The sequence below is a fragment of the Rhincodon typus genome, chromosome 4 (genome assembly GCF_021869965.1).
Source record: "Rhincodon typus isolate 14 chromosome 4, sRhiTyp1.1, whole genome shotgun sequence".
In the NCBI taxonomy this organism is placed as follows: Eukaryota; Metazoa; Chordata; class Chondrichthyes; order Orectolobiformes; family Rhincodontidae; genus Rhincodon; species Rhincodon typus.
The window spans coordinates 52,080,133-52,150,756 of record NC_063335.1 but is presented as its reverse complement, the minus strand read 5'-3'; the positions used below and the strand labels follow the sequence as shown (position 1 = coordinate 52,150,756).

The following is a 70,624-nucleotide window of genomic DNA, read 5'->3' as shown; positions in this document are numbered from 1 at the left end:
CTGAGGAAGGGTCACCGGACCCGAAACATTAACTCTGTTTTTTCCTTCACAGATGCTGCCAGACATGCTGAGCTTTTCCAGCGACTTTGTTTTTGCACACGTTGTCTGGTCATTGTCATATTGCTGTTAGTGTGGGGCTTGTTGTGAGCAACTTGCTTGCTGCCTTTCCTACATCAAGAAAGTATTTCATCAGCTGTAAAGTCCTTTCAATGGCCTGTGGTCATGAAAGGCACTATGTAAAGCAAGGTTTGTTACTTTTATTTAACTAGATTGTCTAAGTAATAGTCCAGACATGTGATTAAAAGTTAATTCATCTTAGGTTGAACACAACAGCAAAATTATCTGGTTTATCCTAAGATATCCTAAAAGCTTTAGAAAGGTGCTGCCAGTGTCCTCGAATTTAGAAATTAATGCTTAATTTTAAATGCCATCGCGAAGTGCTGCAAATGAATAGTGGATGTTCGAACTGATTAATTTGATCTGGGCCATAGCCTGTTTGTGGGAGGTGACAGGTTCTTGTGCTTTACTTTAAGTGAATAAAATTGATGGTAGATATCTGATTGATGCTGGATAAAACTTGTGCTTGAAATTCCACAGTCATTTGCATTGCCTTAGCTGACTTGGAACATATTAAGCTGAGAAAGAAAATGGCACAAACAGGCTCGAAATCACCTTTCTCTGGCTCCTGCCACCCATTTTGACATTAGTGGCACAATTATAAAGTGTTCCCAGCCAAATGAAATAGTTTGAGTTGGTTAATTCAAATGTCTTTAAAATGGAATGGGGTGTGCCTCCCATATGTATATGTCTCCCATTCTCCACTGCTCCTTTGTACCAAACACCAGCTAAACAACAAATGCCATTCACAAGATACAGAAGTAAATAGGAAGCTTAAGGCTTTCTTATTGCATTCTTGATGCTCATTCATGTTGTACACATTTCCAAACAATTCACCAAAAGAATAAATCCAGCAGGCGCAGGAAAATTAGGTAACCACAGTGATGTATGATGGTCATAGAGGTGGAAGGCTGCTGGATGGTCTGTTTTCTCCACTGGCAAATGGGTTCCTTTAGTGTGCAATTGGCGATCACATAAGAGCCTCGATCAGCCACTGCTAGTATGAACCCATTGGGCAGGCAGGGGATTTATCATGCCAGGAGGAAGACAAGCAAACCAAAGCAGCAGTGCCTGTGGTATTCCAGAGTTACGTGAATGATAGGCCTACGTAACAACCATTCGTGATTAGGGTAGAATGCTGCCACCAATCATCCTTCCTATGCTAGTCAATGGGCTTCCTGGTAGTCCGTGGTGAAGCATGAGCCATGAATACGTCTCAGCAGGACTTACACTTATCTTAAGTTTCAGGATGCAATTAGTAATGTAGTAGTAGTTATAAACAGGTTACATTAACTCTTAGGCATTGTAGTGATTGGAACGTCATTGACTCCGAGGTCATTGATTGGGGTTGTTAACCTGGGCCAATGAGGAAAACTCTGGCTGACTGATATAACCAGGAGATGAGAATCTCCTCAATCTATGACTCAATCTATTACATTTGAGGTGACTGACTCAGAGCTAGCTGGCCACGGCCAGTGTTCTGTGCACAGTTAAATAAAGGGTGACTTGGTGGTGGGATACCAGCCTCTGTGCAGTTATTTCAGTGGCAATGAGAGAAAAAAGGATGTGCCTGAAGAACATTCACTTGCTACAGTCATCTTGGAGTTGGGGTAAGCATTTCTAGCATTATGCCTTTATTTGGGAAGCCTGACACATTTGATCCTGCTGTAGAAGACTGGACCCAGTATGTGGAAAGAATGCAATTTTTTTTTCTGGGCAAATGACATTGGGGCAGATGAAAAGCAACCAGTAATCCTTCTGACTGCTTGCAGACCCGCAACATTCTTGGTTATAAGGGGCTTAACCTTCCTAGAGGCACCGGACACTAAAACCTTCCAAGAGTTGACGGAGCTAGTTAAAGAATATTACGATGCCAAACCTCCTCTAACTCTGTGATGCTGTCAGTTTTATTTAGCTGTTAGAGAAGCAGGGGAATGCGTATTGGGATTTTTGACAAGGTTGAGATGACTGGCAGAAGCATGTGATTTTGGGTTAACACTGTGTGAGATGCTAAGAGACCATTTGGTATGTGCGATTAATGATGTAACCATTCAGAAGCACCTACTAGTTGAAGCCCAACAGGCGCTACAATTGGCATTGTCATTAGAGAACGCAGCAAGTGGAGCATGGGAACTACAGGACATCCCCATAGAAGTGAACACTCTCATGCCACCGTGTAGGCAAGTGTAGGCAATCACCGAGCCTCACGCAGGGCATGCCCTGAGCAGAGGGATCCTAGGCCAGAACACAGCAGAATGCCACAACAAAGCCAAGCCTTAGCCAAGTGTCTAATAAGTTCTTCAGGATCTGGGCTGGCAAGCCATTATAGTTGCTGTCGGTATGTGGTTTCAAAGCAGCAAAGGAGTCCTACAAGGCCTAACTTGATTCAGAATACTTGTAGGGGGGTACCCAGGAGGGTGCACACCCTGAAAAGCCCCCCAACATGTGGGTTGAAACAATTAAATTGCTTTGTGATATCCAAATCAGAACAGATTAAATGTTTGGTTAAATGGTCACCTAGCTTCTATGGAGGTGGACACTGGCGCAGCTATATCTGCAGGTGCAGAATCGATCTCTAACAAGATTCGCTCGGGACTCCAACCCTTAAGTTTGCACAAGACCTCAGCCAGACTGAGAACATGAACTGGGGAACCATTGCAGATTAAGGGTATGACTTCATTTCCGGTCTCCTATGAGATGCAGTTGGTGCAGTTACCACTAATGGTAGTAAAAGGCTTGGACACAAGCCTATTGGAGCGGAATTGGTTGAGAAAGACTCACCTGCATTGGCTCAACATTTTGCGATTAGAAAACGGCTGCCTCAGTGAGGTCATAGTGAAATACTCGGGAATATTTCAGAAAGGGCTTGGCACTATCAAAGGGGCCAAAGCCACTTTACATGTTGACCAGGAAGCAGTTCTAAGATTTTGCAAGCCTGCCCAGTGCCATTTGCCTTTTGGGCAAAAGTAGAGTGGAAATCAGGAGGTGGAGAGTGAAGGAATCATCAAAGCAGTGCAGTTTGCAGAATGGGCAGCAGTTTTACTGATTGTAAAGCCTGACAGCTCAGTTCGCCTTTGTGGAGATTTTAAACAAACGGTAAACCACTTCTCACAGCTGGATAAATACTGGATCCCAAAGTTGTAAGAAGTTGGACATGAGCTATGCCTACCTGCAACTGCAACTGGATGAGAAGTCCCAGAAGCATGCTACAATTAATACCCATAAGAGTTTATATCAATGTACAAGACTGCCATTTAGGTATTAGCAGCCTGCGCTTTTTCCCAGCAGACAATGGAGAACATCTTACAAGGGCTACCCCCGATTGTCATTTAGCTGGAAGACGTCCTAATAACAGGGAAGACCAATAAAGAGCATTTGGAGAACTCGGACGTAGTGCTTAAATGTTTCTCCCTGGCGGGCATATGCTTTAGAAGGGAAATATGTGTGTTCCAGGCACCTCAAGTGACCTACTTCAGTTACAGAGTCGACCAAACTGGGTTACACATGTTGGAAGATAAGGCAAGGGTGATCAAAGAAGCCCTGGCTCCCACATCTGTGCTGGAACTTAGGTCTTTCCTTGCATTGGTGAATTATTACAGAAAACTTATACGCGTCCATCTTGGCTCCCTTGCACCTGCTATTCAAAAAGGGTCAGCCTTGGAAGTGGTCATGTAGCCAAGAAGTAGCTATCATCATTTAAGGTGTTGGCCCTCTACGATCCAAAGCAAGAGGTAGTGCTAATATGCAGTGCCTTCCCATACGGTATTCAGATTGTGATGGCTCTCCAGCGGCCCAACGGAGAGGAATGGCCGATAGCGCATGCTTCCCAGACTTTGGCTGATGCCGATCCTAAATATGCTCCGATGCAGAAGGAAGGTTAGGCGGTCATCTTTGGTGTGAGGAAGTTCCACCAGTACCTTTACAGAAGGGAATTTGTCATAGTAACAGATCACAAACCTCTGCTAGGGCCTCTAAAGGAAGACAAGGTGGTGCTGCCCATAGCTTCCAGTAGAATTCAACATTGGGCCCTTATTCTCAGTGTGTACAAGTACAAGCTATAACACTGTCCAGGAAGCCAAGTGGCTAATGCAGACGCCCTGAGCTGCCTCCCACTGGCAGATACTCCACTGATGGTGCCTCACCTGAAAAAGTCCGTTTTGGTTTTGAATTTCCTGAACATCCTTCCAGTCACCGCTGACAACATCCAACTGTGGACACAAAGATCCAGTCCTAGTGAAACTATAAACAACTGGTAGTAATGGGGGTAAACAAAAAGGTCATTGGGACCTATACTGAAACTTTTCTGGACTTGGCAATACCAGATCACCGTAGAGGATGGGATATTAAATTGGGGAGCAAGGGTGATTGTCCCAAGTAAAGGTTGCAGCCAAATTCTGGCTGATCTGCACCAGGGTCATCCAAGGGTTTCCAAGATGAAGATGTTAGCAAGAAGGTATGACTTGTGGCTAGGGTTGGATGCTGACATAGCTGCATTGGTGGGGCAGTGCCCAGAGTGCCGACAAGGACAAAAATGGCCACCAGCTGCGCCCCAACATGCCTGGGAATGGCCAGGAAAACCCCGGACTCAGTTGCATGTCGACTATGCCAGTCCTTTCATGGGCTGAACATTCCTGGTCATTGTGGATGCCCATTCAAAGTGGTTGGATGTTATAAAGTTAATTCAGCAAACTCAAGGATAACGATTGAGAAGTTGCGAGCATCATTCGTGATCCAAGAAATCCCAGAAGTCTTGGTCATGGGCAATGGTATGTCATTTACCAGCAGGGAATTTGAATACTTTATAAAGTAAAATGGCATTCAGCACATAAAGACAGCTCCAAACCATCCATCGTCCAATGGTTTAGCAGAAAGAGCGGACCAAATGTTGAAGGCAGTCTTAAAGAAGCAGCTTACTGTTCTGAGAAAGGGTCACCGGACCCAAAACGTTAACTCTGTTTTCTCCTTCACAGGTGCTGCCAGACCTCCTGAGCTTTTCCAGCAACTTTGTTTTTGTGTCAATTGATACTAAACTGTCCTGCTTCCTGTTTGATTATAAGACCACCCCATATGCAACGACAGCACAGTTGCTGATGGGGAGAAGGCTCCGCACTGGGTTCAACCCGATATTCCCAGGCCTGGGAGAGGGGAAGGTGAAATGGCAGCAGGAATGCCAATGTCGGCCTCATGCCTCCTCTAAGCGAGAGAAACAATTCAATTCAGGGGACAAAGTTTGGTCCTGGAACTATGGAAATGGCCCTGTATGGGTATGAGACGAGGTTGATGAGAGGTCAGGTCCTGTCACTTACAAAGCTCAGGTAGGTGATACAATCCTGAACAAACACGTGGATCACCTGAAAGCTATTACCTTGCAAACGGGGCAGGAGCAAAACATACCTGGCTCCTCAGAACAGCCAGAAGGCCTGTCAGAAACTGTAGGTTCTCCCCCTTTGTCTAGTGTCAAGCAAACCTCAGAGTCCGAGATGGATGCAGCCTCGATACTGTTACCACTGGAAGAAGAGGAGGAAACTCTCCCAAGATGCTCCAGACTCAAAAGGCAGGCTGCGGTCCAGTACACACTGCTCGTGTCACAGTCCGAATCAGAGGAACCAGACTTGGGGCGAAAACATCACAGGAAAAGCTACAAGCCAAAGATCAGGCTACATCCCTGGACTTAGCAGGCAAGGGATGTAGTGATTGGAACCAGATTGACTGCTGACTAAGAGGTCATTGATTGGCACAGGTTAACAACCCCAATCAGGAAAGCCCTGGCTGACTAACATAACCAGGAGATTTAGAATCCCCTCAGTTCAGGCGACTGACTCCAAGCTGGCTGGCCACGGCCAGTGCGCTGTGCACAAATAAACAAAGAGTGACTTGGTGATGGGATACCAGCCTCTGTGCAGTTATTTCAGGCATATTAACTATGATTAACAAGAAATAGAGAAGACAAGTGAGTCTCCATAAACAGATTGAGCCAAACATCAACAAACTCAATGTACACATACTGCTGTCTGCCCACTCTGCCTGATGCTCCACCCCATGGTTGTCATGTATCAGAATAAGCAGGGCTTCACCTTAGTTAAGATGAACCCTTTCATTTCCATTAGCTTAGACGACACTTTGTGCAGAGTCCCTTTTGCAGATGCACTCATTGCCTGATCAAGAGACCTGGCAATAGAGAGCAGGAGTGCCCTCTGAGGGCCAAGACCTGGCCTTGGTGATAAATCCGTCTGTAGTGCTCTGCTAAACAAAGAATGTGATAAATTTATATATAAAAATGGAAACACAGAAGTTTTCTGGATAGCTATAGTCAGTATAAACTGCTTTATTCTACTTTTTTTAAAGCCCCTTTAGAAAGTTCAGGAAGTAAATAAAGACTGACAATTACCAAAAACATTAAAGTCAACATTAACTTCAAAAGCAAAAAACAGAAATTCCTGGAGGAACTCAGCAGGTCTGACAGCATATGTGGGAAGAAAGCAGGATCAATGTTTCAAGTCTGGTTACTTCGCTAGAACTGATTCAATTCTGGTGAAGAGTCGCCGGACTTGAAACTTTAACTGTTTTGTTCCTCCAGATGCTGCCAGAACTGCTCAGTACCTCCAGCAATGTCTGTTTTTGTTTCAGACCTCTAACATCTGCAGTACTTTGTTTTATTAACTTCAATAATTTGCTCTGGTTGCTATGGAACCTGTGTCTAGTGGGCACGGAAAATACCTGGACAAGGAAGTTTGAATGTTGGGGCATATAGGAGGGAAGGTACTCAAAAGAGATGCAGAAATCTGGCTTACAAGTAGATGTAAGATCTGGGGTGCTGCTTAAACTATCCACAGCAGTGGAGCACAGTGTAAAAAAGTGTAGTTTGTTAAGCTCACCACAGCAGACTAGGAAAGCCATCTAGTCCCATAGGTTGTGTTCTGTCTCACAGCAGATATGCAATATATCTTTAAAGATTATTCTCATGACATTATCGCTGTATCACAGTATGTGACCTAATGGTACAAAGCTCCGAGTCTCCATTTCTGTCCTCTTGCAGCATAACATACTAAGGGAAGTATGCTAAACTACATCCAATTTGCTTATCTTGAGCCCAGGCATGCAAATGCCTGTGATTATAAAGTACATATGTAGATGTCAGGAGCTGTAATAAAAATAATAGAATTCTTCAGTACTACATGATTTATCTTTTGTATTTGTTATGGGAGCTAACAAATACTATGGCACAACAGTTGCAGATTATCTGAATATCTCACATCACCTTTAACCCATTAATTCAGCCCTTTAAAGCCCTTTTATTATCTCCATTACCAGAGGAGTAAATGGTACAATTGGAGTCTAACAGCAGGCAGAGGTTAGGCCTAAGGTTAGGCCTAGTTCTAAAGCCTGCTACTTGTTATGATCTTAACTTAGCTATGATTGGACAAGTCAAATCTCAGCCTGAAATATGACCTCATAGATCATATATTGTTTTTCTTGTTTTATTTAAATTGGTGGTCTTTTACTGAAACATAAGCTTGCAATGCTGCAGATTTAGGTTTAGCAATAAAACTGAAGTTTACTACAAAAAATAAATTAAGATAAAATGTAGAGAAAAAAGCTATTTATCTATAAACACAATTTGAAAGATTTCAAGGTACACAACAAATTTAAATCCAGTCTATTCCCAAAACCATAATTTTACAGTGCTCAAATCTCAGACAGAGAAATTGCTTTTCTATCATATCTATAGGTTTGATTAAACTGTTTCTTTCAATTCCTAGTCTTGACAGTTTGATGACCTTTCCCTTAATTGTTCATTCAACTGAGCTCAACATTTTTTAGGCTCAAATAACACCTTTGGGTTTCTAACCAAACATTTCCGATCTGGAGTATTCAATCTAAAATATTTACGTTGAGGTCTGAACTGTCCTGTGCAGTAGAGGGCTATGTTCTATGTTTTAAGTTCTGTCCTAATTCCTTTCTCTGGGAGAAACTGTTATTACATCTGATTGTAACCAAGTCTTCTTAGAACTGCTTCCAATGGCTTTCCATTGGATGGTGCTTTTCCGCTAAGCAAAAGAAAAAAGTCTGATTTCTTCTAAATCAAAAGCAAACTTATGCCTTTCAATGTTTTCCCTCCCTGATCATAACTCTCACAGTACAAACAAACTCAAATTATCACTGCAGGAGTGCTTGCAGTCATTGTCATAGAATCACAGAGGTTTACAGTACAGAAAAAAGGTCATTTGGCACATCGAGTTTGTGCTAATCAAAAACAAGCACCTAATTATTCTAATCCCATTTACCAACACTTGGCCCATAGCCTTGTATGTCTTGGCAACACAAGTGCACATTTAAATACTTCCTAAATATTATACTGTTTCTTCCTCTCCCACCCTTGCAGGCAGTGAGTTCTGGATTACCCCCACCTTCGGGATGGAAAAGGTTTTTTTCACATTCCTTCAAAACCTCTTGCCCCTTACTTTAAATCTATGCCTCTGGTCATTAAACCCTCTATCAAGTGAAAAAGTTCTTTCCCATCTACTCTATGTATGATCCTCTTAATTTTATACATCTTAATCATGTCCCCCTTAGCCTCCTCTGCTCCAAGGATAACAAACCCAATCTATCCAATCACCTTTCATAAATAAATCTCTCCAATCCAGGATGGCACAATGGCTCAGTGGTTAGCACTTCTGCCTCACAGTGCTAGGGACCTGGGTTTGATTCCAGCCTTGGGGACTGTCTGTGTGGAGTTTGCACATTCTCCCTGTATCTGCGTGGGTTTCCTCCCACAGTCCAAAAATGTACAGGTTAGGTGAATTGACCATGGTAAATTGCCTGTAGGGATGTGTAGATTAGGGGGATGAGTCTGGGTGGGATGCTCTGAGGTTCAGTGTGGACTTGTTGGGCTGAAGGACCTGTTTTCACACTGTAGGGATTCTATGAAATAATAAGTAGTCAACTGTTCTGTGACATGTACTAGTTTTAAGTCATGGCTCCAGAAAGACCAAGAACTTAATTATTGTCCCTTATACACATCAAACAAACCCCATATACCACTTGTACAGATTCCAAATTCTACACTATATATTACTAATTTATATATAAATCATGCATCTTACATTGCATATTTCAAATCAATGGGTTTTACCCTAAGAAAAATATACAGAAACAGTGTTATTAGGAAGGGAATTCCAGAATGTTGACCCAGCAATAGTAATGTAGTTCAAGTCAGGATTCATAGATTTATTGATTCATATAGTGCAGAAAAGGCCCTTCAGCCCATCGAATCTACACTGATAATGGTCAATCACTCTAATGGGAACTTGCAGGAGATGGTGTTCCTGTGTTTCTATTACCCTTTCTTTCTGAGTGGTACAGTTTGCATATTTGGAAGGTGCTGCTGATGAAGCCATGGTGACTTACTTCAGTGCACCTTGAAAATGTTACATACTGCTGTCACCGTGCATTGGTGACAGAGGGAGTGTTTGTTGAAGGTGGCAAATGAAGTGCTAAGCAGTTTGACTTATTTGTACTGGACAGTATTCAGCTTCTTCAGTGTTGTTTGGAATTTCAGAGTTCCATCTCTCATGGTCTGCAGGATCTGATTGACAATTTCAGATATAGTTTACTATCAATCAATGGTCATTGGGATCTGGAACAATAGCAAAGTGGCATGGTTACCATCCCCTTCATGATCTTGCCCTTCTTCCTAATGAGAACCTAGTGACCCCTCCTTATGTGCGTGCATAGGTAGAAGACCGGGTACAGAACCAAGTGGCCCACACAACTACAGTGGTGACACAGGCTGATAAAAAGTTTTCCTGGGTCTCAGAAGCATTGAACTACAGGTCACCTCATTTCATGATATCACAGTGCAGCCAAGAAGCTGCTTAACCTACAGGATTATCAAGTCACACTTTATTCTATCATAAATAGTAGAATTTCAGAGAAATTATCCTGTCATTTTTATACATAAACTGCATTGGGGGTGGTAACCATTTTGTTAGCAATGAACACTATCTGAATTTCTGGCTTAAGTCCTGAATTCTGATCCCCTATACCAGAATAATAGTGCTTTTACACCAAAGGTATTAGAATTGTGGACCTGTGATGCCTCTCGATCACTTAAACATTTTCTACTGTCAAAGGGCATTGCACACTGTCTTCATGCAACGTTCACTTTTCTCTTTGAATTTAAAAGAGAAGTTGACCCCGCACCAGAAGTTGCTGTCAAAATAACAAGATTCGCTATGATTTATTTATAAATCGTATAGCAATTTCAAGTCAGGAGCTGATCGCACAGTTAAATATAAATATTTGAATGGTATTGTCTGTATTGCTTTGCCAATAGCTTTCTGAATATTTGCACATTACTGTCTGCTTCACTATTGAATGGCCTGTAATTGCTTTATTTGCACGATAGATGTGATGTAAACCTGTGGCTGATAATTAAGCCTGGTAAAACAGCTTTATAGTGTGACCATTGTTAATTTCTGCCAATTAACCCTCTGGCACCTAAAATTAACCATTACAAGTGTGGATTCTAATTCCTTCAGGTCTGGAATTTGGAGAAAGATTTTAAAAAGTCACTTTTTTTGTATGATTTATCTCCGGTATCCCTTACTACTTCTCTCACCAAATTGACTATTTTTCTCCCCCCTCTCTTTATTTGTCTTCCTACACCAAATACCACTCCCTCTAATTCATGCTACTTCTCAACCAATTTGTGTTTATTTCCTAATCCTTAATCTGTTTAGTAATGCTGCTCATAGGTGCCCTGATTTCCTCATTGTTAGGTCAAATTTTTAGCATCTTCATACTTTAACATACTTTTCAGCTGAAGATTGCAAGTTCAACACTAACAACAGATGGCATTACATGAACTGCTGCAGCAGTATCTGGCCCAGGGAGTTTGGACTTATCTCCTCATCCGTTGCTTTTAGGTGAATTTTGTGGATGTTTGGTTTTATTCTCAGGTAAGCGAGGAAGTGCACACCATTTCCACTTTTTCATTTTACTGTGTTTTCAATTGAGATTAAAGTCCTGTTAAACAAGTGAAATCTTATTAATAATATTTCAAATTACATTGGTTTCACTTCATTTATTTGTTGAGACTAGCTTAGTCAGAATTAGATTCACTGGCATGCCTCATGGTTGGTACACATTGACTGCTGATTTCATCTGGAAGTTAGTTCATAATCATAAATGTTTCCATATAATGAATATTTATGGCATGTAATTGTAGTACAAATTGGAACTGCCATGTGACAGAGTGAGGATCGACGTTGAACCAAATTTCAAACTGAAATTACAACCCTTATCTGTCACCCTGCCTGCTAACTTTCCCACTTTTAAGTGTCTCAAAATTTTCAACCAACAGATCCTTAGTCCTAGTGTAGAAAGGAAGCATTAGGATTCTTGCAGCACAGTGGTACTGTCTCTACCTCTAGATCAGAAAGCCTGGGTTCAAGTCCCACCTGCTCCAGAGGTGTTTCCTATAGCATATCTGTAACAGCTTGATTAAAAAGGAAGGAATTGCCCTATTAGTAGTATTTAGAGTAGGCAGGAGGATTAGTGGTAGCACTGCATCCCAACCATTAGCTCGATGTGGCTGGTTCCACAGTACGTACAACAACAAGCCCTGGTCAGCATTCAAAACAGAACGAGGTTTCCATGAGGTGGAAGGTATCCTGCCTGGAAACGCTGTTGTTTATAACTTTTTTCACAATCTTAAAGAAGTGAATAGTTTTACTCAAAAGGAGCTATTACTGCACCATGAAACTTTCTCTCTCAGTTTGATTGATGCTAAAATGTTTTATCCAGGCTGATACATGAGTGATGGGGTAATGTTATCAGCCAGTAAAGCGATTATGAAGATGGATTTGCCCGTCAGTGACTAGACTAATAACTCTTTTAGAACTTTTCTGAGTTTCCTTGTTGAGCAATTGCCAACCATGAGACATGATAAATACCTTTTAGAGGCAATGGTTACTGAATAACTGGTGACTGACAAAATGAGTTATAGTCATCTCATGGAAAGAGAGATATTTATCCACTGCCATCACTGGAGAATCTTGGGGAGAAATTCTTCAAATAATTATGGGTATTTTGGTATTTCACATTCTGGGTAATCTATTACCTGCACTGATGAGCAATCCTTTGGGATGTTAGCCCCAGTGCAAGGATCCTGTTCAGTTGGCCTTAATCACATAATAACAAGAAGAAAAAAAACAGTAAGGGCATTAACCCTTCACTTTCATGAATACTGTGAACTTACCTCAGAGGCAGTGATTTAAAAACCAGTTTCTTGAAAGCAGATGTGTGAGAAGGTAAGAAAACTTATAAAGTCCTGATCTGTAAAACTTGTTAACACAATCATTCTGAACTAAGTAGCAATAATGTCCATTGCTCACAACAATCCTTGTAGAGGATAAGCATTCACTTTGCTTTTAAAAAGTAGGTTCTACAATAGTTAGAGATTATGTTGTGTTACAAATACACTGCTACATTCTAACATGGTGCAACATAGCTCTTCAAAACCATTGAAATCCTGATAAAGGTTAGCTGATAAATTTACCATCAGAGTGGGCACAAATTACAATTTTTGTAAAATGTATAAACTAACTTTGTCACATTTGAAAGGGGAGTTCAACATTGTATTGTATTTCAAAAAGTAAATTCTGCAACTCACCCAATAGAGAAGCATTAAGCTAACAGAACCAAACTGATAGTGCTACGCAAAAGCTGCAATTTGCAATCACTGGGAACCATGAGGAAAATCTCCCTGATGCTGATATTTCAAGGTTCCAGGACCAAATATTTTGTCCAAAATCAACTTACTGAAGTAATAGACCATTGCAATCACTAACATCAACTTAAACAGATCTTACTTAAAAACAGTTAAGAATTCATCTGCAGCAAGTTAGATTGTTAAAACTCATGACATGCAACTTTATGAATATTGGAGAAGTAGAAAGTGCAGCTCACGGAAAATAGGGTCTAGGATTATTACATGAGGAAAACAACTTTTGCGGAAAGAAGGACACATCAGATAAGCTTTGGGACACAACAAGGCTGTAACCTATTGCACAACATGAAAGGTATTAAAACAAATAGGGATAAAGGAACTAGGACAATGCTAGTAGAGGGTTGCAAGAAGCAATTAGAGGGAGAGGAACTGGAACATAAATACCAGCATAGACCTTTTGTGCTGAGTGGCCTGCTGAGTGATTTAGGTTATATATTAACTTCTCCTAATTGAAAGGATAAGGGCCCTCTTGTGACATACTGGTAATATCCCCACCTCTGGATGAGGAGGCCCAGGTTCAAGTCACACCTGCTCCAGATGTGTGTAATAAACCTCTGAACAGGTTGAGTAGGAAAAAAAATTAGTTGAAAGAATGATGGCCTTCTTGTCATGCAGTGGTAGTGTCTCTACCACTGGACTGAGAGGCCTGGGATCATGTCCCACCTGCTCCAGAAGTGTATAATTACATTCTCTGAGCAAGGTTGCTAAGAAAAATAGGTTCAATTGAGCAAAAATTATTAGGTGAAAGAACAGATGCCCCCTTGTGGTATAGTTTTAACCTCCCTACCACTGGACCAGGAGACTTGGGTTCAGGTCCCACCTACTCTAGAGGTACATAATAACCTCTCTGAACAGGTTGGTTAGAAAAATAGGTTAAATTTAAAAAATATTAGTTGAAAGAGATAATCATATGGATTACCTTGAGGTGTTAGCTCAACAAACTTGTTTCCACCCCAACTGGTTTCAATTGCCTGCCAAAGGAGGTACTTTGCTCACAATTCAGAAAAGTGGTCAATGAGATGAATGGAATTCTGAACTAAATACCCAAAAACAGTAAAATTCAAGTCAGAGGAAGTCAAGCTCAAGTTGCACAGAAATCAATTTAACCAGAATTTCTTGAGTTAATAAAGTCAATTTATTAATTATGACACACAATAAGACATACAATTGTGACACATATACCATCGCTGGTGCTCACTAGTAGTGCTGGAAATTAGGCTCCACTATTCCTGGAGTTATCGTAGGTGTGAGGGAAAAAGTCACATCTTCCAGCACGATGGCGGTAAGGCAAGTCACTCCATTCGGAGCTCCACTCTGCTCGCCAGTTCTCGCTCTCCCTCTGTAGTAATTCTATCCCCCCCACTTCTTTTAACTACCTACATGAGGAGCCGGGTCGTGACCGGGAACCACATGGCGGGAGCTGAACGCATGGGTTGTGTCTTGCAGTGGCGACAGATCGTGCCAGTGAGGCAGCCAGAGTGGAACGCCGGCAGCGCTACGGCATTGGCTGGAAAGCCCAAAGCAGGACTCTGGAGGGCATGGCGAGGACAGGAAGACCCTGAGTGGGACTGCAGCAGTGGAAAGGAAAGTTTGGACTCCCCTAAGTTATTTTTTTCTTGCTTTTAAGGTAATGTGAATGGCCGTGTATTGACGACGAAGGTACACACTTTTCGCTGTCTTTTTACAATGAATGCGCGTGGCAGTAAATGATTCAATTCAACTCAAAGTTCCCAAATTTACTGAATGAACTTTGGTTAAAAGAAAACACCAGGTTTCTGTACTCAACAAGAAAGTAACTGTTTACCACTTACAAATTATCTGTAATCGATGCAATTGAGAAATATGAAAACTGGAACAATTGAGTTTTATTGAGGGTAGAAAAGGGATAAAATGGGGAAAGTCAGTTTGATAGCATCAGTCTAGACCACAAGATGCAATTAGGTTTTTTGTTTTCCTTTCTTACAATTTTTTTTTTCTGTTACTTCTTTGCTATTGACACAATGCATTTTGAACACCGGTGCATTCCTTCATTTGTTGGTTGAGAATTCATCCTTTCATATCTTTAAAGGCATTTTATTCTTCCTTCAATAAGGGGTTTGCTGAGAAAACTGGGTGGGACGGCTAACTGTTACTCGAAACTTTCCAATGCCTCCACACAAGAGAGAAATATAAAAAGATGTTTTGATGCTTTCTTTATGCAGGTTAACCGATTTTCTATTCCACGAGCCCCACACAACCCATGGTTGCCCTTGCAGGAACCAATCAGAATATTGTTGTCAAGCGGTTTTCCTTTAGTGCTGAATTCACTGGTTCTGTGCTGTCTGCTTTACTCTCATTGTTCCAAGGGAAAGCAATATTGTATATAACTCACAATGCACTCGAGTAAACATTATTTGTAAAATTGCTGCCATTTCTTTTCTCAGTGTCATAGAGTTGCACAGCACAAAAACAGACCCTCAGACCAATTTGTCCAAGCCAACCAGATATTCTAAATTAATCTAGTCCCATTTGCCAGAATTTGGCTCGTTCCTCTAAACCCTTCCTGTTCATGTACCTATCCAGATACCTTTTAAATATTGTAATTTTACCAGCCTCCATCACTTCCTCTGGCAGCTGATTCCATAATAGCACCACCCTCTGCGCAAAACAAATTGCCCCTGAGGTCCCTTTTATATCTTTTCCCTCTCACCTTAAACCTATGTCTTCTAGTTTTGGCTCCTTGCCCTGGAAAAGAGACCATGGCTATTCACCTTGTCCATGCCCCTCATGATTCCTTTATTTAAAGCAGTATTTTCCTCTTATACCCATAGTCTAAGAGTAAAGGAAACAAAATGTGTTCTTTACAATGCACACACCTTAGAAATGAGGGGAAAGTCCAAAAAGATAAAAGTTACAAGAATAGTTTATATAGCTGAGTCTCTCAAATGTTCATGAAGATCAGATAGTTGAACGTTGTGGCCATTACATTGAAGGTTACTGGTAGCATTGGTGTTGATAGTGAACTGTTATTTGAGATTTTTGGTTTTTTAAACTGATAAGTTCCTATGTCCTGATTCCTTTTTTAATAAATTGGCTTCAAGCACTCCGTGAAGAAGACAATATTTACATGCAACGCAAGGGGATAGTTCTTTGACTATATCCTTCACAGCATGCTTAAGCTCAAATGCAAATTGTTACACGCGAGAGCATTCAATCCCACTAATCTGCTACAGTAGAATTGAAATTGGATTTTTAACTCTGTCCTTATGTAGACTTCAAAGGGAAAAACACAATGTGTCTGCAGTTTGGTACGTAACCTTGCTGTCGAACAGAGGGTTATCACCCCGTTGTTAACATTGTGGTCACCTTACAGGGATATAAAAAATTGGAAATAGTATTTTAAAGGCAAGTCAGAACAAATTACCAAAAGTTAAATTTGGTGAGTAAAACAGGAACATGAATCAAAAGCACAGAAATCTTCAAAAGCACAATTGGATGCAACAATGAGGGAATTAATTGTTCTCTCTGGATGGATGAATAGCCTTCCTTATCAGTTAGTTATCTTACTTTTGTAATCATTTTTCTTCATTTGCTTTCCTTCTTTGTGTCTTTATTATATTAATTTCTTTTTTAAATCATTTCATTTCCTTTCTCTACTTCATTAGTACATCATGCCTTTTTTGTTCTTTTCTTAAATCATTTTGAGGTAAAAGCGGATAATTGGAAAGTAGTTTCGAGCATTAAACATGAGCCTCATACTACATCTATATGCTGTCTCCAACATTTGAATTTTTCTTTTGTATCTTGTCAATTTCAGTGCCTGGGATTGTAGCATGTTTCTAAAAAGGCAGGCATTTTCCAAGTGAATCAGTCACTCTGTACTTCTTACAAACCAATGGAAGCCTCCAGAGAAAAACATCTGCACCAACTGCCCGGCTAGCTGAAGTAGGATGATCTCAACATTGGAATATCAGGAAGCAAAGACCACTGAACTCACTGTCTGTGTGTCTGTGTGTCTGATTTTGAGTTTTAGGTCATAGTGTTGTATGCAAATGGTTTCTATCTATTTACCATTAGCTATACTGTAGACTAATTGCTCATAATAAATAATATTTTTCATTTGGTGCAGAAACCTGGTCTATGCTTTCTATCAACCTTGGTCTGAAAACCGGACAAATTGTGGTACTGCGTATTACTTAAAAGAAACTTTAACATTTGGAATGAATACCCCATAGTAGACCTTAATTTATGATGCACTGCCCCAGTGGGTCGTAACAGGGTCCACAGTGATAATACTAACAACAACAACTTGCTGTTTAAGTGCTTTGGCAGGGATATATCATTTCAACAAAGCTATTCTGTAGTTTTCAGTAACCCCACGTTTATCAGTGAATCAAAAGTGACTTGACTGCCTAACCCACATGCTCAGGTTCCCCATTTTATTATAGGTATGTCAGTGACATTGTGATGCATTCAGATCTAGAACTGGCTGCAAATTGGCTGAAACACTAATGAGCCAACTGTGGTCCATTATCCGAGAGGTCCACATCAGAGATACCATGTATCTCAAGCAAACCCCAATAAGTGCATCTTTATTGGTGGCATGTAACTTCTTAACTTTGTCTGAGAATGTTATAGGTATTAGTGGCTCTTGTTGTTCTGCTCTGTGAATGGCGTATGTTTTGCAGATCTTCAATTTCCTTGGAGATCCCCTGGCCGCCATACTGCTGACCGAGCTTGGGCTATGTACTTAGGGATCCATATCTGCATGTGTAATCACTTGGATATCTTCATGAAATGAAACTGGAATTCCTAGCCAATCATCATACACCAAAGAAGTCATCCATTTCCTGTAAACAGTGATACATCTGATAAACACTCATCAGCAATTCCAACAACTTTGTCTCTTATGAACTCTGACTTTAAATCACTATAGACACTATTCTGCATCATGAATAAAATTATCAATGGATTATCCAGGCTGTGGACTCTTCGATTAAATCTTGATCTTGCAAAAATTTCATTTGTTCTAAAGTTAAAGCAAAGGATGTCAGTACTACTTCAACAGTATTTGTAGTTTCTTTTACATCTTGGTGAACTAAAATGTCATCATCTATACTGAAAATTGTATATGGAACTTCAGCTAATTGTATTAACTTCAGCTTCTGTTTTCATATTAATTTGAAAACTATTCTGTATATTAACAATACTTTACTTCAACTTTTTGTTCTATTTAGCACATCTCAGAAATGTAGCCATCCTGACAATATTATTTTTGATGTCTTGTCTTTCTAGTTTAACAGGCTTTTATTTTATATTAATACTGGTGCTGCTGATCTGTGCCACTATATTGGAGGTTTTCCCATGATTTGTGGCCAAAAGGAGGATTCCCACCTTTCCCCCTGTCCAGAGTACTGAGTACAGCTTTGGTCCCTTTAGTTAAGGAAAAATGTACATATGTTGGAAGCAGTACAGAGCAGCTTTACCAGATTGATACCTAGAATGGGTGTGATGTTGTATGAGAAAAGTGTGGACTAACTGGGCTTGCATCTATTGCAGTTGTGAAGAGGAAGAGGCATTTTGATTGAAACTCAAGATCCTGAATGGTCTTGAGGCTGGGATAATTTTCACTGGAGCGTAGGAGATTGAGGGGTGATCTTGTAGTGGTTTATAAAATTATAGGGTCTGTTCCCTAGGGTTGGGGAGTTCAAAACTACGGGACGTATTTTTAAGTTAAGAGGAGAAAGGTCCCTTTTAAGTCTAAGGGGCAACTTTTTCACACAGGATGGTTCATGTGTGGAATGAGCAGCCAGAAGAAGTGGTAGATGCAGGTACAGTTACAACATCTAAAAGAAATTTGGGTAAGTACATGAATAGGAAAGGTTTAGTAGGATATGGATCAAACATGGGCAAATGGGACTGGTTTAGTTTGGGAAACTTGGTTGGCAGAATGAGTTGGACCGAAGGGCCTGTTTCTGTGCTCTGACTATATGACAGGGGGAATGTGGAGAAGTTGTTTCATCTTGTGGGAGGTTCTAGATCTGGGGCTATTGTCTAAATCTAATTGGTTGTCCATTTAAGATAAAGATGAGGAAGCATTTTTTTCTCACGGGAGGTCATGAATCTTTGGAACTCTGTTCATCAAAAAGTGGTGGAGGCAAAGACTTTGCCTATTTTTAAAGGCAGAGTTAAGATCTTGGCAAGCAACAGGCTGAAAGGTTATCAGTGGCAAATGATCAAGTAGAGTAATCAGATCAGCCATGATCTCATTCAATATCGGAATAGCCTCAAGAAGATGAATGGCCCATCTTGCTGTAATTTGAATGTTCCAGTGCTTGAATATGGCCTCCACAATGATCACAACTGTAGAAAAATATCCCTACATTTGTATTCCATTAACTTTGCAATTCCTGAAATCCTTGAAACAACATCACTTGCTGTATTTGCACACTAAGGTTTTGTGAATCATGCACCAAGACACCCCTATTTCTCTATAACTCAGAGTTCTGCAATCCCTTTGCAAAATGCTACTTTCCTATTCTTCCTGCCAAGGTTGGATAAGTTCACATTTCCCTACTTTCTGCCAAAGATTTGCCCACTCCCTTAATCCATCTATATTCCTTTGCAGACTCATTTTCTGTCCTCTTCACAATTTTCTTTCTTTGAATCATCAGCAAGTTTAGCCACTATACATTTCGTCCCTGCATTCAAATTATTTATTTAGATTGTAATCTCTTGAGACCACAACACTGATCCATGTGGCATACCACTTGTCTCACTTTGCCATGAAAATGACACATTTATGCCCACCTGCTGCCTCCACTAAGCTTCAATCCATGTTAATATGTTACCATATATAACATAATCTCCTATAGTGGTGGTAATCTTCAATGTGGCACCTTATCAAATGCTTTCTTAAAATCTGAGTATAGCATGTCCACCAAGACCCTTTTATCCATTATGCTTGTTACTTTCTCAAAGACCTCTAAAACATTTGTCAAACACAATTTCTCTTTCACAAAACCATGTTGACTGGGATTGATGCTTTAAGATTTTCTAAGTGCCCCACAATATCATCTGTCACAATAGATTTCAGCATTTTCCCTATGACAGATGTTAGATTAATTGGTCTATAATTTCCTACCTTCTGCCTCCACTATTTCTTGAACTGAGGAGTGATATTCACAGTTTTCCAATCTGATGGAACCTTTTCAGAATTAAAATTAAAACCAATGTATCTGCTATCTCAACAGCCACTTCTAAAATCACCCGAGGATGAAGTCTGTCAGGGCCAGGAGCCTTAGCAGATTTTAGCTCTAATAATTTTCTCATTATTTTTCCCTGAAGGTTGTAGTTGTTTTAAGTTCTTCACTAACATTTACAATCTATTAATAATTATTTCTGGGATCTTATTTATGTTCTATACAGTGAATACCAATACATGTCATCTGTCATTTCCTTATTTTCCATTATTAATTCTCCAAACTCGCTCTCTAGAGGATGAACACTCACTTTACTTACTCATTTGAAGAAACTTTGATTATTTACTTCTATATTCCTAGCTATCTTCCACTTACACTGCAATTTCTCCCTCCTTATTAATTTCTTAATCATTCTTTGTTCTTTTTATTCTGTCTGCTGACCTGCCACTCATGATAGCGGAATTATAACGTAATGTTCCAGCTTGAATCTATCTTTAACATCTGCAGTTATTCTCTGAGAGGAAAAATGCTGTTCCTTATCTCTATCTTAAATGAGTAACTCCTTACGCTGAGATTATGACCTCTGATCCACATTTGTTTCACAAGGATATTCAAACATCTATCCTATCAACCTTGCATTTCAATATGTATTTCAATAAGGTCTCCTCTCATTCTCCTAAATACAATGCGTTCAACTGAGTGAACTTTCTCTGGACTCATGTCTACTGTTAACATTTCCTGACTTCTCCCAAAGTTGCACTTTACCTCTCCAAGAATACCATTAGGCTTGGACCTTTTCCACAAATTTACAAAGTCTATAAATCATCTTGCTGGAATAGTTTCCATTTCAAAGCAGCTGTGCTTTTAAAATTGCAGCTGCCTCTGTGAGCCATGGATATGTGAAATAAGTTCTGGCTTTGATCTTCCCCATCAGTACAGGAATTCTGGAATCAGGCCTCTGGCTCCATTTTGGCCTCACCTCATTGGCACCACTTCTAACCTGAAGGCCCTCAAGACCCTTTTTCTGGTGTCAACTCCAAAATCCCTCAGCAAAATTGCTTTCAGCTCCATACTAATTACCTAAGCTATGAGAATATGTTATAACAAGTACTAATGTTTTAATTTCATTGGCTGTTTCAAATATTAAGATTTCTTCTTTGAAAATGGATATGTATATTCTAATTGGCTGGCAGATCATTTTGCACCTTCAAGCTTGTCAAGACTTTGGCAATTTCTAAAGTTCAAGGGTACATACCTTGATAATGTCGGGGACTTCCACACTTGATAATATCCTGTATTGTAGGAACAGTGAGAATACTTTTCTGATAATGACTCAATTCTTGACAGACACTAGGCAAAGAAAACTCTTTCATTGTAAGGAGGTGCTTGCAGATTGATATGTGGAAGGAGTAAGTTGGCTTCTGATGATACATTGGTCAGGCTGGGCCTGGTTCCATTGTAGTTTAGAAGAGTGAGGGTAACCTGATTGAAATGTATAAGATCCTGAAAGGTCTCGACATGGTAAACCATGGAAAGAATGTTTTCTCTAGTGGTTGAGTCCCGAACTGGGAAACACAGTTTTAAGATAAACAGCTTACCCTTTAGGAGAAAGTTAAGGAGAAATTGTTTTCTCTCAGAGGATTATGTGACTTTGGAACTCTCTACTTGAGAAGATGGTGGAGGTGGAGAGATTTGTCAGATTTTAACGTGGAGTTGGATAGATTCTTGTTAAGCAAGGGAACCAATGATTAATGGGGTTAGATGGGAATGTGAATATCAAAACACAAACAGATCAGCCATGATCAAATTGAATGGCAAAGCAGGATCGAGGGCTAAATGGCCTATGTCTGCCTCTGAATTGTATGTTTGTATGCAAATCTTCCCTGTAAAAACAACTGAAGATTTAGGCCCACATGGGAGGAGAACACAAGAGCTTGCTGGAAATCCCATGATGGCTGATTTGGGATCATGAGTGTGCTGTTCAAAAGACAGTAGCATATGACAGCAGGCAAGTATAGAAAAGGCAAAATAATCACAGCTCTATTTCTCCAGAACTATCTTGAAACAGCACGAGCTGTTAATATGAGGATCAAAGGGACAAAAGCCATACTTTTCCTCATTTCTGAAATCTCCCTCAAAAGCTGCACCGTTTACAGTACCAACTGGAGGAATGACTTGCACAGATTTTTTTAAAAGAAAGACATCAACTCAGCACCACTGACTCATCCAAACTAAACAGTTGTAACTTTAAACTGGTACCATAAACCATTGAAGGAATGTTTAATTATATACTTCTTTCACTTATGAATGTTAACTTTTATCAATCTGTCCTCTGCTACCTTTAATTAGTGTGTGTGCACATGCATATTTGTGCATCAAACAATGGGTTGTATTTCAACATTTTAATAATTTTCTATATCTTTACCAATGTGAGTTTTGGGAATAAAATTGACACTTTATTTCTTAAATTGAAGAAATCTGGCTAGCTAATTTCTTCACACCAAGCCACAAATAATTGAGTACATATTCAGTTGGCAATGTTTCATGCTTTTAAATATTCAAACTCTGTTATAACAGCAATCAGCTCAAAAGTTCAACAAAGAGAGGAGTAACTTTACCCCTTCTAACCTGGTGGGGTAGTCGGACCTTTTCCATTTTGCCTTTTCTGCCACTCATAAAATTCAGAACTGATGATGTTGAGATTCTGACCAAGCAGAATGAATTTTCAGCCTCCTCCCTTCTCATTCAGCTAACTTCACCCTATTCTTTCAGCCCCTGTCACATCTAGCCTTTACATCTGAATTGCAAACAGATTTTGTTGCTGTCCAGGAAATCAGTCACATTACATTTAAAACAGATTGTTTGCATTTTGTATCATTTTCACAGCAAACTAATGACATCAAAATGTGGCAGGTCCATTGCAAATCACAGGGAGTAAAAGTGTACTTTGTTATTCATGATTAAGAACTGTGGCAATCCTTCAGGGAGAACCAAATGGAAACGTAAGGACTCCGTATTGGGATAAAACTCATGATACAGATGCTTGACACTGCAAAACTCATGAATTGAACTTTTTCCCTGCCCAGTTAATTATATACAGATTTTAGCAATTTGATATTTGTATTTATTTAAGTTAGTGCTTGTGAGAAACAATTAATATCATATACACATGATCACAGTTGAAAGTTGGAAGTAAAATTGGCAACAGTTTTCATTGTGTACAGGCTGTAGCTTTGCATAGGTTAGTAATTCAGAAACTGGGAGCTAATCACTGACTTACATCAACTTTCTTACAAGCATGAGTGCATTTTAAAAACAGTCATTATTGCACAGGAGCCAAAAATCAAAATTCAACAAGACACACCTTGTTGTTCTGCTTCAGTAGGACCACAAATAAAAACACAATGTTCAAACTCTGACAAAAGTTAAAAAGAAAGTTAATAGTTTGTTGACTGCACATTGACATAGAAAAAAGATGGATCTGTTTGAAAATAAGTTTAATTAATTTGTTCGGATATTTTTTGACACACCTCTGTAGCAACAGGACTTGAACCCTGACCTTCTGACCCAGAGGTCGAGACACTACGACAAGAGCCCCTACAATACATGAGTAGAAAAGTCTAGAAATTAAAAATCTGATTGGGTAAGAAAGTGGTACATATATAATTTGATATAAGTATATGATTTTAATGCTTTCTCTCAAACACTAACAAATATATACACATGTCAAGTGGAAAGTGGTGAGAAATTCAAACTGTTTTGCCTTTTTATCAGATGTAAAATGAGGCAAAAACACAAGGAAAATCTGCCAGGAATCTCCCCTCTCAAGTTCTACCTGAAGTTGAGCCATTTCTGATGAACCAATTTTTAGTTGTTGAGATGTCTGCCTGGAGCAGACATTGTGCCCCTTAACCATGCTAGGCAGGAACATTTTCCACTGTGGCACTCAAATTGGGCAGAGGTAGCAGGCAGAAACCATGCACAGCTATATATTCCCCAAGCACAGTGGGCTGAATGATCACCCTTAAAGGAACTGACTGCTGTAAACAGCCAAAGAATAGACAGATATTCTGGTTTGGACTTAATCTTGACGGGGAACTGAAGGACATAGCTGGAGACTAGCTTGAATTCCAGGACAGCTACTCGTCAGAAAACCCAGACCTATGAGCTTCATCCGGATGTCCTATGCTTATCCTCAGGTCACTAGTATTATAGAGGTGAGTTCCAACATGCTGCACACGTTCTAATGCTGGGAGGGAATGTGTCTTTAATGACAATTTGTATTTTTGAGTCGGCTCTAACAAAAACAAAAATTGACCTGAAAAAGAAACAGAATGTGAAATAAAATTGGCAAACATTGAAACAAAACTGGCCATTCCATTTTCTAAAAAAACTGAAACAAATCAAAGCTTGGAAACCAAATCTTCTGGACAAGCTAACCTTGACTAAAAGAGAGATGAGAATGCTGATAAGAAGCCTGAAGACCAATCCAGATCCTGAAGCAGTTAACAAGTTGTTGCAGTTGTTTGTGTTACCTGAGCATAGCATTTGTGAGTCTACGCTTTCTCTGCCATATGTGGGGCAACTGTCAGTCACTGCAAGGGGCAGTTGTAGACTGACAGTGCTTCTATGGGTGCCTTTTAAAGATGGTGCTGTTGTCAAGGATGAAGGTACATTCAGGCGTGGCCCAGCAGTGACGAGTTCATCTGGATGGGGCAAGTGGTAGAATTGGACTAGCATCAGATGAGAGTGTTGCCATCAGGGTGGGACAGGTAGTTAATAAATCGAGTTTGGGATGATAAGTCAAGAAATTTTGCTGAGCCTCGCAGAGAGAAACCCTCCATGAAATTCGACGAAATGAGCCGTAATATGATAAGGTTCAGCCCCACGTGTTCACCCTCATGCAGATCTTTGTGTGCACATCTTGCCAATCTGGTTTAAAGCAGATTTCTTTCCCGGGTTATGTTTCATGAGTTAGATATAACATGCAATTAATTGCTGGCATTAATACTTAGCTGTAGAGAAGAGATGATGGAGACTGAGCTGGAAATATAAAATATTAAAGCGAAAGTGATAGAAGAATGGACAGAGGCTAATCAACAGCACAAGACATTGAATAACCTAGTGCATTTTATATCCTTTGCTAGTATTAGGATAAATACTGTGCATTAGGATTCCACAGACTGATGAAACTCAAGGTAAAAAGTTAAGAATAGAGTGAATAATTGCTTACATTTTTAATGAGCTTATCTAAAATACAGGATTTTCAAGACTTTCCACAGAGTTCTGAGCACTGCAGATATGCAAGGGATGTCTCAATTATTCATAAAATTAGGAGGACCAGAATTGGTCTATACCAATTTTTATTTAATTGGCAGCTGTATTCAGCGTGTAAGTGACCTCATGAAGTTCTCTTGAGACAGCCGTAACTGGAAAACGCCAGTGGAGAACTATATTTTCTTTAAATAATATTTTTTCTTTTACAATCTCAGCAAATATTGTATTGTTCTTTGGTCCTGTTATTTCTGGAATTTTGTTAACTGAGGGAGGAAGTGCAGGCACTATGGTGAAGCCCATGACCCTCTGACAGATACTCAGAAAACAATTACAACACTGTTTTCTTGGCAGCAGAAATAATTAAGAACAGTCTTTTTAAACAATAGATCCATTTTAAAATATGCCATGCTTAGTTTGTTATATGTTATTATAAGACGTAAAGCATTTCCATACATTGAATTCTGATGTAAGACAAAATAGCATCAAAATCATTACATTTCATGTGGATTGTTATCAGAAGTGTTTTTCTTCTAATCTACAATGTTTATGCATGCTCTTTTTGTACTTGCTTCTGAGTGTTAGTGTTACCCAATAATTATTCACATATTGATAACCTGAAGGTGTTACCTGTCCTGTGGTAAATTAACTTTGTAGTGCATCTTCAATCTAAGCAGTGGAGAAGGAGCTGAAATTCAGTTTTGTCCTGTGCTGAATTCAGCCAGATGGATTCAAATTACCAGAAGTCTATATCCCTGCCATGAATTATTATCTTTGGTAGAGAACTAGGAAGGGGAGAGGTGCAACAAGATAAAATCCTAAAGATTTAATTCCAATGCAACCTACTCTTAACTTTCTTACTCCAATATTAGAAATGAATTATAAAATCTATAATTTTCTGTTTTCATCTAAGATCATAAGAAATGGGAGCAGGAATGGGCCATTTGACTCATCAAGTGCTCTGCTGTTTAATATGATCCTGGCTGACCTGTTTGTGGTCTTAATCCCACTTTCCTACTGAGCCCTGTTCGCCGTTGATTTCCATGTCCATCAAAATTCTGTCTAACTCAGCACTGAATGTTTTCAATGATCTAGCCTCCACTGGCCTCAAAGAAAGAGAATTCCGAAGACTATGAAGTGTCTGAGAGAAAAAAAAACTCCTTATCTCCATCTCAAACGAAAGTTATTTTGAAATTTTGCTTCTTTGTTCAAGATTTCCCAAGACAGTAACGATTCTCTCAACTTTTACCTCATAAATTCCCCACAGAATCTTTTATGTTACAAAAGGATCATCACTCGTTCTTCGTAACTCCAATGATTATAGGTCCAATTTGTCAGTCTTTCTCTACAATACAATGCCATCATCCCAGGAATCAGCCTCGTGAATCTTGTCTGAAATACTTCGAATGCAAGTATATCTCTCCTTTAGTAAGAAGACCAACTGTATTCAACATTCTAGCTGCAGTCACATCAGTGCTGTGTACAGCTATAGTAAGACTTGACTACTTTAAAATTGCATCTCCCTTGTAATGAAGGCCGCCATTCCATTTAGATTTAGATTTAGACTTTATTATCACGTGTATTCAAGTACAAAAGTACAGGAGAACAGTAACAAGTTTTCAATGGCGCCACACATGTGCCATCTTAGGTACACATACTTAGGTACAAAAATTTAAGAAAAAGGAACATAAGGAACAGAGTTAGAAGTTAGTCCTTCTTGGTACTAAGTCAAAAAATAAAGAAATAAAACTACACGTTCGACCATAGCATTCTTTCTTAAGTGCTTAGCTAAGCTGGGACAACACTTCCTATAAGGGCTCGATCTCTTCCACTTTGCACGAATTCAATCTCCCCTTCTCTCATCATCGCTGCAGTTTTTGGAGGAACCTCCATTGCCACAGTGGGCTCGCTCCTGAGATCTCCGACTGCCAAACTCCATATCCAAGCCTTCAGCCACTGCCACAGCCCTGATCCAGGACCCATCCACACGGGCCTTGGCCTCGCCTTTGGTCTATAAGTCACCCCTCAGCCTCTGATAATCCATGGAAAATGGCCCCAGTCTATTCAGCTACTCCCTATAGCTCAAACCTTCCAATCCTGGCAACATCCTTGTAAATCTTTTCTGAACCCTTTCAATTTTCACAGCATCCTTCCTGTAGCAGGGAGACCAGGATTGCACACAGTATTCCAACAGTGGCCTAACCAATGTCCTATAAAGCCGTATCATGACTTCCCAACTCCTATACTCAGTGCACTGACCAATAAATGAAAGCATACCAAATGCCTTCTTCACTTTCTTATCTATCTTTGACTCCACTTCCAAGGAACTATGAACCTGCATTCCAAGGTCTCTTTGTTCAGCAACACTACCCAGGACCTTACCATTAAGTTTATAAGTCCAGCCCTGATTTGCCTTTCCAAAATGCAGCACCTCACATTTATCTAAATTAAACTCCTCTGCCACTCCTCGGCCCATTGGACCATCTGATCAAGATCCTACTGTACCCTGAGGTAACCTACTTCGCTGTCCATTACACCTCCAATTCTGGTGTCATCTGCAAACTTATTAACCATACTTCCTATGTTCACATCCAAATCATTTATATAAATGATGAAAATGTGTGTTGCACCTCATTTTTCCTCACATTTTATAAGTAATAAACTACTCTTTCTTTTACTCAAGAAAGCCTGGTTAAATTGATTCCTTTTTAACTGGAACTGGGTAAGTTACCCACAAGGAATCTTATTGCAATCAACTTTTTAGGGGGAGGGAAGGTGTTGAGTAAAGAAGGGAGAGCCAGTGACTCCCCCGTCACCTGGGATCATAATGAGTCGGGGACCTTTGCTCAGGGACCAGTTATTATGTTAGTTCACTAACTGTGGCCACCTCAATCAGTGAATTTCTTTACCATCAAACTAAGACTGAAAGTAACTAGAAGTTACTATTGCAGTTTGATTAATGCTAAATGTGAACTTGACTACATTTTAAAAAGAGATCAACTTTTAAAAGGCTGTCACTTGTGAAATTTTCCAGATTTAGGAACTTGCTCTTGACATACTCCAATTAAAACTTAACTTTGTGTGACTTATCTGATTATAATCTCTAAAGTGCTCTTATGGCAGCCTGATATTGTAAACATGCTACTGATACAAGAATTTATTTTTCTTAAGGAGAAATGCAGAATTATAGAATTTGAGAACAAGCAGTTAGCTAATTAAACAAAAAAAGTTGACAAGCACCCCTGTACGAAAGGACAGTTTAGGAAATTATCCATAAAGCATTCTCCCTCAGTTTACCAGGCTTTCAATTTACACACATGTTCCCACAATCAGCAATGTGTTAATGGTGAGATAATCTGTTTTAGTGGTGTTGGGAAGGGATAAATCATAGTTAGGACAACCAAGAGAACTCCAATTACAATATTGTGCTATGGGATATTTAACCCCCACCTGAGAGGGCAGACAGAGTGCCTTAAATTTAATATTTCATGCAAAGGTAGTCAATGTTCTGGTTTTTATCAATTATTGATTTTTGTGACAATTTCTCTCAATCACATTCTCAAGCATGATGCAAAATAAATGTCTTTTTGCTATATGGTTGAGAAGTTAAAATAGTAACATTAAATTATACTAATTGTTTTTGGCACTTAGAGCAGCTGTTCAATCTCTTAAATTCTCTTGACAGCACAGGAAATTAGGATTAAATTATACAACAGAATGGCTTTGAAGAAAAAATTTTGTTTCTCCCTTTCAAATTCCTCTAAATATGTGAAGAGCTTTTATTAATATGTTCACATTGTACAACATTGTCTAGGATGCCCATTGTTACTCTTTCTCACTGTCTGATATTGAGGAAATTTATTTAAATATAGTTAAATTAATTTTAAATCAAATTTGAGGAGCAATTGTTATTGGATCAATCTGCCTTTACCACATCTTTTTAAAAGTTTCAATTCAAGTCATTTGAAAGCATTTTAATTTACATCTGATCTCTTTTACAAAAAGCCTTAATAAGAAATGTGTGCAGCTCAGCAGTAACAAGTTTGAGCTGAATTGAATTGAATTAGCTTTATTGTCTCATGCATTCGAATGAGTGCAATGAAAAGTTTTCAATGTCGCTGTTTATGAACCCATCTTAGGTACAAGATACCTCGATACAGATACTTAAATATTCAGAACAATTGAAATAATAATAACTAAAAGTCCAGCAGAAGAATAAAGAGGAAAAACATACTCAATTTACACTCCTTTCATCCCAATCTGTGCCAGTACGTGGCCTCCAGACGGCACCAGGCCTCACCGGGCTTCACAACTCAAGGCTTTATCTCCAGGCTGCAAGGGTCTTTCCTCCCTGCTATGTCCTCCAGTCCATGACTAACCTTCCCACTACGGCCTGTAGTCTGTGTCTAACCTTCCCACTATGGCTTCCAGTCCGTGACTAACCTTCCCAACTACGGCCTCCCGTCTGTGTCTAACATTCCCACTACAGCTTCCAGTCCAGGCCTTGCCTCCCTATGACAGCCTCCAGTTTGGGAGTCACCTCCTCGCGATGGCCTCCAGTCTGCGATTTGCCTGCGGGATTCACCAGCCTCCAGTCTGGGACTCGCCTCTTGAGCTGGCCTCCAGTCCGGGACTTGCCTCCCCACCATGGTCTCTGGTCCAGAACTCGCCGCCCCGCCATGGTCTCTGGTCCAGAACTCGCCACCCCGCCATGGTCTCTGGTCCAGAACTCACCGCCCCGCCATGGTCTCTGGTCCAGAACTCTCCTCCCCGCCATGGTCTCTGGTCCAGAACTCACCTCCCTGCCATGGTCTCTGGTTTGGAACTCACTCCCAGGACTCCCCTCCATATGACGGTCTTTGGTCTGGTACTAACCTGTCCGCAGCTGTCTCCAGTCAGGCACTCACTTCTGAGACTTGCCTCCCGCACCGGCCTCCAATCTGGGACTCAACTCTCACGCTACCGTCTGGTCCGGGAATCGCCTCCTCTCTTCCCCTCTGAGTAAGTTCAAGTCAGTTAAAGTTAAGTTTAGAAAAAAAACACGTAAAGAGAAGAAAGAAGAGAAAAAGAACAAGTGGAACAGATAAGCCCTAGCTGGAGCGCCCTACTCTGCCGCCATCTTGAACAGAAATCACACATTAGTTTCTTGATAACAAGTCAGATCAAACAAATAAAAATAAAGTGATGTTAATTCACATCTGCTACTTTGAACAGTAGAGCCTAGACTATTCATGGCAAAACACTTTTTCACCTTTTTTCTTTCTCACTTCCTCACCGGAAAAATACCAGAAAGAAACAGCTGATAATTGTATCACACGCTGACACCAGTTCCAATACAGCCTATATACAGAGCATATACCATCCACAGGCATGTGTATCATAAACTAGCATGAAATCTACCAGTGCACAAAGCTGGTGATAAATTTTAGCATTACAAAATTTGGAAGGGTCTGACTTTGTTCTTTGTAATCTGCCGCTGTCATTATAAACAAGGTGTTAATCAACACTTAGTTAAGGCAGGAGTCCAAACCCAATGATCTAAGGATTTCGCTTTCTCAGCTGTGTTGTACTTTAGTAATCTTGATTATTTTAAATCCAGTTCAATTCATGAAAGCAGGGAGGATGCTGTGGAGAATAAAATCCAAGCAGCTACACTTACTCACTTAGATTCCATTTATAATATTCACTTTTTCATTTTTAGATGAGATTGTTAAAAGAAACTGTAAAAGTATTAAGCCCATTAATGAGCATACCTTAAATTATGTAGCATGTTTCCGTCTCTGCCCTTTGCTCATAAAAATACTTGTGGAATACAGGAGGAGAAAGAACATTGAGAAATTAAGATGAAAGTAGAGAATAAGCCAATAAATTTCAACTTTCTGCTATTAATAATGGGTGGAATTTAAAGTCCCTTTTCATGCTGGGATCAGATTGGGAGTTGGAGGGCACTGGTAGAGGTTGATGTTGTATAATGAGGAAGGCAGACTCCCCATCAACTAAATCCAACTGAAAGAGTCAACTGCCTAGAAGTTAATTGAGATCCATGTGCTAGTTTCTAGGTACACCCTGGCATGAATACCCATGGACTGGTTGGGAGGGGAGGGTCATTTCATTCCAAGTACCCTGTGTTAAAGGGACGGACCCACCAGGGATGAAGGCTGTCCCTGCATGAGGGCACCCCTCCCATCTCTTTACACTGATTTAGTTTGGTTCTCATTCACAAGCATATCAGTGACATTCCGATGAATCTCTGCCTAGCTTTGAATAGAATATCCTTTATTGTCACGTGTACTCGCGTACAGAAGTCAGGAGTACAATGAAAAGTTTTTACAATGGCTACCTCTATTGGTGCCATCTTAGGTATAAGTAGCTACTTACAAATCTTGGATGCAAAGTGGAATAAAAGGAAAAGTAGTAGCATTACTTAGAGCGTCTAAAAAATAAAATAGAAATAAGATGGTTATAACATAGTTAAAAGATTGACGTTACAGTCCGGTAAAGAGTTTCAAATAGCAGCAGCTCAGTACGTGATCTGATTGCCCAAGCCAGGCCCCAGTCAAACAAATGTCACGCTCTGCTCCAGCCGCTAGTCCACTCCACACCGGCACTCAGCTGCAACAAGGTATGTTGCACTGCACTGGGACTTGCTTCCCCTTGAGCTTCTCCAGGTCTCATCCACTTGTGCCGCACTGGGACTTGCTTCCCCTCACTCTGTACCAGGTCTAGTTTCCCTCACGCTGCACTGGGGCTCGCTTCCCCTTGCGCTGCACCAAGGCTTATACCCTTTATACCGCAACCAGTCTTGTTACTCTCACGCTGATCCAGGCCCCGTACATCCTCGTGCTGCACCAGGGCTTGCTTCCTCTCGCGCTGCTCTAGGGCTTGTTTCCCCTCGTTCTGCACCAGGTCTCGTACCCCTCACTCTGCACCAGGTCTCATTCCCCACTCACTGCTCCAGGTCTCATACCCCTTCTGCTGCACCGGGACTCACTTCCCCTCACACTGCTCCAGGTCTCGTACTTCTCGAGCTGCTCAGGAACTGCTTCCCTACACGCTATTCCGGGACTCGGTTCCCCTCATGCTGCTCAGGGACTGCTAACAACAGAGAAAAAAGAACAGAAAGAAAAAGAACAGGCAGAGCAGAGGAGCTCCAGATGGAGTGTCCTATTCTGTTTCCATCTTGCTGGAGATAAAACCACATAAGAATGTGGTCATTTATTGAGACATTGGCATAACATCAGTTGCAACCGCCTCTAACCTGGAAGAAATAAATTCACTTCCAACTGAGAACACCCGCAATTCTGTTACCCAACTTATAGTAAGACAGGAGAATACAGTTTTCTGTTCCTGTTGACTGTGGGTTCTGTGCTTGCCAAGATCAGACTTGTTTAAGATGCACTGCACCATTCCAATTCTTTAATTGGACCCTTTTATTAATTTGGATGTAGATATTTTTAGTCAACCTATTCAGGCATGTTGTGACACATCTCTGGGGTGGATGGGGCTTGAATCCAAACCTTTGGGTCCTCAGGTAAGGACACAAACACTGCACCACAAGAACTTCTAAACCTGTTGCTATAATAGAACACAAGATACATTTTGCTTGTGAATAGAATTTATTAATAGTCAGTCACACAGCTCATTCACACCCAGCATCAACTGTTTGAGATAACATGGTGTAGAGCTGGATGAACACAGTAGGCCAAGCAGCATCAGAGGAGCAGGAAGGCTGATGTTTCGGGTCTAGACACTTCTTCAGAAAAAGGGTTTTTCTGAAACGTCAGCTTTCCTGCTCCTCTGATGCTGCTTGGCCGGCTGTGTTCATCCAGCTCTACACCTTGTTATTTCAGATTCTCCAGCATCTGCAGTTCCTACTATCTCTCATCAACTGTTCGCCCTTTTATTTTATTTACTCAGTCATTTAATTAAGCAATTAACAACAATCAGCAGCTATATGTTTACTCTAATAAACGTAAGGAGCTGATATCCGATCATGTGGAACTGAGATCTGAGTGTGATGTCCTCTTTTATTCTCTTTCATATATAGTTATAGGAAATAAAGGGTGTTGACATTCGCTGACAAAATTTTAGGTGACCTTCCATCGATAATCCAGGCATCATCTTGCTACAACCAGTAATAAAGAGGATGGTGATTGACCTTTTCTCCCTGAGGCCATTGTGGTATTGTTGAGCATATTCAGCTTTGAGACTTGCTTTAGAGGTTGGACAGCAATGATCTGTGCTTGGTGTGTAGCAATCTGTACTTTATGTCTCACCAGCCCAAAGCTTACATCTCCAAAAGCATCAACTGTCACCTGTATGGTGGTCTCTTTCCAGCTCGTAGTAATACTGATTTCTCATGTAATTCTGATAATGAGACCACACATATCAAAGAGGAATAGTAAGAGTTTGTCATTAATAAGTCTCCTCTGCTCCATCTGGACATTTGCATCCCTCTCTGCTTCAGCAAAGCTATTTTTCAACTGTATTTCCATTGTTGGTATCAAGGAGGAATCCTGAACGATAATCCCTTCAGGTAGGTTTACAAGCTCTAAAGATACTCAGACTATATCAGCTCCTTCAGACTGGTTATATCCATAGAAATCTGCATGGCAGCAGACCACAACTATCACCAGACACCCTTGTCGAGATTTCAAAAATCTGTTGATGTTGGGGGAGGGGTGGGCAGTAGATAATAGATAGAGCCCAGAGAGACAGAGATAGAAAACAACGGTCGGACAGACAAAGGAATGGTAAATGACAGCCTTGGAGAACGAATAGTTGCTAATGGGGATCATTAGTGGCAGACAATGGGTTGTTTGTAGTAGCAGACCATATGATGCGAGGCCTGGTATATGGGTTTTAGGGTGAGGACATGGAAGAAGGTGCCCAGGAGCTAAAATTATTGAACTCAATATTGAGTCCTGAAGGCTACAGGGTCACCAAGTGAGAAATGAAATTCTGTTCCTCCAGCTTGCGCTGAGATTCTCTGGAGCACTGCAGCAAAAGACAGAGGTGTTAACCAGGAAACATGGTCATGTGTTGACATGGCAGGCAACTAGAATCTCAGGGTCATTTTTGTGGACAGAACATACACATTCTGCAGAACCGTCACCCAGTCTGCATTTCTTCTTTGCAGTATGGAGGAGACTACATTGTGAGCAATGAATACAGCAGACAAGATTGAGTGAAGTGCAGGTGAAGTGTTGCTTCACCTGAAAGGTTTGCCTAGGCCTTGGATAGTCAGGAGAGAGGAAGTAAACAGGCAGATGTTACAACTTTTGCAATTACAGGGAATATGTGTCTAGTGGCGCATCCACTGGTGATGTCAGAATGGCAGCTAATGATCCTTTAGATGTCGATGCTGGTGGATGGTAAGTGAGTACCAGGGGGCCCTAACGCTGTTGTGGGAGGGAAGAGAAGAGGAGGCCAGTCGGGCATGGCTGAGAGTGTTGTCAACCACAATGTTGGGGAATCTTCAGTTGAGGAAGGAAGTGGGCATTTCGGAGGTCCCTTGTAGAAGCTGGCATCATTGGAACCAATGCAATGGAGACAGAGGAACTGAGAGAATGGAGTAGAATCTTTACAGGAAGCAGGGTGTGAAGTCAGAGGGGTGGCCGTGGGTACCCGCATGGGCCCCAGTTATGCCTATCTCTTTGTGGAGTATGTGTAACATTTCTTGTTCCAGTCCTATTCCAACTCCAACCCACAACTCTCTCTCCAGTATATCATTAACATCATCAATGCTGCTTCCCCCTTTCATCCAGAATTGGAAAAATTTATTAAATTTGCTTCCAATGTCCACCCAGCCCTCACTTTCCTGGTCTACCTTTGACTCTTCCATTTCCTTCCTTAACATCTCTGTTTCCATTTCTGGGGATAGGCTAACCACAACATCCACTACAAACCCATCAATTCTCACAGTTACCTCAACTATACATCCTCACACCCGGTTTCCTGTAAAGACTCTATTCCATTCTCTCAGTTTCTCCGTCTCATTCTCATTGGTTCCAATGATGCCAGATTCTACAAGGGGACTTCCGCAATGCCCGCTTTCTTCCTCAACCGAAGATTCCCCACCATTGTGGTTGACAACGCCCCTCAGCCATGCCCAAGTGATCTTCTCTTCTCTTCCCTCCCACAACACCAATTGGGACCCCAGTGCTCACTTACCACCTCACCAGCATTGGTATAAAGACTTGATATTGTCGCATTGAACACTTTTTCTCTAAGAATTATTCAAAACTTTTCATTTCATCTCATGCTCACTCGCTTTTGAGTCAAAACCAATCAACTGGGAAAGTGTCATTGGCATAGTTATCATATTTCTCATATCAGCAAGGGATGGTTGTCTGAGATGTATCAACTCACAGGCTAAGAAAGTAAATATTTTGTGCAATTCTGTCCATAAGTTGAGTTTTCGGAAAACTTTGAACTTCTGAAAATGGAACCTGCAGCTCGGGAGGTATTAGATAGGGCCAGTGTTTGATTGTGGCAAAAGACGCTTTGGTTTTGGTTCAAAAGAAAGCCCTTTGTTCCAGGTGTTCAGCGATTAACATTACCTATTTGATAAATTCACTTTTACATGGCTATTTCAGTTATTAATCACTTTATATTTATTTACCATCAAAAGCATTAAATGAGTCACATGTGTTTCAAATACTTACTATACAGTTCTCTTTCCTTATCATTCTCACAGGCTTCTTGAGATGATACTTTTCCAATTATAGTCGTGGTATACAATAATCAAATAGTTGTCTTGTCCCAGAAAAAAATGGATCAAAGAGTCAGTGCACCCTAATTATAGGGTATGGTGAAAGGCCATTTATCATTGTTTGAGCTGAGTCAAATTGTGTGGAGTTAATTATGTCTTTCTTTCATATTCTAAGATTTTAAATTCAATGGCATTTCACTCAGTGCAATGCCATCTGGAGCACGCATGAATGAGGAAGAAATATAGAGCATGCCTCTCAACTGAATCACAACGCACCACATGCTGGGGATCACTTTGAAATCAGTGACTGGGTTGATTGTGAATATGCAGGAGCACAGGGGATTGGAAGTGGGCAGGGGCTACACTGGTGAAAATGACAGTACTTCAGGAAGCTGTCAACACCACCAACCTGCGCTTCCGACTTCAGTGCATTAGTGTGCTCCTCACTGACGCTTCGTGAGGGGCAAGGTTGACAATTTCAACAGGCCAACTGCTCTGTTTGAGCAATCTTGACACATTGTATTTATTTTGACATAAAATCCGCAGTTTCCCGGCCTTCTAGATGCTCACCAGTGAAGTCAAGATGTCTGTACAATTGCAGTGGAGCCGGGTTTTTTACTCATTCACGGGATGTAGATGTCCCTCACTGCACTTGAGAAGGTGATGTTGAGTTGCCTTCTTTTATCATGTAGACCCTCATTGCCAATGAAGACAGAGATCCACTGAAGGAGCGACAATATATTCTGTTATTCTGAACTCTTAATTCTCTATTTTTCTACTTTATTGCTGGATTATGTTTTTTTCTTGTTTCCCCCCTAAGAATTTGTACTTAAGATTTTGTACCTAGGAACCTTAGTACCTGAGATGGCAGCACAAGTGGCAACCTGTAAACTTTACACTGTACTTGTGTGAGTACATGTGACAATGTAGCCAATTCTAATCCTGATTCTTCTAATATTTCTTACATTTGATTCTTAACTGCTTTTTGAAATGAGCTAGCAAGCAATTCAGTTATAACAATTGCTAAGAAGTCTCAAAAATAGAATGAAACTGAATAGACTACTTGGCATCTGTCCATCTTTCCAATTCCTCCTCAGGGGGCTAGTGCCAAAATTGGGACAGATGTCTCAGAGACTAGGCAAACAACAGCTTGACACAAACATTTTCATAGAATAATACCTAACACATCGTGTCCCAGGCAACCTTATCATTGTATCTTGGTATGTTCTATCCGACCAGCACACAGACCCAGCAGAAGTGGCAGAACAGTGGTAAATAATAGGAAAAGGTTGTTTTAGGAGTCTTCAATATTGAATCTGATCACTATGAAGTCTTCCATCATTAGGTCAAAAATGGGCAAAGAAACCTCCTGCTAATTACCATGTATCCCCCAACCCAGGGCATGGATGCTAGATTGCGTCTTTGGCAGGTGGTGAAGTAACCAACAAGAGGGAAAGCCATTCTGGATCTCATCCTGACCAATCTGCCTGCTACAGATACATCTGCCCATGACAGTATCAGAAAGTGTGACCATTACAGTCCTTGTGGAAATGAAGTCCAACTTCACCTTGAGAATGCCCTCCATTATCTTGTGTGGAACTACCACCATGCTAATTTGGATGGACGTCAGCATTTAGGGGGCAGTGATTGGTGGACATGGGTTGTCCTGCTAGAGTGAGGTAACTGACGTCATTGAGACACTGGAAGAGTTTTGGGAGACCAGACAGTGCCCAGTGCTGACGGTGTCCAAAGTGAGCTGCATTCACTGCCATCACATGCCATTCTCCAGATGTGCAATACAACTGAAAAATATTTAGGCAAACATCCAGCATGAACAATATCAGGACAGTAGGACACTGAAGGGGCTAGCACGTGATGCAATTATTTGAGAACTACAGCTACATTTAATTTGCAATTACTTCATTGTCCGTGTATGATACATACAGAGCGAACATGCTGAAATTCAAATGCTAGTCAAATGTGATTGTCACCATTTCATTGATAGTGGCAAATTTAACATTGGCATCTTAATGATGGTGAAGTTTGTAGCAATGACTTAAAAAGAGGTCAATGCTGGCCAAGGATGACGTTACAACTTCAAGGATACTGTAGGAGCCACAGATCACTTCATCATCTGTCATATAAGTGTAATCATGGTCTGTACTGAATGCAGTCGGGAGGTGAATGGTTGATGTGGGTCTGGGATGGGAAGGGAATTGGTGTGCTTCAGGTTCTCCCTTTATGATGTAATGTGTTAGTCACTCAGCCAGTGAAGCACCTTCACCAAGTTGGTGCCCGATGCTGAGGCTGAGGCTGAATGAATGATGGAGACATGGCCCTTGTGTTCGTGCTACAGCCTATCTCACTGTCTGGAGGAGTGTGTGCAGCCTTCACCTGTACAGTTTGCCACCACCTACTGTTCTGAAAGCAAAGAAACTATCTTGTTCCTTATGTTCCCAACCCCAGTCATTTACACTAAGGATCATCTGCCCAACCACTGTTGGTCACTGTGGCTACCTTCCTAAGAAGTTGAAGAGCACTGGGGCAAACAACCAGAACAGGAGCAGCAACAGGCTCCCGTGGAAGATGAGGAACCTCCAGCTCAAGGGAGATCACTGCTGCTGGGATGTGTGGACTCAGCAGGATATTCAGGGCTTTTTTGGTGCTAACTACATTTCCTGGGATGAGTGAGGTGCACGTTCAATATGTCCTGGGACACTGTGGATGGAATAGTGTTGGATGCTGCAGCGGGACCTGAGGGCTGCTGGAATGAGAGGCCATCCTCCCCCATTGACTGTGAAGGTGACAGCACAACCGCTGACAGATGCAAAGCACAGATACAATGCTGCCCATACCCAACCTGGGCCATGAAGGACCAGACTTTGAGGATGTGGTTCTGCTGCTTGGAATGGTCTGAAAGGGTCCTCCAGTTTAGTCTGGACAGAGTGGCTTGTGTCATCCTGGCATGTCGTATTCTGCACAATTGGATCAGGCAACAAAGCGATGTGCTAGCTACTGAGGAACTGGGGGATCAAAAACAATCTACTGGGAGGAGGACAAGGATATTGGGAAGAGAAGGCTGTCTTTGTCTATGACAGAGCTTAGCTGCATTGCGCACTACCTGCCAGACAGGACCTGATTCTAATGGATGGGTACTGGGAGCAGCAGAAATCACGGAATGTTAGATAGTCATTGATCACAATGCCAGCATTTGGTTTGATTCTGGGGAGCAAACGTCAACCTCTGTTGGTTTTGTTTGTGTTCACATTTGCTGTCTGTGAATAAAAGTTCATTTTGGAATTGTCTGATTGTTTGCCTGTATGTGAAGTTCCCCTCCCGAACAATGACAAGATGTTGGTATACAGTAGAGACTGGAGACACAGTAGCAGTTACGTAGAGCTCTACACAGGATGTAGCTATGGACAGGTAACATGTGTGGTGTTGTGGTTCGATAGCTGCCAGGGTGAGAGAATGGGATGTCCAAGCAAATGTCAGCCATGAGCACTATGCTTTGTGGCTGCTGTGCCATTGTGGCGCTGGTGAGGGACAATGCTAGACTGTCAACACTTGTGCAGATTCACAGCAGCCTTTCAAATAAAGCACATAGATAATGAAGCATTTTTGGTAAGAAATGATGAGAAATCTCGCTGCACTTTGCAGCAATAATCATTCCAAAAAACTCAATGCAACTCAACATAAAATTAAATCCAATAACTCTGGTTTGCTCTCCACAGATGCCACCAGGTTGCTGATCTTTTCCTGCACTTCCTGTTTTTGTTTCTAAACCAGATGTGCAGTATTTTGCTTTTATCTTATTAAAGATGTTCAGTTCATCATGGCTCAATGTGATTATTTATGGTGTAAAAATAAATTAGATTAAGGAATGAAAACATAGCATCTGATGAGAATAAAAAAATTCGAAAGGGCAGTGCAAACTATACATATTCTGTGCATATTGTGCATATTCTCTGAGTGAACAAGTCTAATGTAGAGGCAGTGACATCGCTGTTAGATAATCGTGCAGTGTACATATATTCAACTATACATATTCACAGGTTTAATGTTTGCAAATGCTGAGGTGCTTAGCAGCTAGAGTGTGGACTCTTTATGCTGCTATTATCTCAACCTTTAGCGATAGCTATTAAGTGTTATAGGTGTACTCATATAAAATCAATTGTATTAATTTTAAACAATGCAGTAGCAAACAAGGATATCAATACAACTGGATGATTAGCTGAGCTATCCCAGTGGCCAGACAGTCAGTGGGGCAGTGTAGACTGGAGTTGTAACTCAGGATCATGTAAAATGCTCAATGCAGCTAACTTTGTGGGAACTGCCTGGAAAATGTAATTTTCTGATGGGCATTTCACCTGTATCTGGAACCTTTCAAAAAAATTCCATTAAAACCAGATATTTCAGAGAGTTCAGAGTCACTTAGAAGTAATAGTTACACAAGAAAAGTTAGAGTATTAAAAATGAACCCTAACTCCTGGTTAAACTGAACACCCAGCTCACAACATTTATCAGAATGTTAAAGAGCTTCCCCTGCTCTTAGTACCACAGGATCCTTTATACCCATCTGAGAGCACAGAGGGGTGGCACGGTGGCTCAGTTGTTAGCACTGCTACCTCACAGTGCCAGGGACCTGGCTTTCATTCCAGCTTCTGGTGACTGTCTGTGTGGAACTTGCACATTCTCTCTGTGCCTGCATGGATTTCATCTACGTGGTCCAGTTTCCTCCCACAGTCCAAAGATGTGAGGGTTAGGTGGATTGGCTATGCTAAATTGCCCTGCAGTGTCCAGGGAAGTGCAGGCAAGGTGGATTAGCTATGGGAAATACAGTGTGGGTCTGAGTAAAATATTCTTGGAGGGTCTAAGACTCGATGGGCCAAATGGCCTGCTTTCACACAGTAGGGAATTCTATGACAGAAAGTGCCTTTGTTTATCTGAAAGATGGCATTTACAATAGTGGCAGCATTCCCTCCTTACTGCACTAGTATGTCAGAATGGATGTGTACTCAGATCTTTGCAGCAGCACTTGACTTTGCAGCCTTATGACTCAAAGGTGAGGATGTTATCACAGAGCCAAGACTGTCATATTATTTTTGGCATAAATCATAGGTTATTCCAAAACCTGAAAGTGCATCCCTGTAGTTTATATGTCAGTCTTAGCAGTAGGTTTATACATTTAGTAAGAAACTAATGATGGGAGCCGTGTTTTCAATCTTCTGCATTTTGTGATTTGGGAACAGTAAACTCATGAATCAAGCACCACTCATTTGTGAGGTCTTCACTGTGCCTCTTGGTATTATATGCACTTCCTCAGTCACAATAAGCTGTATCAACCAGAACACCCATTGAAATGGGAAATGATGATGATTCATTTACCTGCAAACTGCAGCAGGCAATGGCTTTCCACAATGAAGTGATGGTTTCAAAAATCAATTGGACTGTGCATTATTGAAAAACCTTTATCTCATGCCTGCGAATTTGTTTCAAGAAGTATAGGAGTATTAATGTGCTGGGGCACGTGAGTATGGGAGTGGGCAGTGGTTGGAAAATGTGCTCAAAGCCCATGAAATTGATAGTGCATCGAGTTACTGATTCAAAACTTTCAACTTCCTCTCTTCACTCTAACGTGACAGGCTGCACAAGAAGAACATAGAACATAGAACAGTACAACACCGGAACAGGCCCTTCTGTCTACCATGCTGAACATGATGTCATTATTAGGGGGGAGGCAATGGCCTAGCGGTATTATTGCTGGACTGTTATTTCAGGGACCCAGATAACGCTCTGGGGACCCAGGTTCAAATCCCACCACAGCAGATGGTGGAATTTGAATTCAATAAAATATCTGGAATTAAAAGTCTAATGATGACTATGAATCCATTGTTGATTGTTGGTTCACTCATCTGGTTCACTAATGTCCTTTAGGGAAGCAAGCTGCCATCCTTACCTGCTGTGGCCTACATGTGACTCCAGGCCCACAGCAATGTGGTTGACTCTGAACTGCCCTCTGGGCAACTAGGGATGGGCAATAAATGCTTCCTGGTCAGCAATGCCCTCATCCCATGAATGGATGAAAAAAATTATAAACTAATCCCGTCTACCTGCACATAATCCTCTGCCTGTTCATGTGTCTGTCTAAATGCCTCTTAAATGTTGCTATTGTATCTGCTTCTACTACATCTCCTGGCAGCATGTTCCGGGCATCTACCACCCTCTTTGTAAAAAACTTGCATTTGCACATCTCCTTGAAACTTTCCTCCTCTCATTTTAAAACTATGCCCCCTAGTATTTGACATTTCTATCCTGGGGAAAAGACTCTGACTTTCTCCCCTACTCATGTCTCTCATAATTTTATATACTTCTATCACGTCACCCCTCAGCCTCTGTTGGTGTATGAAAACAATCGAAGCTGGTCCAACCTCTCCTTACAGCATTTACACTCCAATCCAGGCAACATCCTGGTAAACCTCTTTTGCACTCTCTCCAAAGTCGCCATATCGATCCAAAGATGTGGCAATCAGAACTGCACACAGTACTCTAAATGTGGCCGAACTAAAGTTTTATACAAATACAACATGACCTGCCAACTTCTGATCTTTATCCTGCTGTATGCTTTGACAACCTTCCTCACTATCTGTAACCCATCAATTTTTGTGTTGTCTGCGAACTTACTAATCAGACCACTTATATTTTCATCCAAGTTATTTATATACATTTCAAACAACAGAGGTCCCAGCACTGATCCTTGCAGAACACAACTGGTCTCACACCTTTAGTTAGAAAGCCAGTCCTCCATAACTACCCTCTGTCTTCTATGACCAAGCCAATTTTGTATCAAACTTATCAACTCACCATATACCTTAATATTCTGGATCAGCCTACCATGAGGGAATTTGTCAATGCTTGTCAAACATTCTAGACATGTAATGGGCAAGTACCACCTGGGGCACCTTTGTAAGTTTCTCCAAACCCAGTGGCAGGAAGGGTAGTCCAACAGTGCTGTACTCCCCCAACACTGACATGCCCAGGCAGCAAAGCACTAAATATTCAAAATCAGCTCCACTGGGCAATTGCTCAAAAGTCAACTGCTCCACTCTGAAATCAGTCATGGCAGATATGATTGACCCTCTTCACAAACGTCACTCACCCTTCCTCCCAGCCTGCAAACACCAGTCTGGAGGTGTAACATGCTGAGTCTCATTCTCATCTCAATGGCAACTCTTGTCCCCAAACCAATCACTCAATCCTCTTTCCCTTAGTTTCTGTGAACAGAGCTGCCAAATTTACCCCCTTGAGAGACCTAACTGGATAGGCCTGGACAAGAACTGCCCAGACCCCTGACTAGTGGCTGTATATCTCCCCTACACCTGGACTGGCTGGTACGGAGCCACAGGACAGACTCTGGACTTACTGGAGGCTGCCCTTGGTTTAATATGCCAAGACCCCCTGAATGATGGGTGAATTTGGTGTGAATTACTTCCCCTGAGACTAAGACTGCCTGTTTGCTGCATATGCAGTGTGTTTGCTGCATAAGCTGCTAGCACATGGTGCAGCTATGAGATTGACTGGTTGTGTGATTGCGCTAGTTGGTACGACAAGGGAAGGCAAGGCAGGGATGCTGTGAGAATGCAGGTAGGCACTAAGTGAGAGAGCACTCAGCAAGTGAGCAGCCCTGAGATGCAGCTTGGTCCAGACCATGATTTGGGTCCCCATATGTGAACACAAAGTGTCCTTGCTGCAGTCTTTGAATAGTAGATGCTGGTGTATCCTTCAACGCAAGTCTGTGTTTCCAGAACACCCTGCCAGCGTACTAACAAAATGCCATGACAGTCATGAGGGATTGGCAGGTGCTGGTTGACAAATGTCTTTGGGCAAAGGGTGTGTGCCAGTGGATCATACCTTGGGCTGCAGTTTGATTGTCTGCAGGTCATTTTTAAAGCAAGCAGCGACCTGAAGTCGCCAGGTACCTATTCTGATTTCCATATTGAGTTTTCATGACATGTAGCTTGTTGACAGATTTTGTAGGATAGAAAACTGAATATTAATGAAGCAAGTTTGACTGTTTCAACAAAGCTTTTAACAAGTAATAACCCCCCTTAACTGGCTATTTGCCAGTGCCTAGCAAAAACTCAGCCATACCAGTTGTTAAAAGGATAAGATGCTTCCAAAGTCAAGATCAGCCTCACATAACTTCTTGTCTGATACTGTCACAGATTTTGCCATAGCCCATGCCGCTCAAACCCCTATAATCTTCTACCCAACATTCTCATCAAATAAACAAAGTTGGGATCTGAGAAGCACAGAGCTGGATAAGTCAGGAGCTACTTTTAAAACATTTCTTTCACTGCACACAGAAGCCCACCAGTATGCTCCACTACTGACTCCCTCAACAGCCATCCTTGGTTTCTGCTGCAGGTCTTGTTTCCAATGGCTAAGGGAAATATTGAGTTATGTTGCATGGTCAGTATGTCAGTATACCAACAACAGACATGCTTGTGATATCATGGCATGTTACCTGATAGTATAAAGGTCTTTTACTCTATCTTATTTGGGATCACATGCAGTATGGCACTCTACGGGAGGCATGCTCCACTGTTGTGAGCTTAATATTAGTCAAGGCACTTACGTGCCAGAAGAATGTAATGTTCATACATTACAGGTAATTGTGATAAATGTCTGTTGGATTCTTCAATACCACAATATCCACATCTAGTTTCTTATGCTATGTAATGTAAGCATTGAAGAATCAGATAAAACAGTTTGTTGGAGGCAAGCTCACACCAGGGAATAATATCTCACTCCTGTGCCTTGTTGTCCCAGCAGCACATCCGTGGGAGTGTCATGGCAAATGGGTACAGCCTTTGTACATATCATTTCAGTTCCTCACCTTTTTACTTTTTTCTTCTGAACTCCAATGCCTCCAAGTTTCATCTTTGGATTGTTCATTTAAATACTACAATCAAAGTCATTTCATGCTTCTCCTCATCTCACCCACTGCTTCTGTTTGGGTAAGAAAACAATACATAGTTACTTGGCTCGGTTATAACAGCATAGCAAATGCACTGCACTTACATGTGAGTTTTTTACATGATACTGGGCCAGCCACTCCTGGTACATCTCAAACATAAGATCAAGGCCACAGTTTAAGCTGCAGTTGTGAAAACAAGATCTGATTGGCAAACACAAATATTAATAATCCACTAATTTACCCTGATTTTATATGTGTAATCTTTCTTTTCAAAGTGACAATGTCAGTAAAATTATGCACTACAGCCACTGGCATCATAGAAGTGATAAAAAGTGATCATTCTGGAAAGGTGTAGGTGGTAGAGTAATAATAGACCAATTCTTATTATGTGCAAAATTTCCAATGCTTTAACAGTATTCAAAATTTATCATAATCATAAAAAATGAGAGTCCCTTCAGCTATATTCAAATCAGACTCATGAATATAAAATGAATAAACTTGCAATGAGCCCAAATTCAGACAATGCTGGATTCCTGCCATTGGCAACTTTTTTTTTACTTTCTGTTGCTTAAATGATTCATCAATTCTTAGACTGCATGAGGTGAAAGTACTTCTGTGTACAGCATTAAGCCAAAAATAAATCAATTGAAATTCAACTTAGCAAATAAAGGAGGCAGTGATAATTAGTGATGTGGATAATTTTGGCTACTTCCTGTCTGTTTTGTTTTGCACCCTTGTTGATAAATGAGAGCTTAACATTGAGGAATGATTAACACATGAAATAACTCCACAAATGCCAGTTTCCTGTCACCAAGACACCCTTTATTTACACGTGGAGAGTCTTTGACCCTGATCCAGATCCCTCAGAGCCAGCTCTCAGAGTGGACAGGATGTCTGACACTCCAGTTCTCATCTGTCAGCCAGGGCTGCCTGATTGGACGAGGCTAGCAATCCCAATCAGGTAGTTCATGTTCTATGAAGTCAACCTGGCTCATCATATTACAATCACGCCAACACACAAAAACAGAAATTACTTGAGAAACTCATCATGTCTGGCAGCATCTGTGAAGAGAGTTAGTGTTTCGGGCTCAGTGACCCTTCTTCAGAACTGATGGCAGCTAAGAAAAGCTGCCTTTTATGCTAATAACTGGGGTTGGGGGAGAAAGCAGTGAGTGGATAGGTGGAGAGGGAGCCCAGAAGAGAGAGAGAGAAAAAGAAATTCATGCAGACAAAGAGATTGCGATAGTAAACCAGGGAAGAATTATTAAGGAATTAATTAATTACTTATTACAAATTGATTGCCTGCTCAAGATGCTGTATCCTTAGAGTGGAAGCTGAGTTTCAACAAGTAAAGTTTTAATGAGCCACCGTGTATTCTATAAGAACATGACTAATGCACTATCCCAACAGGTTTGGGAAGTAACAGAATATTTAAAACAATCAAAATAATTCCGATCTCCCTCAAAGTTTTCAAAATGGTAGAACCTCTGTCTATCCCTTCCAAAGCCTGTGTTGTCAAGAGGAAAGGGTTGGCTTGAATATTTGGTGATTTTTACTTGTATGATCAAGGAATACAGCTGAGTTTCAAGTGGCATATCAGTGGTGTCCTAGGAAGTGAGATCCAACTCTTGGACCATATCATGGTCTAGACACCTGAAGATAAACAGATACAAGGGTGGACCGGAAGCTGGAGCAGAATGAACAGTAAACAGAAAAGAAAAATGAAGAACTGTGGATGTTGAAGATCTGAAACAGAAACAGCAATTGCTGGAGAAACAATTGCAGGTCTGGCAGCATGTGTGAGAAGACAGCAGAGTTAACATTTCAAGTCTAGTGACTCTTAATGAGGATAAACAGATTTAGGCATTGGGGATCATGAGGAGAACCATTTCCCAACTTTGGAAGTACATACCCATCACTTCTGCCCATTTTTGACACTTCGCATCTTCTGGACATGTGGGCATGTCCACACAGCATCGGAGAGCATGGCTGTCTAGGAGGCTGATTAGAAGGCACTCCATGGTTCACTGGGATATTTTCACAGCTCTCCAGTGTCATTTTAGTGCTCCCTAAACCTCACACCCCTCACCCTCTTACCCTTTCTTCCCTCCCTTACTCAACATAACAATGGGTCTGAACTCCCCCATGACCTAGCCCACTACCACACATACCAGGCCGTATTATCATATAGTCTGACATTACACACTACCCATTGTTGCCACTAACAGTCCCAACTAACAGCTAAGGACAATCAAGTATTAATGCACTTCAGCATTTAGAATAATAACCAGAAAAATGAAACTATTGCCTTATTCCAGCTCTGGGTAGTGCAATAAGCTGCCCTTTGTGGTGCCATGGTAATGTCTCGGCTAAGAGACTGAGTTCAAGCTCTATCTCCTGTGTGTAACAACATTTATGAACAGGTTAATTAGAAAATATTTAAAGCACGTAGCTGCTCCTTTCAGTCACATGACCCATACATCCACACTGTTGCTATTAGGACTTGCCCTTTTCAGGCGGTACATATCTGTTTTCTGACTTGGATGCTTGATCAAGCTAACCTTTAATTTTCTTTATCAGGGAAGAACTTGAAATGACACAGCTGAAGTTGCTAATGTGACCGGGGCCATCTTTTTACGAGATCTGTTTTTCTCATTGTTACGAGGGGTCAAAAATAATGGCAGGTCTGTGTGAATCCTGATGTGACTTTGTAAGCCGCAACAGTATGTGTTCTTTTGTAATGCATCCTGAATTCTTTTTAGGTTTAAAATAGGTCAATTTGTCCACTTAAAGCAGGATAACAAAATATGTGGCAATAGATGTCCAATTTCTAAATCCTTACAACGCTGATAGATAACCTGAGGGCTGGAACTTGAAGTCTTGATATCGACACTATATGTTTGATGAACCTGCAGACCCGGTCAGCAGAACGCATTAGCTTTTCTAAAGTATCGGAGCACCGAGTCAATAAAACTTCTTCTTTACAAGCAGAAGTTGTTTGGCTTTGAAATCTCGTCAAAAATTTCTGTAAGACTCACAATATCATTGTTTGCAAGCAAATGAGATCTAAACAAAAACAGTAGTAGTCCTGTGTTAAAATAAATAATTTCTTAAAAAATGGTTTATCAAAAAATAAAGGCAACTTCAAGAACACCGCATTCTAGTACATTCCTGATGTAGTCTGCGCATCAACTTTCTCAGTAGCTATATTGAAATCTGTAAAACAGAACACTTAGTACAAACTGCTCTGGCAAATCAGCCTACATTAACACTACCCCAAAAGGGCACCTTTATTGGAGAGCTCTCTCCTTAAACATTTCAAATGTAGAAAATCTTATTCCCAGAGGACATAGAAAGGCAATTTGATACATTGGAATATACATTTCCTTTCATTCCATAAATATTTCATTACCTGTGGGACTGCTGATGGAATTCTGCAAAAATATGAAATTTTCCAGGGATGCAAACTTTAAATTATTGTAAAAGTTGACAATGAGAAAGTTTGTGATCTATGAGATAAAAATTTTAACCAGAGTTTCAAACCCTCTTTGTTAAACGAATTTCATGCATTCTCTTACTTGTTATTTCCTTCATAAAATCCCGTTTTTTGGTTGTTGTGATCCAACAAATATCATTCAGTATGGTGACTGATATTAATGAGTTGTAATGAGCGAAAGACTATCACGGTGTTGTTCTCATCAAATAAATCACAGGATTAGACTGCTCAGAGTACGTGTCAATGTTTTTCTGCATCTAAACTAAATGCGCAGTCCTTTGAAAAAGATGGCCTCTATGTATTTCATTGTTCTGGTGTTAATGCAAGTCATAATCCCAAGTGATTGATTAGCACTAGAGCTCCAGCAAGTATGGGCTTGGTAAGCACTGGAATTTGAACTTTGACATTAAGAATATTCTTTTTCTTGACAAGAACTGCCTAGGGTGCGTTCCCATACTTGTGAACAATACCTTTCTCTTTACAAAATACAAGATCATTGTTTACAAAAACTCAGTTCTTATGAGTTCTTCTCCCTACATTGTCTAGTGCTCATGTTGTGGTTACTAAGCCTACATTTGAACTTGACAAACATCAAAAGTTGCCAACTACACTTTGTCATAAAGATACTGGCAGGATATTTTGCACTCATGTGCGTTAAGCATTTTGTTCAAGTCAAGTTGTTACTAGACTTGGAGCAAGCGTTTATTTAAAAAAGAAATTGCAGCAATAACTGTGGTTTGGGAGAGTGTTTTTTTTGGGCTCCCAGAACTGCCTCAGTGCCACAGAACTGTGGTTGTAATACCTTTGCATGAAAAACCTTCAAATGTACCTAGGATATTGAAGGGAGTGTACAGTAAATGCAGTTTTGTCAAAAGGTTTACAAAAGTTCTATGTTCTCAACAGGGAAATAAGGCAGGGGAGTCAAAAGCCTTTAAATTTCACAGTCTTGTGCCCATTTTTCAAGTACAAACTAGGGATTGAAAATGTAAATATGACAGAAAGAATGTGCCTGCTCATTATGAGCTGGAAATGTCTCTCTCACCAAATTGGGGCATGTGCCATGGGTATTCTGAGACATATCAGAGCCTATTTAAAAGAATTGACAGAATATTCAAACATTCAATAAATAAAGGAAGAATTGTATTTACGTGGTGTCTTTCATGACCACTGTATGGTTCAAATGCTTTACAGCCAATGAACTATCTTTGAAGTGTAGTCATTGTTGTAAAATAGGAAATACAGTAACCAATTTGTATACAGCAAGCTCCTATATGCAGCAACATGACAATAACCAACTAATACATTTTGTGAAGTTGATAGAGCAAAAAATGTTGGCCAGGACAGGAAGATGACGATGCCCCTGCTCTCTTTTGAGCTGTTTCATGGAAGCTTTTATATCAAAATCTTCAAGTTATTAACAGGAAAAGACAAAATAGATAAAGATAAACAATTTCCACTGGTTGGAGAACTAGGGTGCACAGTCTATAAAAATTAGGTCCATACTGTTCAGGAGAGATGTTAGGAAGCATTTCTACAAAGAATGTTAGAATTTTGGAATTCCTTCCCACAACCAGCAGTTGATGCGAGATCTGTTGTTTCTTTATAATCTGAGGCAGATAATTTTTTGTTAAGCAAAGGAATTAAGGGATATGGGGCAAAGGCAGGTCTATGTAGTTAGGTCACACATCAACCATGGTTTCAATGAATGGTGTAACAATTTGGAGAGCCTGAATGTCCTACAAATATGTGAACTATGCTGGCTGAGTGCGTGATTTTGTGATTTCCCAAACCCTGCCTACATTCATGAAAAGTACATGGTGGCGAATCAGAGCTCACAGTCCCTTTGCATCCTTTCCATTCATTGACATTTAAAAATAAGGTCCTCCATTGGGAGCATTGAAGCTGGAAGAATTTCTCCAGCTTGAAACATCTAGTTCGCAGCTTTTCATAGTAAACAGCCTCCTCCTCTGTGTGTGTTTTCCTAAGTCCTTGTGACACACTGCAGTGGCCCAAACTATTTTGATATCAAGGCCACCACTGCTTAGACTTCATAGATCTACTTTGTTATGTGAACAAAACAGAAGGAAATTCATTTGAACTCTTCAAACTATTACGTAATGTATAGTTTCAGCAGGTATTGTCACCCAATAACCATTAGTGCCAGGTGAGTAACATAAAAAGATGAGGTCACAGAATTGTTACAGGACAAAAGAAGATCTTTTGGCTCCATCGTGTCTGTACCGATTTGCCAAATGAGCAATTCATGTAATGCCATTCTTCTGTCATCTGTTCGTAAACCTGAAGGTTTTTCCTTTTCCAATTGCAGTCTAATTCCATTTAATTCCATATTGTGTGTCATTCCAGAGTTTAACCACTCGCTGAGTAAAAAAGATTTTTCTTCTATCATGTTTGCTTCTTTTCCCAATTAGTAATGGGAATAGTTTCTCCCCAAATGTTTTATAATTTTGAATACCTCTGCCAGATCTTCTCTCAACTATCTCAAAGGAAAACATTCTTTACTTCTTGAATCTATCCTCCTATCCCCCATTCCAGCTTCAGTGACTGAAGTTCCTGATCTCTCAAAGCATTCTCGTGGATTCTTTCTGCACGGTCTCCAATGACATCACATCCTTCCTCAAGTGCAATACCCAGAACTGGATGCATTATCCAGCTGAAGATGAACTGGTGTCATAAACAAATTCACCATAACTTCCTTTGCACTTGTACTCTATGACCCTAAAAATAAAGCCTAGAATACAATCTGCTTTATTCACCCTCTCCTAACCTGTCCTGCCAACTTTAATCAATTATGCACATATACACGCAGGTCTCTCTGCATACATTTTGGAGTTGAACCCTTTATTTTATATTGTCTCTCCATGTTGTTCCTACCAAAATGAATCATCTCACACTTACAAATATTGTGTTAGTGGCTCCACTGTATCCGTGGTGTGCATTTCACAATGAAATATCACTTCTATTGATTATATAATTCAGATGCTTTAAATTAACAAGCTGCATTCAGACATTGTCCCATGTCAAGGGAGTACTCTTCATGATTGGTCAGGCCATCTAACAAATCACCAATTTTTAAAGAGCTGCTGCTCACAATTAAAAGTGGGCCTATAATGAAAATATGGAACCCAGTGTTGAAATGAGAAGATAATGAAGGCAAAAGAATACATCTGTGCCATTATAAGAGCTAGTCTTTGAGAGCCAAGACAGGAAAGAGAGTGAATTTAGTGTTATGGACTGGGGATAAATGGTATGGACGGTCACCCCTTGACTAAATGAAAATAAACATACTTTAACAAGTGTTTTAATCTCTGAGAGCGCTATAATTGTGAATAACAGACAAAAGCCAGGTTTAGAAGAAGAAAGATACATGTTTATTACTCAACATCTGAATGTCTTCACACCCAGACCCAGTCACATGCTGATATTGAGAAACACACACACAAAAATAAGTTTATAAAATTGTAATTACATAAACATAGCCTGTTCTTAAGAGAAGGAGAGTCGGGAGCTTTGGGAAGATTAATTCACTATGATTTATTACATGCAGTCAAGTGTTTAACTTCTTCCATTTAGTGAAAGTGTAGTCAAACTCTTGTAGTGAAACTTTGGTTCAGTTATTCAAATTGAGAGGTAAACACCAACCTGAACTTTCTACTAAGTAAAAGAAAAATACAATGAATGCTGGAAATATGAAAAAATCCTCAGTTCTGAGACAAATTGGGCATGAAACGTTAAGTCTGCTGCCCTCACCGCAGATGCTGCCAGACCTGCTGAGTTTCTCCAGCATTTTCTGTTTTCATTTCAACTCTCTAGCACCTGTTGCATTATGCTTTCATATATTGCTGGTGGGATTACATGTATGATGTGTCTGCTCCATTTGTGTGCTCAAATGTCATTAAAGGTCCACTGAAGTTTCACTCTGGAAAGCCTTATTATACAAGCAGTTAACTATAACTGAGTACAGCATTGGATTTAAAATGGTTGACCCATCTCCTTTAGTGCCTTATTTTAATTTTACCTATTGGGCACTATTTCATCAGCATTCAAGCCTGGACATCGTAATCTTTCTGTCATGCACCCTGTGAGTATGAGGTTAATGCAGTGTGACTGGGGATACAAATAGTTGTCCTTCAACAGTGAAAATTGATAGACTCAATTAAAATGAATGGAGATGAAGCTGGCCTGATTTCCTTTTTAGTTATACATTTGGGAGAATAGTTTTACTGAAACTGTTTTCCACTATCTTCCATTCATTCATTCATTCAAATATTGATAGGCAGCAACTTGCTTGAACCTAATATATTTGCATAAGGCCAAATGGTTTGAAAATTAGTAAGATTTTCAAATCTTCCACTATCAACTGCCTGCTATAGTCCGCCCACAGTTTCTAGTATTGTTACATTGGCTGCCATGTTTTATTGCCTTGCATTTGTCATCATTGGCCCAGATCTAAAGAGGAAGCTCACTTTTCATATCATTAAAGCAGATTAGCTCTCAATTTCGTAGGAGCTTGCTGTGTGTAGATTGGTGCCATATTTCCTACATTACAACAGTAACTATGAGACAGAATTTTTCCAGCATCTGAACGACATTGGTGATGGTGAGAAAGAATATGGCAAGAATGAATATGGCAAGAATGAAAAAAATAAGATTCTTGAAGTTAAGAAACAAAAGTCTGGTGTTTCCCTTTAAGCTTTCAACAAGATGAGAATTTCATGATAATTGGTGAAGGTCATTTTTGCATACATTAACATCTCATTATGACCCAATCTCACTCTGTCAGAAACTGTATAGTGCTAGTACTCAATCTAGAAATATAGAAATATCGAACTATCTTCTCCTGCATTCCCCATCACCCCCTTTATTTATAGTGTTGGCATCAGCAAAGCACCAGCCTCACCATATCATCATGGCACTTTTCAGACTAACGTATAATACAGTTCACCACAGCAATACTGTAACTTGGAGCTCACAGATACCTTATATTACAATGCTGCTTTGGAACAGGGGGTATCTCGGGCTGTTAGCTTGCTTCCTTGGCACTCACTCCATTTGCCATTAAGGGAGTCAGACAACAGGTTTATTTGAAATCATAAGCTTTCGGAGCATGCCCCTTCATCAGGTAAAGTGAGAAAGAAGCATACAGACACAGAATTTATAGGCAGAGAGATCAATGGGCAGAGAGAGCACATTTGCCATTAGTTTGAAACTCACAGCATCTTTGTCCTGCCTTGCCATTTAGCTCTGACATAGAGCTATGCAGATTGTCATGCTTTCCAGCACTGGACAGTGAAGGGGCTGATCTATTGATATGCAGCTCTGTGCTGTTTCAATGCCACACCTACAGCATCTGCCAGAAGATTAAGCATCCTGCATGTCCTTCGACCAAATGGCTCTTTCAAAAATCAGTTTAAGGGGAGTTGTCCTCAGTCCAGTCAAGAGGAGGTATGGTCAGTTAAGGGCTTGGTCTGTTCTCAGTTGGAAAAAGTGATGAGGTGTCCTGAATGAGAAAGTAGGAAGTGTAGAGGGCAGGAAAGGTTAGGAGTTTGGGGTTTTAAAAACCATTGAGTAAAGATGGTACACACGACAGTGGGAGTGGTTGATTACAAGCCTTGGTAGGAGGTGGGTGCAGTGACAGTGTTAGAGGAATTATGAGGAACCGCAGAGAACATGGTGCTACATATCCTTGCAGAGCACCAAAGATAATTAACCTGCCCTTAGCACTGCTCAGTGTTTCTCCAGACCCTGGATGCTGCACTAACCTTTGGCAATGAACCACGCTAGCACCGTCTGGTGCCATGATCTCTTCTGATGATTTTGATAAATGTGGTCAGCCCTCCTCTGCATCATCCAAAAGCGGAGTGCTAATGTGCCTCTTTCAGCCATATCCTTTACATCTGTACATAAGCATGTTGAAGGCAGTTCCTGACTTGCATTATTTGAAGATGTGTGTAGCTGCTGTTTAAATATGGTGTTTGTGGCATAAAGGAGAGAAGGTACAACACCAGTGAATGCTTCCACAACTAATGAGGACAAAGTTGCATGAGGGCAGTGCTGTGGAGGCAGCGTACACACTTAATAAAATGAGCAGCAGAGAATGATATGAGAAAAGTTAACGAGGCAAGCAGAGGGCTAACACAAAGCCAGGAAGCTTGTCATGGTTGTCAGCAGGCCCTCAGTCAATTCAAGAGTGATACCTTGGCAGACACCAGTCCAGCAGCTTAGACATGGTCACTCAGCTGCTTTGTGTGGTCAGAGCCAGGAACTTCTCCTCGCAAGAGGTGAGGACAGAATGTTGGGCAGCCCACGACCAATCTTGACTCTTTCTACCAGGAGTAAGAAATAGGCACATAATAAAGGGAAATATAAGTGGGTGGAACAGCTATGACTCTTGATGCAGGTTGGTAGGTGTCCCAAGTTGAATGAGTACACAATGCAGAGAGCACACAGTGTTAGTGTGTTGGGGTTGAGTTGGGTGAGGGCGATTGGGGAAAATGTTACAGGCAATTGAGAGAGTTATAGACCATGAGCCTTGGTGGGAGGTGGGTACAATAGCAGAGATAGAGTGAGTTTCAGGTATGAGAGAAAATATTGCAGCATTTATACTGGAGAAGAGAAGACCTTCTTCCCATACTACTATGCATTCCTCCAGGCTACTGAAACTGGCAGAATAGACTGGCATGATCTGGTGTCATGGTCTCCTCTGCTAGCTCTGAGCAAAGAAGAAGTCCCACCTCTGTACCACCTTGTCCAGCAGGACCTCCAGGTCCCTGCCCACTAAACTGGTGCATATTTCCCACTGTCTGCTATGTCTAGGGGAAATGTCAGGAATCATGCAAGGAAGCTCCTGACTGATGGGGGCTTGTCTGGATGCACCACAAGCTTTCAAAGATGGCATGGTGCAAGGGATGTTGCTGAATTCTGAGACATTTACTGAATGGCGAGCTCTCCCGGGAAAGGAAAAAACAAATGTGAGAGACGCCATAGAGGTGTGGTAGGTAATTAATGATGTGAATTTTGAAGGAAACAGTAAGGGAGTTCATTAGGCTTCATGGTGGATAACCCTCCAAAAAGCCTGATGCAGTCTATGATCTTTGCACTATCTGTGCGTTCGGATCTCTTGTACATAAGAACATTAGTATATCCTTTACCACTAGATAGGCCCTTGACAAAGGCAAAGACAAAATTGGAGGATTGGCCATCTATATGCTATATTAGGTCATTCTTAAAGTAGAGATATATTTGTAATCCATTCAATCCACTGCCAAACGATTATATAATACTTCATTGGTTTGAATAACGTGTTCAGTGTTTGTAATATAACGTAAATAGTAAGCTAGCTGTAGTAGATAGCAAAGGAAATTAGAAAAATAAATCAGCTCTGTTTTGGCACTTGTAAAAATACTTGCAATGCACAGCAGTAGTAATAGGATGCTATAGTCATTGTCAATTCAGATTCAAAGAATGGGTTCATTGGTCCACCTACTGGTTTCACTGTTTAATGCAGTGAGTTTGGGTTAGAAATTTCTGCACATACAAGTTTGACACTTTGTGTGCAAAACACTTGAATTCAACTCTCTGTTTAACAACTGATTCAAGATAACTATTCTGAAGCAACGCTCAAATGTCTATTTTTACTCTGTACCAGAATGGCATGCACCTGACAGAAGCAATTTTCAAGATCAGTGGACAACCTGATGCCATCTGAAACATGTTCCAGTTAGGTTTAACAGTACTTGAGAATTTAAGATTTTACTCTGCTAAATCAGGGAGACTATGTTATTTTGTTTTCAGTACAGAACATGGTATAATCAGGGCAAAAATAAAGGAATTTTATTAATCTGCCATTTTGGGAATCTCAACTGCAAATTAGTCACTTCTATTTAAATATGTTGATAACCATGTTCAATGAAGACTGCAGAACTTTTGAAGTATATTTAAATATTAAGTAAACCAATGATGGCAGATTTGAAATCAAATATTGAAAAGGGGTAATAAGTGTCCCCTTCTGAAAGAGGTACCTCTAATAAACAGTAATAATAAAACAAATAGAGTAAACTTAACAAATAAAACAAGTGAAGAGGGCATTCATTAGAACATAAAACTCTGCAATGCTATGTTAACTCAGTGTTGTTATAATTATGCAGCTATTCTTTGAGGTTTATGCCTGTCTCATTGGTGCTTCGCAACTCCAAAGCTCTAAAGAAAAACTTCTTTTTTTAATTAAGAGCTTCTATCTCACTGAAGCAGTTTAAGACCAATCCACATCTAACAATATATTTCAAAAACTCTGCACTCATTTTGACACCTGTAAGAAATTCCAACATAGCAGTCAAGACAACTCACAACATTTAAAACAACCAGCAATATTCTAAATAAAGCATCCATTCACAAAATTGTAATAAGAAGTCAATTTTACCCATATCCAAATCTTAAAGCATTCTTTAAAAACATCCTAAAATCCAGTTTTGTATCTTCACCAAAAATGTCAGTTTTCCTGGGACCATACTCTAAATATGTAGTGAGTCCCTCAGTTTTGAAATATGGCATCAGATTTTGCCACCACTCATTATAAAGAGTCCCTATACATACAATTGTCTCTCTAAGGATGTGAGGAACATGATCAACTAGGGCTGTGAGCTCAAAAGGCAGTTAGGATGACAGCTGGTCAAGTGCTAAGGTGTTTTGGTTAGAAGGTGTACCTTGGTTCACCAAGACTTTGGCCCAGTTTTATAAAAGGTCTTTCAGCCCTCTACCCTCAACCCTCAATGTCCGTCCATGAACCTGCCCTGCAACTCATCCCTATTTCAGATCTCCAGCATCCACAATGTTTTTATACTGAACATCCATTATGGCCAAACTTCAGGAGCCATGTACAGATGAAAAGAAATTAAGCTTCTAATAATCGAATCAAATGCTCATTTGTTCAGATTTGATACAAAGAAAAAAACTCTCACTTATGAAAGTCATACCTACTAGTACAACAAACCAACTCTAATCAGTAACAATGTCAAAACTAGCTTAATGGATCTTAATACTGTCAATTAAAGTATGAACTGAGTCCCTTTCTTTTTTGTATCCATTGATGGGATGTGGGTGTCACTGGCTAGGCCAGCATTCATTGCCCATCCCTAATTGCCCAGAGGACAGTTAAGAGTCAACCTTAACTGCTGCAGGTCTGGAGACCAGGTAAGGGTGAAAGTTTTCTTCCCTAAAGAACATTAGTGAACCAGATGGGTTTTCCTGACAATTGGCAATGGTTTTGTGGTCATATTTAAACTCTTACTTCCAGATTATTATTGAAATCAAATTCCAACATCTGCCATGGCAGGATTCAAACCCAGGTCACCAGATCATTATCTGGGTCTACAGATTAATAGTGTAGCAATAATACCATTAGGTCATTGCCTGTTACAGTTCTGGAGCTACGACTGTTTTGAAACTCAGCCAAACATTCATACAAGGTTCAGTTGTAATTATAAGCCTTGGAAAATGTCAGTCATGAAGTCCATTGAATTGCAGGAACAGTTTTTTTTTAAGCCACATCAGATGACTTGTCCATTATTGCACTCCAGCAATGTGTGTGTGTGTGTGTGTGTGTGTGTGTGTGTGTATGTGTGTGTGTGTGTGTGTGTTTGTGTGTGTGTTTGTGTGTGTGTGTGTGTGTGTGTGTGTGTGTGTGTCTGTCTGTCTGTCTGTCTGTGTTTAATTAACATCAATGCATCCTAGTTTCTTTCATTTTTGAAGGGTTGGGGATTTAAATTAGTTCAGATCATAACGCCGAAACAGACCTTATCCACCCTTCAAAAGCTCTTATGTCTCCTCCATAAATTTGTCACTCCCACTCTGGTTTAACACCTTTGAAAGCTAAAATGCAGTCTGTTCAGCAGATTTGTGTTTATTGTTCAGCAATGGGGGCTCAATCCTGAACTTAATTAGTCTGACAATAGCATTGTTGAAGACATGCCCTTTACAGTAATATACAAAAACATGTCACAGCTCTTGGTTGGAGAAAGTAAAATTTTCGCTGAATCTCAGTTTCAAAATCACAAACTGGTGTCTTTTTTTTATCAGATCCTTGTGCTTGTTGCTTTGTGTAAGTCGCACCCCACAATATGAGATTTGTCTAACTGTTTTTGCTGCACATTTTTTTTTGTGTATGCACAATTCTTGTTGAGTCTGTCCCTTGGGATAAGCCTGAGATTAGCATCTTCATTCTTGCACTTACTCTGCTCTGGGAGCACTGCCCGGATCTTCTGAGACAAAAATGTCTGGTTTTCGAACAAGTCGGTCTTTTTAGACAGCCAGAGTTTGGGTATTGTACCCATAAATGGGGATATTAACCAAGATTTAAATTGCAGACTGAAGATTGTCCAACTAAAGCATTTACCAACTGATGTCAGCAACTATCCAGGGTAAAACATATTTAACAATCACTTTCTACCTTATTAATTTTATGTAAGACTAGCTTTCCCATCTGATGGGTGTAAAATGCAGCATATACATTGGAAGTGACTCTAAAACGTATAAATAACTACACCAGGAAGGAAGACTTTGCCACAATTCCCCTATTGGGCCTGACATTTCCAAATAAGGCATCCAGTTGCACAACAAAGGCATGTGTCTCTGGGCATATGACAATGCTCACTCATTGACCTTTCCAAAAATCAAATCCATGAAAAATTTGAGAAGCCTAAGAAAATATTGCTATTTTCAAATGGTCTGGCAGATTCTTGTTTTGCATGTGTGTGACTTGTGCCTACCTCCTTCCACCATTGTGAAAAGTGTCTAGCCGGAAATGAAAGTAAGACTTCCACATCCAAAATTTTAGATTATGCTGTTGTGGAATAGGTGGCTTCTTGATTTAATGGACTATAACAGACCAGTACAGCTCATAACAGCAGATCATTGAACAGATAATACTATCTAAACGTAAAAGTACAGTTTGTTGGGGTTCAATCCTAAACTTTTTTGAATGCCTTGGCTGGTCTAACATGAGTATGGCTGAAGTCATGTCTTTTAACAGTAGTATAGAAGAATAAGTTGCATCTCTGGGTTTGAGAAAATGACATGAAATGACCCTGGTCACCAGTATTCCTAATGCACTGTTACAGTAAATAAATAATGATACTTTAAAGTTTTCTAAAAATAGGAAACATTTTATGTTGTCTTTTGCTCATTAAATAATGTTACATCAAACAACACTAAAAATAAATCCCTGTCTTCTCTGCTTTCTGTTCCGTGTGATTTGCCAATAACTCATTGTTTAATCTCTGCCCTGAACAGTGTCCTGACATGTGATAATCTTACAGCATGGACACAGCACAGCTTCTCTGTAGAAACATTTTGCCAGTGTTTTTGGAAGAAACAGATTTTAGAAACATATAAAAATATAGAAAATAGGAACAGGAGTAGGTCAGTCAGCTCTTTGAGCCTACTCCATCATTCAATATGATCATGGCGGATCATCCATTGCAATACCCTGTTCCTGCTTTCTCCCCATGCTATTTGATCCTTTTTGCCAAACTCTCCATATTATCGATACATTCAGACAATGACAGCCATCAATTTAACTGGGACAAGGTAACCATAGTAGCCCAAGCCAAACATAGACACACACGGGAATTCCTAGAGGCATGGTTCTCCACCCATATTTCAATCAACAAACAAACATATAAAATTGGACCCCATGTACAAACCCATACAGATCAAAACCGGAAATGACAGTACTCACCATAACGGACCGGACAGTATAAATTCCAAGCGGAGTAAAACAACATTGCTTCATCGGAGGCTCCACTGATGATGTCACCTAGCATGGTGACGAAACATCTGAACAAAAACAAGGCAATTCGGCAAGCGAGTCAAGAACTGTGGATGCTGGGAATCTGAAACAAAAGCAGAAATTAAATCTGTTCTGAAGAAGAGTCACTGGACCTGAAATGTTAACTCTGATTTCTCTCCACAGATGCTGCCAGTCCTGTTGAGATTTTCCAACAATTTGTTATGGTTTCACAGTTCAACTGATCCAATCAATCTTCTATGTCAGTCTTGCCATCCCAGGAAACAGTCTGGTAAATCTGACACTCTCCCTTCATAGCCCACAATATCCTTTCTCAGATAAGGAATTACATGAGCAATAGGTCCATGTTGACAGATTCAGCTTGAACCAACTGCTTGTAACCATTAGGTTAGTGCTGGAAGGGCAAAAGGAACAAACTGAGGATGTTTAGTGAATGCGGGTGTTATGTATTTAATAATATTGGACTGGTACTTTAAGAACACGGTCACATGAAATGATGATGACATCATTCACTATTTTGGAGGGAAATGATCAGTCTAACTTGCTGCCTTGTAGAATGAACACCCTCTTAATAAAAGCTCTTGTCAATACTGTGGCTCCTCATCCTCGTTGAACTGTAGGCAGCGCTCTTAAGATGTGTGTAGCACCTCTATTCCTTCTTGCCTCCTATAATAGAGTATTGCTTGATAGGCCAACTACTTTGGGAAAACCTTTGCAAAGTAGGCACTCCTAAGGTTGTCCAATTGCTATCAAGAGTAATTGAACCAAGTCCAGGAACTTGGTTCCTCAGTTTCACATTCAAGGATTCTAACTCCTGTTGGGGACAATAGTAAACATAAGGCGTTAAAAATCTTGTGACTAAATCAGATGTACTTTGGGAATGGGACATTGCACTATGAAATTTTCAATTTTGGCCTCAGCATAGTCCTAAGAAATAAGTGCTAAAATAATCAATTACCCCTTTCAAGCGAAAGCTAATCTGAATTTAAGATTGTCCTTCACGCATAATGAGAAAAGAAATCACCTTTGGTCCTCCATTTTGTTGCATATGAGAAATGAAAAGTCCAACAAGCACAAAACTGACAGGTTATTCTATTTGCTAAGATTGTCAGAAATTATCTTAGATATACACTTTTTGAATGCGTCCGTATAATATTTTGGTAAAGTCAACTGACATTCGGGAAGTATTAGACATTTTCCAATCAAAGATGTTATTATGCATCTCTAGAGTACGTGGGACTTGATCCCAAGCCTCATTGATGAAGTAGGGACATGACCACTGGACTATCAGAACCCCTTGGTGGTAGTATTAAAATGGCTTCAAACATCAGCATAAGACTGATTAAAGAGGGATACAGGCAGCATCGCTCACTGATTTATTTCAAGCTTCACTGATAAAATTCATCCAAAATTTGACTTCTTTATGCAAAGTTGGACAGAACTAAGATACATTTACACCTCACATGGATTCCTTTAGTTGCTGATGATACAATTTAAACAGATCATCAATCAGACATTGATAAATAGCTTTATAAGGAAATTACTGAGCATGACTGTGTAAGTAACCAATTTGCAGTATACATCCACATGTTTTTAAATGGTTTTGATTGCTTATATGGCAAAATAGAGATAAATATTTCTAATTGCCTATAGATGCTTGCTAATGATTGGTGTCGTGAGGTGATTTTATTGTACACACTAATATCAATCAAACTATGTGAAGTTAAATGACCACTAAGTGAAGTTACAACAATATTTTGAGAAATTTGTACAGAAATGAAGACCAATGAAAACTATACAATGCTGAGATTTTCACAATGAAATAATTCCTGAATGAATGACAATGAAAAGCCTGAAAGAAAATCCAAATTAATGCCTATTTTTGCCCAAATGAATCCTGTAAAAGAACAACTGGCCTAAGTTCATTGGCATCCCAAGCACAACACGACCTTGATGGATTAAGTTTTACATTGGCCCTTTTAGGTGGTCTGCTGGTGCCACTCGTCTCCTGTCAGCAGCCCACATGCTTTTTTTGTTGAACTAAAGGTGAATAGCCCAATTATTCCTGCCTCAACTAGAAACACAGTTTCTAAGGTTGCGCTAAGGACTTAAAAATACCAGTCCTGACTTGTGTCATATAAGTTTTCCACAGTTGTAAACTAATTTCCTACTTTGATTAAAACAGAGCAAATGGCTCTCATTAAAAATGCATTTTGCCTAAACAATATTCAATTTAGACACCTCTTTCCTTCTCTGGCAATCCTTTAGGATTAAGGCCAGTGGTTTAAACACATGCAGAATTCTTCACTTCAGCCTTCAACTCAAAACGTCCTATCAGCTCTTCACTGCATTGGAAGCTTAAAGATCCTTGGTATACTCTACACAGCTGTAATTAAAGCTGAAAATATGAGCTTCACACTGGTCAGTTGCATCACTGCCATATAACAGCAAAGAGATGAGAAGAAAAAATAAATGTTCAAAATCGTTTATCTCTCCCAAAATCAACTATAATTTGGTTTAGGGTTAAAATCCCATTCCCGCTTCAAGGAAATGCTCAAAAGCCTGCAAAATAATTCCAACATAATTTGGTTCCTGCATCTTCAAAACATTGCACCATATTTTCAAAAATATCCTTACGGTCTTTGAAAGTGCACCAAAGCAATGAAAAGTAAATTTATCAAGAAAAAGAATGTTTATCTTTCCATAACTTTAGTCTTAAGATTTGATGACATTCCAAATAAAATGGTTTGCCTCAGAACTAGTGGTACAAGAGCTTCAGTATAAGGACATGACAGAAGGAATTAAAAGGCTTGAGTGGTAATCATGTAATCCTATTCCATTTGCCACTGTCATTTGGTAAATGTAGAAAGATAGCCTTATGGTGACAAGAATATACTGATTACCTGTACATATCCCAAAGCTATAAATAGTCAACAAATGATTAACTCTGCATATTAAATAATCACTACAATTCTATTACACCAATTCTGTAGAATAAATAAAAGCTTTAGCACATTAATTACTTCATTAATATCATATGACTCATTCAGGGAAATATGTTGTGATATATAAAAATCTTTTGATATTGCTTTAAGTTGCAGATCACCTTATATAAAGAAACCCAGTTTGATATAGCACAAACGGAACTTGGATTAAGTAACAGCACCTTGAAGGATTTGTCAACAAAGTGAGGTAATCAGCTGATGAAAACTACCAGTTATCCATTCATAAGTCCTGTCAATCACAGTGTATAATGCATTTTGTTCAAGGGAACAGCTGAAAACTTTAGTTTATGTTGCACAGGCATATGAGCTATTCGTAGTCCATGGATGAAAAATACAGTTCCTAAAGACAAGAAGAACATAAGACGTAGGAGCAGAAGCAGGTCATTTAGCCCATCAAGTCTATTCCATCATTCAATAAACTCATGGCTGATTTGATAATCCTCAATTCCACTTTCCTACCTTATCCCCATAATCCTTGATTCCCTTACTGATTAAAAATCTGTCTGTCTCATCTTTGAATACACTTAATGATCCAGATCTGACCATCCTCTGCAGTAAACAATTCTGTAGATTCACTATCCTCTGAGAGAAGAAATTATTCCTCATCTCTGTTTTAAATGGGTGATCTCATTCTGCTATTATGGCCTTTCATCCTAGACTCTTCCCCAAGGGAAAACAACCTTTCTGCAGCTACCCTATCAAGTACTCTAAGAACCTTATCTTTAAAATTCATGCACAGTATATGAGCATCGCTGGGTATGCCAACATGTATTGCCTTTCCCAAATTACCCAGAGGGCAGTTGAATCAACCACTTTCCTGTGGGTCTAGAGTCAGATGGAGGCCAGACCAGGTCAGGGCGGCAGTTTCCTTCCCTAAAGGACATTAGTGAGCCAGATGGGTTTTTCTTGGCAATCGACAATGGATTCATCATCATCATTAGATTTTTAATTCCAGATTTTTATTGAATTCAAATTCCACCATCTACTGTGGTAGGATTCAAAACTGGGTGTCCAGGACATTACCTGGGTCTCTGGATTAACAAAAGCCAAAAGAACTGCGGATGCTGTAAATCAGGAACAAAAACAAAGTTGCTGGAAAAGCTCAGCAGGTCTGGCAGCATCTGAGGAGTTTTCTCCTCCACAGATGCTGCCAGACCTGCTGAGATTTTCCAGCAACTTTGTTTTTGCTCTGGATTAACAATCTGGCAATATTACTGCTAGACCATTGCCTGCCCTTGCTTATATGCTTCAATAAGGTCTCTCATTTTTCTGAACTCCAATGAGTATAAACCCAATCTAAACTCAGAAGTTATTGTTGAGATTGTTAATAAAGAAAGTTTAAGGACAATGTGCATAATATTCCTCTGTCTGCTCTGTTAGTGGAGGTGTTACCATATGTAAAAACAATCTGTTATGTAGCTTACACAGTAATGTCATGTGAATCTGTCAAACATTCATTTTCTAATATCACTAACAGCAGTTCTATTGGCTACAGATTTAAAAGCTTAATAACCTGTCGAGGATTATCCACAATAAATCCACAGGGGCAAACACTTTTAAACTAAAGCTTGAAGCATGTCAGATCTGTCAGCAGATTGAATGCTTGCAAGATAAGAACAGATTAATGCAGTTCTCCCTGGGAATTAATGTGTAAAATTAATGCTCTGAGAAAGTTTCAGAATTAGGCCTGCCGAGCTAACAGAATCTTACACATTCTTCACACTGTGGTACTCCAAACTAAAAATACCAAAGGAATTTTCTTCCTGAAAATCGGCTGATTTCAACTTTTCTCAATGATTGTATCAACATACATTCCATTTACACCTAAATGCATGTACACACAGATGCAAAAAAATCAGGAAAAAGCAATTGTGGAGGAAGTTATAGCATATTGGTAATGTCACTGGACTGGCAATTTTAGAATCCCTACAGTGTGGAAACAGGCCCTTTGGCCCAATAAGTCCACACCGAACCTCAGTGCATCCCAACCAGGCCCATCCCCCTGTAACCTGCCTAAGCTACACATCCCTGAACACTACGGGCAATTTAGCATGGCCAATCCACCTAACCTGCACATCTTTGGACTGTGGGAGGAAACTGGAGCACCTGGAGGAAACCCTTGCAGACACGGGGAGAATGTGCAAACTTCACACAGACAGACACCTGAGGTTGGAATTGAACCTGGGTCCCTGGTGCTGTGAGGCAGCAGTGCTAACCACTGTGCCACCATGCCACCCCTAAAAGCAGAGACAGCACCACAAGCCTCTGATCAGGACGCAAAGCGTGCAACTGACGCAAAGCGTGCAACTAACTTGAGCCTTAAAGTAATTGTTTGGGGCCAAGAGGTTGAATCCCACCATGCAGATGGTGAAATTTGAATTCAGTAAAACCTAAGAGTAAAAGCTGACCACAAAACCACTGTTGATAGTCATAGAAAAACCCAATTTGACATTCAAAACACTTGGATTGGACGACATCTGACTCTCAACCAACAGTAATGTGGTTGACTCTTGTATGTTCCTCTGAAAAGGTCCCAGCAAGTCATTCAGCCATTAATGGAATAATCAACAAAGATCTTGTCAGCAATGCCAACATCTATTCAAAAGCAATTCAGTTTTTAAAAAGACATTGGCTTTGAATGTGTTTGTTGATGGAATCTGCAAATGAATGCCAAGCCTGACAAACTGAGCAGAGAATTAGGGAACTCTTGGAGGCTCGGCATTCATCCACGGACTCCATCAGCAAACGCATGGAATTAGACCCGACATACCGACCATTACAACGCACAGGTGGAACCGGTACCTACCGGAAGCAGTAAAAACCGGACCATTTAAATTCAAACTGGCACAAGACAACAGCACTTCACAGGAGGCTCCACAGCACTGAGGATATCACCTAATAAGGGGACGAAACATCTGTTATCAAACCTCCCAGCTCAGCAAACACACCAACATCTATAATTTATAACTGAACTGTAAATAATAAGAAAATGCCTGATAATTAGCAAACTGCCAATATAAAGATTTAATATTGAAGCACTCAGGGTAAAACACAGATAAGAAATGAGTGGGATAAAGTCACAACAGCCATACTAAGAATCCAACTGGTAGGAGGGAGGCGCAAATAAAGGATGGTAACACGACATTTCAGCAGGAGTCCTTTAACACAAGAATAGATTGCACAGATTAATGCAGTTCCCCGTAGGAATTAACATGTAAAATTCTGTGTTAAATGTTTTGGGAAGTAGGTGATGTAATTTAACAGAATCCTACACTTTCTTCAGAATTTGTTAGTTTAAATACGAAATGCAAAATAATTTTTTCCCCCGAAACTGGATTTGTTTGTTATTCGAGCTTCAGGATATTAGTAGCTTGCAAAATGAGGGATGATATAGTTAATAAGTTGAATGTGAAAAGAGAACAAGGATATGTAATGGTAATTAGCTGAAGAGAATTTAATGACAGAAATAAAATTAGGTTGTACCAAAAGATGGCTGACATAAATATTTGAAACATATGGTTTATGGTTGAGGAGAGGCAGAATGACCAAAATTTCCCTGTTATTGTTGCTACTTGATATTTCTGAATTCCCAAGTGCAAGGTAAGTAGGCATGAGATGAGAGGTTTCTCAATGGAAATTAAAATAAAGCAAACATAGATAAATAAATGGAAATTCTAAATCTTATGAACATTCTTGAATTATGTTAAATTTTAAGGATGTTCAAGTTCACGAGCAGCCTCGTAATGGATCTGTTATTTGAACAGTCTCAGATTCTCCTAATTCTCTTAACGTTCAGTTATGCATTGTCAATGGCTGCACTTATGTATCAATATTGTTGAGAATTCATTGTTGAGAAGTCAGTTTGCAGTAGGTGTCACATTTCCCTTAGTGATTTCCATTGTTCAATTTTATATTGGTTAGTTTTAGGCTGTTGGCATACATTTAGCCTTCCTGGGGTTATTGAAGTCTGAATCTGAAAGTTTTCAATTATTCTGATTCAACTAATGAGTCACAGTTGTTAATTCCATTATTGTTGGGTGTGCATGCTTCCTACAGACAGCAGATGTAAGGCACCATTAGTCATTTTACTCTGTTTTTTACTTCATGTTGTCATGTAAACTTTAATGTTTTCTCAAAATGATTGGTTCAAAAATCATGTTAACAAGGGGGTGCATTTTGCTTATAGATGTGAAACTTGTATTGCTTTAAAAAGCTTAAAACATTTACCATCAAAGATCGTTTTCGTTTTTATGTCTTTCAGTGGTGAGACAGCAAAAGAATGCTGAACATTTTCCCTTTTACAGCTCCTCAGCTGGCTTTCGGAATGTGATTTTTGATCATCTTTGATCTTTTCTTCTGAAGCCAGAGAAAGGATAACTTTATGCCATCCTCTGGTTATTTCACTTGGTATGTTTGAAAAACAGCTCTTGAGTGATTGCCTTGCTGTTGTAAGGTCATATCAGGGCAATAATACTATAGCACTGGCATCAAATCATAGCCACAATATAACAAATTATAAACGGTGACAGGGAGAAATGTGTGGCTTCTGGTGTGCTGGGACTATTTGCTTCCATTATTCTCTACAAGGAGAAAAATAAACAATCGTCTGTCTGAGTGAGTTTGAAAATTGTTAGACGTATGTTTGATCACTTCTTCTACAGGAGTGCTGGAACTGCTCCATTCCTTTGTTGAAAATTGTGGCCTTGTCTCATGCAACATTACTCAAAACATGTCACAATGTCTCAGGTGCACCAGTAAGACATTGTGCTGCAGACTTTTGATCAGATTGTTCAGGTGAATAAAAGTCTTGATGAGTCTCCTGCTGTAAAGATTATCCACACCTCAGGAGCAAAATTCACATGGAAATCTATTCTCTCCACACCCTCTTTAGGTAATGGCATCTGAAGAGAGAGAATGTAATAGACAAAATACAAAAATCGGACCATCCTCAAAACATGCCCAGAAACAATGACATGACTACTAGCATAAAAAAGTGGAACTAAAATCAAGAAAATTGGAGTGACAATGGCTCAGCTTATTCTTATGTGACATTAAAATGTCTTTGATCTATTACACCGATCTTGAGAGCTCAGATCTGTACAAAAAAATGCAACACGTGCAAATTTTTTCAACATATTTGTGTTCAAAATGGACTGTTAATTTCGATATAAGGTTTTAGTTGCAGCTGGGAACATTAACATACTGTTGATATTTTATGGAGATGGTGATCTCAGTGAGATCTCCATTGCATTCTCTACACCACATGCTGTTGCCAAGACTGTGGTAAATGGCAGATATTCTATTGAATCTCTGATGTGAGCCTTGGAGAAGTCAGGGCTAAGCTAGATGCCACGAAGTACCCAGCCTCTGTCCTACTCTTACTGCCTCTCTGTTGATAGGATTGGTTCATTTAAGCTTCTAGTTATGATGTAGTTGATGTAGAACTCAGTAATGTAGAAGAATGTATAGTGGTAGCTCTGTCATGTCAGTAGAAGGAAGTTATTGAATTATATAATGGGGTTGTTATGACCAAGATAGGATGAATGCATTATCTATCTCTAGTTTCACTTCTGCAGGTTTCAAGACATAAATTTAATTGACCTTTATCAAGAATTGAGTAAAACAATCTCCATATGGCGCGTAGAATAAAAAGATCCATCAAGCAGAGATCTTTATTTAACACAAAATTATTGATTATTTATTGTAAAATTATCCATTATAAAATCAAAAATCATTTAATGAATATGTAAAAATGCTTAACACACTTAGTTTGTAATATTAAAATATAAATATTGACTGCTCCACAAACCCAAATCCCGCACATAGAAAAACATGATTTCCTCTTTGCAGAGATTTACTTTGTGAGAAAAAAAAAACCTTTTAGCCAACAGGTCTTAGGTTTTGAAGACAAAACAGGACAAGATACAGAATGTTCAGTTGGCTGTAGGTTCAGCAGATGTAGAAGAATCTTCTTAACATAGGCACATCCCTGGGATGTTGGCTGATGCAGCTTGCTCAGGAAACACAGGATCAAGAATTCTTCCAGCCATAAGGACAACCAGACTTCCCATTGGATTAAACACAAAGATATTTCAGAAATAGGAGGCATGATATGATCAGCTCTTTTCTTTTAGCAAGATTCCTCAATTGAAAATCCCAAACCATCACAAGGCTTACAAAATATTGTTCCATCAGAACAGTCAAAAAACCCAGTCATAAAAGCAAATCAGAGATAGTAGGAACTGCAGATGCTGGAGAATCCGAGACAACAAGGTGCAGGGCTGGATGAACACAGCAGGCCAAGCAGCATCATAGGAGCAGAGAGGCTGACGTTTCGGGCCTAGACCCTTCATCAGAAAAGGGGGAGGGGAAGGGGGTTCTGAAATAAATAGGGAGAGAGTGGGAGGCGGATAGAAGAGGGATAGAAGAGAGGATAGGTGGAGAGGAAACAAATAGGTCGAAGAGGCGGGGATGGAGCCAGTAAAGGTGAGTGCAGATAGGGAGTTAGGAAGGTGATAGGTCAGTCCAGGGAGGACGGACAGGTCAAGGGGGCGGGATGAGGTTGGTCGGTAGGAGATGAAGGTGTGGCTTGAGGTGGGAGGAGGGGATAGGTGGGAGGAAGAACAGGTTAGGGAGGCAGGGACGAGCTGGACTGGTTTTGGGATGTGGTAGGGGGAGGAGAGATTTTGAAACTTGTGAAATCCACATTGATACCATTGGGCTGCAGGGTTCCCAAGCGGAATATGAGTTGCTGCGGCAGGAGGCCCAGGATGGACATGTCGTCTGAGGAATGGGAGGGGGAGTTGAAATGGTTCGCGACTGGGAGGTGCAGTTGTTTATTGCGAACCGAGCGTAGGTGTTCTGCAAAGCGCTCCCCGAGCCTCCGCTTGGTTTCCCCGATGTAGAGGTAGCCACACCGGGTACAGCGGATGCAGTATACCACATTGGCAGATGTGCAGGTGAACATCTGCTTGATGTGGAAAGTCTTCTTGGGGCCTGGGATGGGGGTGAGGGAGGAGGTATGGGGGCAGGTGTAGCACTTCCTGCGGTTGCAGGGAAAAGTGCCGGGTGTGGTGGAGCTGGAGGGGAGTGTGGAGCGGACAAGGGAGTCACGGAGAGAGTTGTCCCTCCGGAAAGCAGATAAGGGTGGGGAGGGAAAGATGTCTTTGGTGGTGGGGTCGGATTGCAGATGGCGGAAGTGTCGGAGGATGATGCGTTGGATCCGGAGGTTGGTGGGGTGGTA

The 70,624-nt window shown here is 40.3% G+C and overlaps 1 long non-coding RNA gene across 1 annotated transcript; it reads right to left on the bottom strand.

Moving 5' to 3' along the window:
* Positions 1-36,513: 36,513 nt before the first annotated feature.
* LOC125482887 lies at positions 36,514-48,804 on the bottom strand. Its single transcript, XR_007261864.1, has 3 exons — positions 48,638-48,804; positions 44,979-45,091; positions 36,514-36,801 (listed from the first exon to the last, which is right to left on the bottom strand). It is a non-coding gene; the product is annotated as an uncharacterized LOC125482887 (long non-coding RNA).
* Positions 48,805-70,624: the final 21,820 nt, after the last annotated feature.